Source organism: Nothoprocta perdicaria, unplaced genomic scaffold (genome assembly GCF_003342845.1).
Source record: "Nothoprocta perdicaria isolate Ctin4 unplaced genomic scaffold, notPer1 scaffold_29, whole genome shotgun sequence".
Taxonomy (NCBI): Eukaryota; Metazoa; Chordata; class Aves; order Tinamiformes; family Tinamidae; genus Nothoprocta; species Nothoprocta perdicaria.
Genome location: NW_020455521.1, coordinates 2,682,889 through 2,754,977, shown reverse-complemented (window position 1 = coordinate 2,754,977; position 72,089 = coordinate 2,682,889). Strand labels below are relative to the sequence as shown.

General features: G+C 36.2%; 2 long non-coding RNA genes across 2 annotated transcripts; both read left to right on the top strand.

The window, feature by feature from the left end:
• The first annotated feature begins 19,038 nt into the window (after positions 1 to 19,038).
• Positions 19,039 to 40,573, top strand: LOC112949284. The gene is made up of 2 exons (XR_003249791.1): positions 19,039 to 19,224; positions 38,885 to 40,573. It is a non-coding gene; the product is annotated as an uncharacterized LOC112949284 (long non-coding RNA).
• Positions 40,574 to 40,987: 414 nt separating this feature from the next.
• Positions 40,988 to 45,080, top strand: LOC112949281. Its single transcript, XR_003249785.1, has 3 exons — positions 40,988 to 42,618; positions 43,794 to 43,967; positions 45,017 to 45,080. It is a non-coding gene; the product is annotated as an uncharacterized LOC112949281 (long non-coding RNA).
• Positions 45,081 to 72,089: the final 27,009 nt, after the last annotated feature.

Here is a 72,089-nt window from a genome sequence, read left to right as displayed (position 1 = left end):
AATGTGAAGAGACAGCTGGACATGCTGCCTATGTTGGATATAAAGATAAATTGCCTAYGTTGGATATAAAGATAAATTGTAAGAACTAAGGATTTAGCCTGAGACTTGACAGTTTTCTCCATAGCATTTCTGAAAGGAAAAACACACAAATTAGTGAACTACCCCACATGGAGTAGAAGGGAAGGACAGGGACTACCCCACTATTGAAATGGGCACCCTGGTGTCTTTTTCTGCTTTAAATGTTGTCTCCGGGGTGAACTGGCACTCTCTCCTCATCTGCATCCTGCTTGCCACGTATCCCTGGTCTTTCCAGTTGCCCTGCCTGTGTGTTTGCTCCAGCTGCCCTGGACATGCTGCTCTAAGCTATGCTGCTCTCTTCATCTCATGCTTCCCAGCCACATTAAGTAGGATGCAATAGCAGGAAATTGCAGGGTGAATTAGAGAAACATGAGAAAAATACCACTCAGCTGAGTATGACAACARTATGCATATACCAAAAGTTGTATTTGCCCATGTGTTTTTTCCACTCTGACGTTTTCCGAATCTAAAATGTGCACAATCTGGGAAGTATTTCTGGGAAGAAAAATGACATATAAATGTAAAACAGGATTGGCTTTGCTACTGGCAAAATGATAAGGACTATAGGTAGATCCACTAGTGAAATGAATAGCAAAACCCTTTTGCTAACATTAAAGGATTTCACTTAAAATTTAAATCTCTAACACTAAAAAAGAAAAAATAAAGCAGGGTGGTGGCGGCATGTTGCTGGCATGTTGCTGGCGGCATGTTGCTGGCATGAAATTGCTCCTTTTCACTGCTAAAAGCATTTGCATCCTGGTGCACACTAACTCTCTATTTTCTTTTCCAATACCCTCTGGTGCTAATTGAAGAGTTTGTTACTAACTGTGAATGTGCAGGAAATGTCTACCAGCTTTTGAAATGAATGAATTTTTTTGCTAACTTGTTTTTTAGTGCCAGCATTTGGGCTWCATTAGTAAGCACTAGTCATCCTCAAGTCCATTGAAATTAATACTGCTTACATTTAAGGATGACTCAGAAAGAGTGGGTTTAATTCCACATGTTCAGATTAAAAAGGTACTGATGAAGCAAAATTGTGAGTTTTGGAAAAATGTGCAAAGACATGAAAAGGAATATCAATGCCTCAGTGTTTTGCTAGATTGATGCTCTTAGCATTCTGGTAAATGAAATTTGTGAAATTGATTTATGATACCTAAACTTTGTAAATATTATATCTAATAGAATCAGATATAATAGCAGACTAACATTCCTGCTACACTGGAGGAAGTGTGAAATAAAACATGTAACTTAGGCAACGTTCCTAGATTGGCAGTATAGTTTCTATTACTTGAATGGTTGTTGCTCAAACCAAAAACAACTCTAATAAAATAATTTAAAAAAAATCTATTAGATTTATTCTTCTGCTAGACTGAAAATGCAAAGGTTTCATTATCATCAGGAATAAATTTTCAGATAAAGCTTTTTAAGTTAAATATATAAACTAAGAACCTCACAAGAAATGGAAAGACACTTTGTTTTTTAAGTTAAAAACTTTTCTGTATGGCTGGTAGAAGTTGTGTAGCATGATCAACGTGCACTTAGGCTGTTCATGGAATAGTACTTTGCATTTTTCGTAATATTTGCAGATTTTCAAACTACATAAGGATATTAATGAATATGGCCTTGCAAGCACATTTGGATAAGCACCGTTCTCCAAACTTTACAAAGAAGCGGAGAAAGATATAGAAAAATGAAATGGTTTGAGTTACTGAGGCCTCTATGTCACTGTTACGGGGTAAACAACAGAATCCATGTCTTTCCATGTATTAACAATTACAACTGAAACTGAGTTTACTGTTTAAAACCAACTCTAAAACTCACTGTCTAAAAAGGCTGAGCAGAAAATAGTTTCTTTTAGATATTGTTAGGTTTTCACTAGTTTAATAGCCAAAGACTTCTCTATCTGTGATGATAATAATCGTCTGAMAGTGATATCAGTTACTGTTTTCATTCTGTGCCTATATTGATGCATATGATTTAGAAAGTCATATTTATCCATTTCCAGGTTTCAGAAGATCTCTAGTTAAACYGAAGTCTCTCAGTACCTACCTGGGTTTCTGTCGGTATGACTGTGTGCTGCAAAGTGCTAAATAATGGGTAAATAGGTCTCTAAATGATCAATATGTCTCTGGTTTGTTAAATCATTCTGTTTGGTCATTGCAAATGACATTAACGGAAATCAGACATCCAGAGGAAGTCRGATCATTTGACTAGTCTTTTTACCCTTAATTTTCTTTTCATTACCTAACTTCCAGAGCCCATTCTGTCCATCTTCTGTCAAGAAAACCAATTCTGGCACCACAATTTCATCCCTCATTACTGCAAGCAAAAGGCTGAGCTGAATCAGTGGAGCCACTATCTTGGAATATATGAATATTGGTGTAAAACTGGATTGATCAATGTGAGTATATAGATTTTAAAAGGCCAAATGAAACTTCTATGTCTAGAATTTAAATACATCTTCTTCATATGTGACCCAATAGATTGTATCTGTTGCTTTGAATTTCTCACATTCTGATTATTCTGTGTAATTGCAGTGCAATAGCACAAAACAGTGAATTGAGTCTGTTTTTCTAAAGTAAGACATTTAAATACTGATAGTGGTTTCATCAAACTTTGTATACAGAGGGTTTTCAGACCTTATTTTAATTTAAACTCGTTTCAGAGGCCTCCAGGGCATGTTCAGCAGTCCATTCTCTCAAGTGCTTTTGCTGTGTTTATTTCCTATACAAAATTCCCTGAGGCAGGACTGCACTTTCAGTTCCAGCTGCTGGTGTTCAGCTTATGTTCCTATATATCCTGCTGGTATTACTGTTGTCTGTTGCCATGTATATAAATGGACTGGCCATAGCAAAAYCCCAAGTAAGTCTCTGTTGGCTCTTGGCTTTTGAGGAAGGAAGTGACAAGCTGGGAGTTGCGGGGGTGAGGAAAGGAGTTGGTTCCATCTGGCTTGCTGCTCTCCAGAGAGGTCCCAGGAGCTTTTTATGTGGAATGGCATCTCTCCAGTTTAAACCCATGTCCATTCGAACCAAGTGCTCTTTGTTTAGGACTTGATTTCTTTTATACACACCCGTATCTAAACAATATTTTTAAAGGTGAAAATAAAAAAAAGAGATTCTGATGTCATCTGTCACAGCAGTGTTATGATGAGACATATATATACATTTGTATATTTACACATATGCAATATTGCTTAAAACAATTGGCCAGGTAGTGTTCCAACCCATTTCCTTGTCACAAATCATATGTAGGGAATATTTTTTGTCTTATTTGGCAAATAATGTATGTGCTGGTGGAATGATAGATGACTATTACAAACTTTAATTGAAAATGGAGACATAATGGAAGCATTTCAGCCTTTAAATCCTAACACGGGAAAAAATGACAGGACATTAAATATCAGCTGTTGATTTTCAGACAAGTTGTGAACCAAAGGGATATACCGATCTCTTTAGCATGAATTAATTTCATGGATTAGTAAAAGGAGTTTAGTGCTGTAGCCTACCTTGTTGATCCATCAACACCAATTTCACTATAGAATCATAATATATAGGCTTTCTAAAACTCCTTTGTCACCAAGAGTGCTCATTTGCCCGTTTGATATTGCTGCTATTGTAAAAATAGCCTTTACGTATTATTGGGAGTTCTCATGTATTAATATCAAGTAAAGCCCAGGCTACATCTCCATGACTGGTATGTCTTACTTGCGAGGTCTCTTTTAGCCTCTTCTGAGGATCAATCTGCTTGGTTAACATCCAAAGTCCAGGGCTTAGTGACCTTCAAAATACCAGGTCTTGTAAGACAGCACTGTAGTTTGTGTAAGTTGATAGACAGACAGACAGAGATGAATCCCCATTAATAGACTGATTGCTGTGACTGAAAAAAATTAGTTATGCAAATGAAGCCTGTTCCTCTCTGCTGGATTAATGATTAAAGAAGAAGAGCTGTGGCTGAGACACGAATTCCCGGCAGAGTCGTGACTCAGTGTTTGCTGGCCCTCTATGGGACTCTCCCTGTCCCCCTGCAGCAATTTTCCACAGTGGTCCTTCCCCGTGAACTGCACGGGAGCAGTGCCAGTGCCCACCATGGGAAACCTGTGCAGAGCCACGGGAACATGAAAAACCTCCCATGACGTTGCTTTGCAATCACCAGTTCTACAAAACGCTACTGCATATTTTCATCAGCCAAACTGGGGCAAAAATTTACCGGAAAGTGACAATAAAGACATGTCTCCACTTTGGACAGTGACAATACTGCAAGGTGATGGAGAAAAATAATCTTGTAGCAGTTGGCCCATAGGAGAAAAATGGGCTGAATAAATCTGAGTGTCTGAGTGTCAATATCCTCTTTGACAAAAAGATCACTTCTAAAATAAAGGGCTCTTTATTGTATTGGCTCCACACCTCACGCTGACAAGATTTTGCCCTCAATACTAACTGCAAGACTAAAGCACTTTAAAAACTTCCTCATGAATTAAACTCTTGTTCCTTATAAATAAACAGTGACTCTTGTTTTCTCATACATTATGTATTTCTTAGCTCTTTCTTCTACTGCAGAAGGAAAGAGAAGGAAGATGGGATGTTTCAAAGACAACAGGAATGATGTGGTTGTTTTTGTGGCAGCAGTGGAAATGCCTTTTCATGACGTGGAGGTTACTGGCAGGTGTTACACAGATACATCCAGGATGCACCTGCTAATACTACCTGGTGTTTTTCCTTCGCTTCCTTTTTGGCCTTTCAGGAAAACATGATTTTGTATGGCTCAGGTCAGGTGTCATGCTTCTCTAAGCAACTTGATCTGAGGGCAAAGCGGAATATTTAAAAATAAATCAGTTTTGAATCATTTTAAGTAGTGATGGAGAATACTTTGTTGTTATTCATTCTACTTGGGCAATACCTTCAAGCACARTCTCCTTATTATGAAGAGAGCACTGAAGTTAACTGCTGGTGACCATATTCGTTGCTCTGATAGAGGAGCAGAACTACTGCCCACCAGCACTGCACCCGTTCTTCTGGTAATCGCTGTCATAAATCAGTAGTTGTCCCACATACATACACATGTTGGAGAAACTGCATGAATATATTCCATGCTTTTCAAACATGCTGCTATTGCTCTTTTCAAAATCTGGATTACATTTTGCTACACCACTTTTCTATTTTTTTTTCCTTTAGAGTGGAAAAACCTCTTTAAAGAAGAAATAAGGTTTTTTATCTTTTATTAGAATGGCAGATTGTCTATGTAAGGAACTAGACAGAAGAAATAGGAGACTCAACTAACACACATTCATTTGTATGTAAGTGTATCCTGGTACACTTATCGCATTTTAAAATAGAAAAGCATTCCAAAAATACTTAGGCAAATTTAAAGCCTGACCTCTGCTGTTTGCAATTCCTTGTGGAACAGCAAAAGTGAAATGCACTACCCAAGAGAGCAATAAAGAGCAGAGTGAAAAATCAAACTGACATATTTGTTCCCTTTTCTCATAAAATTACATCCAGTTCTCTCTTGATTATTCTTGCAAAATAGCTGTGCTGCCATTCCATAAGGAGTTCTAAGAAGAGCTGAATGAGCTCATCTAAAAACAGTTCTCAGATTTAGAACGATTTTATGTCAAGAATTATTGGAATATAATTTTGCTATATTATATAATGTGTATAATTCTCATAATATATTACACAAAATGTGTATTTTATACAGTATATTATAGTACATTTTGTATTATATTGTATATTATCATATATTGTATATTATCATTGATATATCATATGTGTATATATATATAATATTTTACCAAGTCATTCAGAAATGCCTATTGGATTGGCACTCTAAAATTAACTTTTTGCATATATCCACAACCATCATTTGGTCATAAGTTCTTCATAATTTCTGAATATTTAGGATTCATTTTATATGCTTACCTGACTAGTAATGCAAAATTACCTTTTACAGAGAAAGAATACATAACAAAAAGGTAGTGGGAGACTGATTACATTAGAGAGAACTTGAGAAGAACTTCAAGGAGAGAGGATTAAACCAAATACATAGATTAATTTATGAAGTAATTAAAGGGAMTCCTTAGAGAGCACGTGAGACCTATTTGTCACAGTGTGTGCTTAGTTTTCTTCCTAGTATTTTTCTCTCTCATCCTTCTGCCACCCTTTGCCACTTTTTGCAATATCATTTTAGTCTTTTGAGTCAAATACATAAACAACAACATGAAGATGAAATCAATATTAAGGCCAATAAATTCTCACAGATGATATGAGGATGAACGCCTCCAATCAAGCCTGAAGAGCCAAACCATATCTACACGTGCTTTAAAACAAGATTTTAATTTTCAAAACAAGAAAAGGTCTTTGGTGAGACCAGCTGAAGGAGAGACAGTCACTGTTACCATTGATGTCTTGCTTACAATTACCTCACTTTAGGAAAGAAAATATAAGATAATTGCTATATAAATTTCATCTAGTCATTCCATAGTGTTAAATATTGTTTCTGCTAAAGGAATAAGTGTTTATTTTATTGTCATTATTAAAATATTGGAGTACTGCGATAAAAATAAAATGATGACTCTAATGTACTCAAGAAATGTTTAGTTCTTTCGTATTGAATCTTAAACAGAAGGTAATTGTAATGCTGTCTTGGAGTAACCTCAGCTTGGTGAAGGAATTATATCATCCGCACTTGGAGTTCTTACAGGGCAGCCGTGTAACAGATAGTAGTATACACTGGGTTCTAACATCCCCRTGTAAGCAAGGGTGATGCTTTATTTATGACTGCTCCTGGCAAAATAGCTGCTTCATTTTCCAAGCCTAGTGTCAGTGAAAATTCTGGCAGAAATAAAGGGCCTTGAAAAATATGGAAGTGAAATAAAAGAGTTTTTCAGTATTTCAGACATTATCAACAAGGAAAGGTGAGTAGATATTCAAACTGCCTTTTATTAATTTCTTTACATTGTCACCTATTCTTTCAGCTTTTGGCACCAAGGCAAAGAARTATATCACCTCCCTAAATTTTATTCTCAAATGCCTTAAGCTAATAATTTTTTTTTTTTTTTTTTAGTGCTACAAGTTCTTATTTCATTTCTGGTGGAGAAGCAGGACATAAGAATAAAATCAACATATTTATAGGTAGCTTTTTGGACTACATTTGATGTTTCCATCAAACCTGATTTATTTCAGAGGTTTTGAAAAACAGCCATTGAAAAGAGCAGTTTAACCTGTAACAGTGTCCATCGTAGAACTGAAAATCATATACTGACTGCCCAGTGCCAAGGTCTGCAGAGGTGAGCAGTGATGGTGCCAACGTCAAACACCAACCACACACCCTGGTCCCAGCTGCTGCTCAGCCCCAGCAGGCCAGGGATGTCTCAAGTTTGGGTGGAAAATATGAGATGTGTAGACTGAGTGTAATCTCTGGCTTACTTTTAAAAGGCATGAATTTCAGTTTGTGTGTCTAAGAATGGAATAAAAACATTGTCCTTGCAGTCTCTGACCCAGACTTTTCTGAACGTGTCTTCATGAGAATCTGACACCAGTTGTACTGGCCAAGTGTGGAGATGCTCTCAAGATGATGAGGGTCACCCCAGACAAAACATCCTGCCTGGATTTGTATTCCTTTCAGCTGGTGCCCAGAATGATTAAGGAAACCTGGTGACATCTCAGAGGCTGCTTGTCTCATGAGGGCCAGGCTGGACACTGAAGCTGAATTCACATCAAATTTGGTAGTCCCAAAGGCAGAGAGGCCCGTCAAGTTCTCTTCCTGACACTGATCTATCTCTTTTCTCCAGGTCATAGCTAATATCCTCCATCTACAAAGGCCCTGCCAGGAAGGACCTTGTCCTGCTCTGAAGCCTTGTGGCTACAACGTAGTAGTACATCATCATCAAGGATGAAGTACTAAATACAGTAAAGAAGAACTAGAAAATTATTCAGTGTTGACCACAATGGGATTTTTGAGCAAGCAGAGTTTCACACAAGTTCAAGGATGAGTCAGCAACTGATTTTATAATCATTTCTGGAGTATTCTGATGGCCTAAGAATAGAATGATTTCAGAGTCTCATATCCAGAATATAGAAGAGATCTTTGAGGCAAAAACTGATATAGAAGCCTTGGGTCCTGTAGAAACCTCAGAAACATATTGGAGCAATTGCTGCTTTGAAAACAAAAACTCTCTTTGAAAAGTTTTGCTTCTGAGAGCATCGGCAATGCTTAAGTGAGCATTAAGTGYAATATCTGGTTTCCAACCAGAGGGTCTAGTAGAGTCAATGACTGTGAAAAGATGAAGAGGTGCATTATGTACTCTCCATAACAAACAAACTGTAAACAAATCTTTAAAATACATAAAACAGGCACAAAGCAATATCCTTTTTTTAGAACTTTTTTTAAAAAAAGTCTGAGAACCTGTCATTTTGGAATTGTGCACTCATCAAAACACAAAGTCTGCATGCAAAAATAACACTTCATATAATGATAATGTTTTCATAATTTCCTTTATATATAGTAAAAAAAGGACAGATTTCAGGATTATGCATTTGCTTTCAGGAGAGAAGTTATTCTCAATTCGTTTTGTGAACATCCATACTTTCCATATCTAAGCAGCTATAATATTTCATAAAATTGGAGTGTTTTAAGTAGTGTCATAATCTATTTTTTTCATTTGTCGTCTATTTTTACTATTATGTGGGAATTTACCTGAGTGTGAGAACTAGTCCAAGTGCTATATGCAGTGTGCATCTCAAATACTTGATGAAGTCAAGTTCTACCAAAATTGGAAAACTGAGATGTCTCTGTAATTTATCAGCCTGTAAGAGTTTTGGGAGAGACTCAAATGATGTAAAGGACACGGCTGGTAGGAATAGTAATTGTTGGCAAAGCAGATGCTAAGGAAGTGCCAGATACCATAGAAAAACTCTCAGTCATAAATAAAGCTAGCAAGCTAAACTTGAAACTGTTTTTCTTCATAGCCTTATCTTTAGGAATTGTATTTTCTCTAGAAGTCTCTTGTTTGTGCTCTTTTTCTCATGTAATGATTTCAAATGTCTTTGAGTCAGGATCTATCTGTCCGTGATATGAAGGATGTAATGTGGGTATGAGAGTGGAACTAGACTGCATATAGTCACTGTAAWTTTTTTTTCTCCTATAGCTATTTAAATGGTAAAGATTTCTCCATATGAAAAGGTTGTGCAGTGCTGGAGGATTGCTCATCATCTCATCTATAGAGCTGAGGTAACAGCTTCTGAACATGAAGCTGCTCCTTACATGTACTTAGAGATTTCAGGGCATTGTAGGTGGAATTTTAGTTTRCACAGCTCCACCCAGAAACACAGACAAACATTTAATATTCTCTGGGGCAGATTTCAAAGACTCTATCATTYTTGCCCTTGCTCACATATAAACAAAATCCACTGCTAGTCTGAGCACATATACCAATAAGTCCTATGTTTTACTTCAGGTTCTGCTGAGTTACATACAGAATATTCAAAAACTTTTTTTATTTCTCAAAGTGAGAAATCTTTGACTGTTTCTTCTTTTGCATGTTCAGTATCACTCCCTTATTATTATTTTTCTTCTGTTTTTTTTTTTTTTATTTTATTTTTCCTTGCTTTTCATGCAGGAAGATGGAAGCTAAGGCTAGGAAGGAGTTAGTATATTTGAATATTTTGCATTAGTCTCAGCATTGTTACTGCAGCAATGAAATCAGCTTGTCTGGTAGAGCTTATCAGGGTCTTTTCAGATACTTGCTAAGGTAGAAAACATGGCAGGGTCTGGGTTAGTGATGCAAGAAAATAACCATCATTTTCTCCTTATGACTGCACATATGACCAAGGGCTACAACAGCTCATGCACCTTCCTAGCAGTCTGTGCACCCTTTCCATATCCTAAAGACAAACCAATCATGTTTTTTGAAAGATCCCTGGAGCGGGGACATATTAAAGTGCCAGAATTGAGTGTAATTTCCAKAAAACACAGGAGAAGCAGAAGAGAGTCTTTAAAAAGAAGAATTAAAAAATGCAGGCCTCAATGAGCTACAGCCTATCCCCATGTGCCCAAGGGAAATGTGTGGAGAATATCTTTCTTTTCAGGAGCTGGCAAACAAATTATTTGCTAGATATTGGGTTTTGAATCAAAGCCTATCTGCTCTGTGCTAAGCTCTCCTCTGGCACAGGGTAAAATTGAGACCTTGACAAACAACTGGAGGCAGATCTATAAAAGTACATGTGGCATCTGACTAAGTGCTTTGATAAGGGAGCCGTGGGAAGTACATTTATGAGCCGGCGTCGCACCRTTGCTAAGAGCCTAAATGAAGACARCCGAGGACTTACAGCTAGGATCAGCAGGAGCTTAAATTCTGCCTGCCACATCAAAGCTGTCATCAGCGTGCAGAGCTCAAATATCAACGAGGTCTCTGCGGTGGCTCTGGGGTTCTCTTCTAGACCAGGACAGGGTCATGCTTAGTCCCTATGTATGCAAAAATTGCATCCTCACTGTCTTCCTTGCTTCCCTCCGGATCCCCAGGGAGTGTATTTTGACAGAATGTTTTGACATCTGAAATGTGATGCTGAAAACATCTTAAAAAGTGATCAGTTATCAAAATTCTTGGGATTTCATAGAATGTAGTATACTTGTTCTTTGCCCTACACAGTGCATAGGTTTGYCAAAATAAAATGAAAGTTTAATTTTTATTCCTTGAGATATAGAAAACTTCYTTTAAAATTAGAAACCTGCAGAAGTGGCTAAGAATTTAATGTGATAAAACCTATTTGTAGATGACACAACATATGGTATTTACGTATATTCTTAATGGCAGGATCTGATGGCATTTGAAGTCCAAATTAAAATAACAATGCCAGACAAAAATCTTCATCATGGACATTAGCACTCCTTCCACCACATTCACTCTTCACTGAAGACTGTATCCAGACTTGACTTTAAGGAAGCCCAAGGGTCCATCCCTCCTGCCCCAAAGCAGAAATAGCTATATCCTATGCTATTCTTGACAGATGTTTTTCTTTTATTCTAAAAAGCCCAAGTGACAGCTACTCTCCAAATCCCCAGGCACTTTGTTCTCATGTTATTCTGTATTTGCCTTTGGAGTTTTTTCTAAATTCCTAATCTAAATCTCCCTTGCCACAGTTTAAACCCATTATTTCTTCTTCTAGCCCCTGTGGAGATAGAGAATAGAGTAATTGCTCCCTTCTCCCTTTAGCTGTCCTTTACAGATCTGAAGTCAGCTATCATGCTCCCCCTCTGCCTTCATGGTCTCCTCTGGAAAGACATTGTTATTTAGAATCATTGGCAAACTAGGGAGAAGGATTTGCTGGTAATATTTATGTAATTGTYGTCAAGGGAATAGTTTTTCCACTTTATCAGTTTTCAATGATATTTGCAATGGGATTATGTTAGGAAATGATAACACTCTTTTTGTAGTTGTGGGGATGAGAAGAATAAAATGGCCTAATGGGAACAACTGTAAGGGAAAGAACTCCTCAGTAATTTTTGGGGCTGCAGCTGGTTAGCAGTTTCACTGCTAAGCTTGGTTGCTGTTTGTGTAACAGCACAGGACAGGGAACTTCACGTTTCATTATTTTGTGAGTGTGTGTGTGTGTGCGAATGTGTGAGGAGGCTATATTCTGAAAATGCTTCCAAAAGAGGGTTTCCTTTCCCRTACTTATAGGAAAGCAAGTCTTTATGTCAGTGGAAAATACATGTAATTGAAAGGAGACTATCTGTTGCCACAGACTGATACTTTGGCACCTGAAGCAGCTTCTCTCTCTCACAACCACTTCTCCATCCATTGACGGAGACAGTATAAGATGTGAYGTGAGCTTGGGCTCAAGTGCACACTAAAAGTATCCCGCAGTCAGATCGAGGGTGCCTGGTGCTAAAAAGCACATCTCCATAAGCAAGGTGTACAGATGGAGTGGATGAAGTCAAAGCATAAAATAAACACACGTATTTTGATGAGGTGTTTTTTCGAAGAGACACGCCTCTGGACATTCTTCCTTTTTTGTTTATTTATTTGTTTATGTAATTAAATTGGAAGACTATTTAAATAAAACACTTAAAATCCCAAACTAGTACCTGAGATCTTAAAAAATATATAATCTTGCAGGATGTTCATTTTAAAATGCTCATTTTAAGGTAGTTTCCAGTTCTCTTAAAATAGCCATTGTATTCTTCTACTTCATCCTTCTCACAGAAGTGCTGTTGGAAAAATATTTTATGAATTTATACAACCTAGCCTGGAAGACTTTCACTCATTCTCCAAACCCCCTGCACTTAGATAATAACTTCTTGAACTTCTGAATTTTTGTAATACATTTTCTGTATGTATCTATCAGATGTATGTACCTGATCCATTCCTTTTTTTTCTGAGTTACTGTTCTTTGTCCTTGTAAGATCTTTTTTCCTGTCAAGTTAAATGTTTGACAAAACATTATCCAAAAGCCATCATTTTGCATCCTATCTCCTCACGTATTGTTCTTTTATATGGATTTCATATATTCTTTACTGTGCTATAAATGTGACAATAGAAATATGTATACAAATACATAAAGCATTTGAATGGCTATCAAGGGCAAATATGAAAATATAAAGGCTCATAATAAATCACGAGGAAGGCACTGATGCCAATATGTTCATTTGGACCAGGAATGTGCTTGTGAAGCGTATTTCTGATTGTCTTGGCACTCCATAAACTGAATTCCTTTTAAATGAAACTGCAGAGGAAGATGTGCTCCATCTAATATGCTCTCAGACTCATGCTCTCCAGGCACAAATGGGCTTTCAGTCTATGAACCAGAGTAAACACAGTCCAGACTAAGGAAACTCGTAATATTCCTATAGGTTGCATGTCTGATCCTCTGCACCAGCTGTTTTCCTGCATGGATGCACTCTTACGCCACCCTACTCATGACACAGACAGAGCCTTAGATCAGTCACATTTCATCCAGGTGCAAAGCAGGGCATTCAGCCTTTGTAGACACATTCCCAGATTTTTAGCTCCCTGTGTAGTTCTCCTGTTACGATGATCAAACTCACACAGCAAGGACAAGATAAAGCTGGAAAACCATGAGGTTGTAATACTTTAAACCAGTTAATTGGTGCTCAGTTTCCACTTTTCTCTTTCTGGGAGGTTTTGGAAGGACCTCTCAAAGTGTCTCCTGGTGTTTGGGTTTCAGAGCTCATTAGTCATCTTTCTTGAAGCATGAAATTTAGAGCCAGCTATATGTTTCCCCACAARCTGGGTCAGTGAATCATGACCACTTTGCATTATCCAATAATTGTTATTACTTAATGATTTTGAAAGTGGTAAAATTAAATTGATAATAAACAGCATACAGAGGTTAAACTGAGATGCTCAATAAAGAGTTTTAGTAATTTCAAATTTCATGTTTTAGTGGTTGATATAATACTTTCCAGCATTTATCATGGCATTTGAGGTTTATAAGAATTTTTTAAAGAAATTCTAATTTACAATCTGGTGTGGAGGGATGCTAGAGCTACTTTCTTTGTTTTAAAATAGGACATGCACTGTTGTGATCTCAGAGACCTGATATGGAACTAGCAGAACGAATTTTAGACATCTTTCTCTCTTTCAAAGAAAGAGCACTTATGTGCTTGAAAATCTGATTAAAAACTTGCTTGTATGTCTATTGACTTGTTGATTCTTCTGAGGAATCTAAAGCAGTCACAATTTAACATTCAAAAGAGCAKCAAGGGATATTCACAAAAATAAGACTCATTTTAAATGGTTAGTTTAAATTACTAATCAATATAGTCATTGGAGTGAAAAAGATCAAAGAAGGGATAGGTTTTCCTAGTGCCTCATTTTCATAAACACTGAAAGAGATAATAGTTACTTGTCACTTGATTTTTGTTTGATTGTCTTTTAAGGATAAAATGTTCAAAGTGCGATTGTCAAAGGCTGTTGCTTTTCCTAACCTCAGCGAACTACAGCTTGTGTAGACCCACAGGTTGCATTATCATTAGCAACCTCTGCCTTTCTCTCCAAGAAAAAGTGACATGTCTTCAGGTGACAGCATAAGGGAAGCAACTACTCCATCAGAACAAAACCCTTCCACATTAAACTCAGTAGTCATTGCTATCAGAATTGTAAAATCTTCATCAGAATTGTAAAATCTTCATAAATTTTGGACAAATGTGTGAAGCTTACAGAAACTTACAGATCAATGTAACAATACTGTTTAATCTCTGCCTTGGAATTAAACTTTGTAATCAAAATCAAATTCTGTCCCATGACATGGTACATAACCTTGCTTGACTTTCTGTTATAATTTTCCTAAATATTGAATTCACAAGGTAAAGAGTAAATAATTTCAGAGCAGTCCTTTCTAGTATGTTCCCTTTGGCAGCAAGGAGCTGCTTAGTCAAGTAAAGCAAATTTGAATTCACTGTAGTGCCCCTACATTTCCCTGGTTGAATCTAGGATTTAGTCTGTGCTCAAGACTTTGCTTCTAAAATGACTGTGAAAGAAGAGTCCATCAATTCTTTATGAGAGCTCTTGTCATTCACAGCACAGCCTGGATATATCCACACCGGTGCAAGCAGCAGCATGCAGCAGTACGAGGCTGGAGCAGGATCTGGACGTCGGCTATCCCTGTCTCCGTGCAAACTAAGCTTTTCCTCTCTGTGGCAAGGCTGCTGCCGAGAGCCCCACTAGCAATGCAGCTGGTGCAGTGCAGCAAGCATCCCTCACTGGTTACAGTCCTCTGTGATTTGAGGGGTTCTTTCTGGGGTTTTCTTGGACATAGATGAACTACAGGACCGCTTAAGGATGATTGCAGTAGACCAAGGAAACGGTGTGTAATCCCTCAGTGCTGTGACACTAACTGGGTGGACAATCCGTAACTCAGGCAAGAGAGGGAGAGGGCCCTGGAACATGCTCCTGTGTTTGCCTTGTCACCTGCCCAGTGTGGCATGAAAAATGAATGGCCACTACCAGCATCCTGAACACGGAGCCCTGTGGTTATCAGGGTTATAAAACCAGTCAGCTGAGGTTGGGAATCAGAGATGTAGAGAAGATTAAAATCAGATCCCTTGTAGAATAGGGCAATGCATTGCAAAGGAATATGGTGCAGCACAGCTACAGAATTTGTTTGGAGGAGCACTCTGAGCAGTAGTACCACTAATAAATTTTGCCTCAGAGAGGTTTTGAGAAAAGTCCCCTTTTCACTCATTGCAGAAGACAGTTGATTTCTGCCCAAAGAAATTTTATTCTTCTGGAATGATGTCCTTAAGCTTATTAAAGAAAGAGAGTAAAGGGGAAGAAACCTAAGGTTAAAATTTTAGCTATTCTCTTAGCCAGTTTTAAMATTGCCCATTCCCTCTTTCCTTGAAATGAAGCATCTTATAAATATGGTTCAAATACCTGAGGACAAACTCAGCACTCTTCCATACTAACATAAATATTTAGTACTGATRCATATTGCCTGTTAACGAGTTCAAAAAAGCTTTTTCTGTGATGAGCCTCACCATTGTTACACAGAGCAGCATATTTGATTCAATACGATTTTGATGCAACATCTGCTGCCACTATTCTCTTTCTCTGTCTCAAAATTCCTGTGGATTCCACCATAATTGCTCATCATCCTCCCCAAAGCTATGTATAATGTACAACAGTTCCATTAAATACCACTCATCTATTGGAAATGGATTTATTATGCGATCCATGTGTAATGCATGGRTGAATCTAGATTAATGATTCTTTCCTTGCACAACAACAATTTTTACTGTAATTAGTTTCACTACATAATACACATAATTTACCATTTTATCATAGCCACTCAACTGTCCAGTTTACTGTGAACTCCGATGCAAACCAGAATTCATACAGATATCTTCTCAGAGTTAAGGGTAGCCTCATGGGAATAAAGAGGGTCTGTCTCTGCACTTTGTAAGGTTTTAGACAACTCATTAATGTCTGTGCTGTAACTTTCCGGTGTGTAAAAGGGAGCTAATGATGCCTGATGACCTCTGTGAAAGTGCTCTGAGCTTTTATTGTACAGAAAATGTTATTAGAGCTGCTCTTCAAGAAAAACATCTATCCTGTGGGAGTGTGGTGAAGCTTCAGACTACACAGAACAGTAAAAGATAAGGTTTTATAAATCTTACCCAGAAAGAAATTTAATCAGCAAAGCTTTGAATCCTGGTGGAGGTTACCACATCAGGTGTGAGACAAGGGGCAGGCCACCAAATACCTACTATTTGCCCACAAAAGGCAAATGGGATACACATTATCACAAAATCTGAAGTAAAGAGGACACTACACCCTTTAGACGGAGAATTTCTTGAAAATATTTTGATTGCTGCTGAGTTTCACTGAACGTAAGGGACCTAAAACATACACAGGTATAACCTTATAGGTACCAGTTACAGGTATCTCCTGTGCAACTAAACATTATGCAGGAAGAATTCTGCACACAGATAAAAAAAAAAAAGAGCAAACTAAGTGAAAAAATTGTTTATCTTCAAATATTAACATACGAAATTTTAAATAAAGTTGGAAAAATCCAGCAACACATCTCAGCAGTGGGCCAGCACTAGGACAGAAACTGGGCAAATGAGATTTCTAAAGCATGTGGGTTTTTAACTTTCATTCATTTCACTATGTATGGCTGCAGAAGGTATAAGGACATAAAGTATTATGCCTGTAAATTATGTTTCTTCTTATTCATCACTAAGTTTCTATGCAATACATTTCTATATGATCCTATATGATCCTAGAGAAAACAATGGAGTGGAATGGAGTGACCTAAGCAATGAGTATCTTTAAAAGTATATATCTGATACAGGCCTTGCTAGGGAAATAACATTTATCACTTATATTTATAAATTTAAATACATTTTAAATATATTTGGATAACATATAAATAACATTTATTAAAAAAAAAGATCCATTTTATTCCTCCTCTGCAATTTTTAAATTGCTCCCCAAAAGCGTGTTTATTCAGGTTAGAAAATGTTTGATGATGACACCTAATGAAGAATAAGGGCAGGCTGTGAAAGGATGTAGGCATTTTAGTTATAAAATATCTGTTTTCACACAGGGATTCAAGACAAAAAAAAAAAGATATCAGTTATGTTAATATGAGAAAATTTGATTTTTCTTTTCCATACAGAAATCATGCAGATTCATGCTGTGTCATTTAGGCATCATAATTAATTCCATATATAACCAATTTAATGACAGCATTTTGTGGGTTTTTTCCTTTTTAATACTTCTAAATCTCCTAAAAAATTTCCTGAGAAAATTGAAATTACACACTGTTTATCTCAGCTAAGTATAACAACCGGTCAGTAAGTAGTGGTGATTCATGAATTCTTTGGCTGTGCACTGTGTTAATTTATTCTTTTATTTTCAGATCACACTTGAACAGATGAAAATGTATGCATCATACAGCAACTCTTACAGCTTCTTTTTTATTTGATATTAACTGTCAAAGGAAAACACACATTCTTCTCATTTTCCCAACTTCTTTTCCAGTCTTTATATTTAACTTCTCTTACCATTTTAAAAAACAACTTCATTACTGGTATTAAAAAGTACTCCTATCCAATGGTCTGCTCATTCTGCTTTCACACTTTTAATATTATCAAAAGCAAGGAAATAGTGGAAAATTCCTTTAGCCTTAAGGCTAGAGCACTGTTAAAGCAGGCTTGAACCAAAGCCACGGAGACTTTTCTCATTTATTTCAGCAGACTGTGTCTGAAGCGCTGCACCCAGCAGGATCTGTGTATCTCTGAGAGTGACAATACATGTCACAGCAAGGTTACGGCAGATAACTGGCTGCAGCTCTCATTCGCACTGAGTCAGAGTCTCCAGATTTGTCATTCTGACTCTTGCTGTTTATCTTGATAGAGGGAAGATACTAATAGAAAGAAGGATTATCATGAATTTATAGAAAATGCATATCTTATTGCAGCCTCACAAATGAATAGCACCATTAAATTYGCTTGCATTTCCACCACAAGCTAATCGGCCTCAGTAAAATTATCTTTGCACGRCTACATTTTCTGAAAGAAGAATCTTTCAATATCTAATTGAAAGTTAATTGTTAATTGTGATGAGAATATTTCGTAAGCCATTTCATGGAAAGCAAGCTGTTTTGTGAGTGGGGAATTAACGATGCTGTGTTCCCAACAGATCAGTGTCAGCTTCATCACACTTAAAAGAAATCCCAGGACACCCTTATGATGCCTTTTTGTCACCTTCTCTAAACTTCAGTCCAAGCCCCTCTGCTTCCTCCCCTGCTCCGTATTTACCTTTGCCTGGGCCGTGCTGAGAGTGCGTTTGAACTATGCAGCTTTTAACCAGCTGCCTGATACCCAAACTAAAACTAAGGGAATAAAACTGTCTGAAGAGACTGCAAAGCTATTGCAAAGCTTGTGCCCTTTAGCAGGGCAACATCTTAGCTGACACACACTACAGTTGCACACGCACGGCTGTGTCTCTAAAGTTAGCCTAGGTAAGTCTGGCCTGCACAGGATAGTCAGAAATATTTTCCTTGAAAATGGACATCATAAAGCGGAGCAGGAAACTGCACCAGCAGCACTGTCATCACCACCAACCACAAGACTGCACCTAGCAGGCCAGCAACTGTGTGAAGTCCCATTACCCCAGAGAGGCTCTTCTACACAACAGACCTCACAGTATGGTCCTCATGCCACTACTGAGCAAGTACAAACCTCTACCAGATATGAAAGACCCACAGTAGCATTTGTTTGCTTTAAGTGAGCAGCTCAAAACTCAGTCTGATAAACAATGTGCAGTGCAAGGGAATGATCAAAAACATATGAAGTTTTAATTAGTCTTAATGGACCTGAGTGGCATCACCTGCTCCCCCGCCCACACACTCTCTGCCCATTGGCTGGAGGCAGTATTTAAACTCAGGCCTGAGCCTTTAGTCCTGGTTTGAGCTATGGTGGAGCTGTGTTTGTCTCAGTTCTGTCTTCTGGCCTGGACCTTGGACCAAAGATGTAACCTTGTCTTCAGCCTACCTCCTACTGCTCCTCGCTGGATCTGCTGTTTGGACCCTGGACCTGGCCCATCCTCTTGCTGTGGATCCTGTTCAAGGGAGCCTGGCTGGGTCTGTGCAGCTCAGATGCTACAAGACTGTCCTGGTCAGTAAGGGGATACTCTGTGCTGGGGTCATCTACACCTTCAAGCTCATCTCCCCAGGTGCTATGGGGAAGCCCTGCCCCTCAATTTGAAGTTCTTGTGAATGCTCTAGATATTTTATGGAAGGCTGGGAATGTTCTTTGATTTTTCCAACAGAAGACTTTGGTCTTGCTATTTTGAGGCAGTTCTTGTACTAAAAGTTCTTACAATCTGACTTTCATAAATAATATTTTTTTCTTATGTTCAAAACAGGGCTCAAATTCTTTAATTTCAAGAAACTAATTTCCAAGTAGGTTGCTTTGACTCTTCTTTTTGTACAGTGACTGAATAAGATGATAAAACAGCAACTGCAAAAAAGCATGAAGAGCACATCACTTTAGAAGTCAAAAAGGAAGAACTTCACAGGTTTTGATAATGCAATATAAAAGACTTTTCCACTTTTTATACTAGGGGAGTGTTACATCAAAATTTTTTAAAATTAGCATAACACTAATTTGATCAGCTGAATCTATCTTTTTCTCAGTGTATTTTGCAGCTGTTATTGATGCTTCTATTAGTATTGTTTTGATCAGTAGTGTATTGAAGTTTTAGGGAAAGTTTTATATAATCATAGCTAGCCAAATCACTCCAGYTTTCTCTAAAGTTCTCAGGCCGTGAAAAAATTTCATTCCAGAGAAAATGATCATGTCTGCATAGGACAAATATTTCTATATATCTTTGAGACTTGTGACAGACTACAAAGGAAAAAGGGTTAGAAAAATATTTTCTGCAGTGCTAACTCTCTAGCAAATGAGTTGCCCTCTGAGGAGCTAACCTTTTGGACTGCCTACATATCAGCAGACTCTGCCTCATGGCATGGACAGCATTGAAGAGTGCCCAGATTAGATAACAGCTACGTGCAATTTCAGTATAAATGGACTCAAACTTGTAATCAAGGTCAGGATGTTGCCTACTACAATCAGGGGCTAAGCTTTGATAAAACTGTGTCTATAAGATACTTCTAGAGGTCATGAAGGACCCTTTCAATTACTTGGTCTACTAATAGGAAGGAATAGGAAGCCCTGTCAAACAGGACCTGTATCATTTCTGGATCCTTGGTAGGCTGGACATCTTGTCAGAGGAGATTCCTACTTTTAATTGGAAGAATAAGAATTGTGGGTATGAAAAACTTATGTCCCTGCTAATCCAGGCTCCAGACTCCTAGCCCTCCTGTGCTTTCTGAAGTACAGGCAATAGTACCAGAAAGCCTGGGAAGCGATATAGCTGTTTGCTCATATAATCCCCATTAGTAGGAAGGTTCTTGTGAACCTTCATCATTTAAGATGATTTAAAGAATCAGTCTGGGTATGAATATACTGCTCTTGACAATCATGACAACCAGGGAGGCAGAAAATGTTGCTGCTATTGCACTGATAAGTTTGAAGAACATCAGACTGATCAGTCTGCAAAACTGTTTTTGATGTTCAATTTCTTTTTTTCAGAGGCTTCAAAGTAGGAAAACTTTAATTTTGGGGCCTTTAAAGGGTTAATTTGAATGAAGCTATAAACAACCAAAAGTATCAGAGTTTTCTTTCAGGCTTCCTGCCAAAAAAGTCACCTGTGGCCTGAGATCAAGCAGAGCATAATTCTGGAGACAACAAAGGGCAAACTGAAATCACAGCTTACAATAGGAAATGGTTTGAGTTAGCACATTTTATTACATACTGTGTATAGTTGCAMGCACTGAAGTGTAGAAGTGTCAGTTTGGAGACATTTGGGAGTTATGCAAAAGGTAAAGTTTCAGTTTTGTGCTAAGATAGCCATTTGCATGTATATTCATCTTCAGAAAGATAATAGGAATGAGTAATGTTCAACTTTCCTTTTAAAGGATGACTATGTGCAACCTAGTTCCTTACACTGGACAAGAGGCTTTCTGTTTCAAATAATCATGGTAATAGAAATAAGCTTTATATGTTCTATCAAAATATACTGAAGAATATTTAAAGAACAATGCTGGGCATGGGGTTAGTTYGGTGTGCGCATATAGTCTTTCAGAGTTATTCACTAGACTTCTATCCAGAGTGGTTATAAAAACAATTYCTTAAAAAGGCTATTTTTCCACTGTTTCTAAGCTAGTGTAACAGAAAACACAGGTGATAAGGTGAGATCTGTAAGAGAACTGGTTCAAATGCCTTGATTCTGACTGAGCTCTGCAACTCAGAACTGGAGTTAAGACAGCTCTATAAATGATGCTGTCTGGTGTGCTTAAATGGGAATCACATTCCAGTCAGTATGAAGTTATGTACCAAGTCCCTAGGGAAAAATAAGATGCTCCCTTCAGTTTCCCTTTAACATTTGCTCTTTGCTTTCTGATGGTTTTTATATCTTGTTGTTAGTTGCTCCATACATTGTATGAGWTACCTGGGCTTTTTATCATGAGGCTTTGGGTTCCAGATGTGGGGTGAGTGTTTCCAGAAGCTCTTAGTTTCAATGATTTGGCATCTTGAGGGCTCTTGACGGACTTCAGTTGTATCAGGACAAAGACTTGAGAGTAGTTCTTACCTTCAAATACTGTGGTAGAGATAACCCCAAAGGGGTGCTATACTTCAAAGGAACCAGTTGAGTACAAAAATGTGTTGYGAGTTATTTCAATGTCAGCAACTGCTAAGAAAGAGCTCATTGGAGTCTAAAAAATTCTTCATAGACTTGGATGTGGATCAAGCTTGTATTGCTTGACATTTTTCCTATATAGTGTTCAGCTCTGATATGTTATATTTCTCATTCACTTGGAACAGAGAAATATATATTTTGGGGCACCAGCTCTCACTAGATTGGAAGAGGAATCATTTGCCTGGAAAGTGGCCAGTCTTTATAAAAACTTTATCTTTCTACATTTTGGAYGATGGATGCTGAAGAAGCATTTTGGCTGTGTTAACAGCTCTCCTATTACTTTTCCTTTCATTTCTGGGAAATGTCTCATGTAGCCTGCATGAGGCAAACCTTATAATCATAGCAGTCACTACAATTGCTCCTTCTCCCTGTATATTTTAGATCATAATCTGCAAAGCTACAGACTTATTTAAAGCTTAAAAATTATATTGAAATACTTAATTTCTACCATATATTGGTGTCATTGAACTATGTCCAGCAACAGGCTTAACTAAAGGCATCTGAAGTCTAGATGAACTTAGTATTAGCTTTCACTTTTGATGCATTTATGGATGAGTTTTTCTGATCTTAAGATTCAAATCTTAAAATTGTAGTCAGAAATACTACTAAAGAATAATCAGTGTGGAAGGGTAAAAAAGTTCTATCATAACAAAATAAAGCAATATATGAATGTAAGTTTTCTGGCAATCAGATATGCTGGCTTTATATTTCTCTGGGTGAACAATATCAAAAATTAGACATCATCTATGTCTAGCTAAAAAAAGATCAGTGTACTTAAACATTTTGTCATATAGAATGAAGTACAGGAAGTTTTCCTTTATATGCTCATCACTATTTTAATTTACCAAAATGTTACAGATTAAAAAAATTGTATTTGTCAGACATTATCTCCCTTGTGGTACTACTGAGATGAGACAAAAATCTGAATATTACCCAAGAGATTGCAGTTCTGAGTGAGAAGAACTCTACATTGCAAGGAGCAATTTACTATGGTACAGGYATTTTTCTTTAGCAGTTATTTATGTTTATAATATTCTTAAATATTAGATATGATTTAAGATACCCACTTTGTTTATCACAAATATCTTCAGTAGCTCAGACTAGTCAGTATGGATGTTGCTTCCTGTGATTTTTAACTTCTGCTTTTGACTAATTCTAACAGAATCAGTTATTTATGTGCACCTATACATTATTCTTTTGCAAACCTGGCAGGACAGTTTTTGAGGGAAATTTCTTGGGGCAATCCCTTCACTGGAGAGTGGAGACAAAAAGATCTATTAAATCTGCTGAAGTGAATGCTTCTGAATGACAAATTTAGGAGTTTGTTTCTATATGTATAGAGCATGTAAAGAGAAAAGACTGGTCTACTAGCAGAACAATGTGAATTACRCTGAGTAGAAGTAAGATTGAAATCAATGAGTAATGTAGACTAATTTCAGGTGAGGCAAGTGTAGGAGTGATGTGTTTTTAATCAGACAGTCTTTCTTGCACACATTCTCTTCCAGATTTGAAAAAGCAGCAGACCTGAAAGTTAAATACAAGGCAATGAGAAGTGCAAGGACTGTTAGCCTGGGAAGAGTGGGTTGAACTATATGAAAAGAAAAGATAATGCACTTATGCACTTAAGATGAGAGGAAATAAGATGATAGCTGAGTGCTCGACAGTGAGTTATCAATATTTTTGTGTGCTTCAKATGGCTGGTGCTCTTCTGTGGTGGGTGTAAGAGTTAAATGTAAAACTTCTCTAGCTGCAGATGCTTTTGCTTGTGACTTTAGACCTTTACCAACAAAAGCCTGYTTGACTAATCTCATACATATTGTATAAGAATGCAGACTAGAATGTTAAGATATGGAAGGATATATGCTTAGAATAAATACCATAATCTTTCAAAAAACAACCTGTGACCATTTACATTAATTATCCAGTGTCTAGAAATAACTTCAGTTTTACAGGATTAAAAGGAGAAAAAGATGTTCGAAATAGTATGCAATAACATGTAATGGCTTAATTTTGTATTCTGAGAAGCTATGACAAAGCTCCCRGTGGCTGTGTAGGATTAGATTCTAGGAGACCATCAGTGAGGGAACAGATACCATAAAATTCAGAAATGATCTCTAGATAGTTTTGTTACTATCTGCYCTTTCATAAGGTAAACATGTAGCAATCCTCAGATGTATGCTTTGCCTTTTTAAAGGATATGGGATTCATTTAAGAATTAAGGTTAAATCTTTAGACACTGCTATAAAATTATCTAAGAAGTTTTTTAATTAGTCCGAGCTTCAGACCTTTCACACTTACTATGATACTTCTTAGTTACTCGACCCATCTAGTGTCTGTTTTTAGAGGAGCATTTTGCACTTTGAATGTCTAAATGCTCTAATAAAAGTAGAAATTATAAACTGGGAAGACTGTTTTAACTTAATGCAGCTTTAGCAGTGTTCAGTCAAAAAGTGCTTCAGGGACTACAGGAAGCTCTAAACTCTTTAATGAACCATCATATTGGATTTACATTTTGTCTGTGCATGCAGATTGACATGAAAAACCTCACCACCATAAGAGAAAGATCAATTGATGAATATACATTTTATTACTAACAGGAAAATATTGATGTAAATGATTTATACTTCAGACAATAAGCAGATCTCATGAAGCAGTCAGTGTAAGTTGTGATTTGGGAACAGTCAATAAATTCAGGGAATGATATACATAAATTTATAAGGTCATAGAAAGTATGTTGTTGTACTAAGTGTAAATAATTAGTACTTTTAATTTTAGAACCAAAAGCAAAAACCATCTCAGATTGGGAAAAATCTTCTGTACCTTGTTTCTACAAGTTGTTGCATGGCAAAATGGTGCCTCTCACTCAGGCTGGGAGTTATCCTGTGCTTAAAGACGGTGGTACTATCATGTATTTTGAAAAGAAAACAGTTTTCCTCTGCCAGTCACAGTTTTTCACTCAGAATATCAGGGCCTTGCAAGGATGTTTCAGCCAAACCACATGATCTTGTCTGAAGAAAAGTGATAGGAATGATTAAAGCTGAAGGACTTTAGGTTTCCAGGTGCTAATCAGATACAGTTGAACAGTGGTTGCGCTGGCCAGATGAACAGCTTCCACTAAGTATGGTATGGAACCAGTAACATTACATATCACTGCATTTCATAAAGGTAGAAAATAACCAAATATTTCAGAAAACAGCTGAAAGATCTTTGGGCCATTATTGTGGAACTGCCTACAGGTGGTAGCCCTCTAGAAAGAGGTAGAAGGAGGTGGTGGAGACATGGGCAGACCCTAGTTACAAGCCAAGAGCTCAACCAAGTAAGGCAGGACTTTACATCAACTTGTTTAACCTTTTTCTTGGAGGGGGTGGAGGGGAGTACTTCAGAAGCACATCTGAAAAATGGGTTTGTTCTCATGAAAATCAKTTTAAAAAGGCAATCAATCGCTCATTTCTTGAAAACAAAGCCTTATTAAAAAAAAATTTGCCTGAATTGCTTGACTATCTTAATTATTYGTTATTGACCTGAAGTGTATGCTTGTGGCCTTTTTGAAAAGGGAGTTTATTTTCCAATGATTTCAACTACAGTACTTTCTTTGTTTTTTAAGGCACCTATCTTCATGAATKGTTCTTCTGATCTAAGGGGATAATTCAGCAGAGATACTGCATATTTCTGGTAAATTGGTAAATACAAGTATATAGTTAAGCCAAAGACTTTGAGGACACTGGTGACAAATGCTTTCATCCTTTAGATTGCTAGGGAGGATTTGGCATAAATTCAACTTCATAGTCATTTGTCAGTGGTTTGCAAAGTGAGTACTGAGCTCTTCCAGTTCCTAGAGAGCAGGTAGCATTAAGCAGCCCTATTTGATGACACTGAAAGCCAGAGGAGTAGTGAAAGAAAAATGAGGTATCTTTCTCTTCTCCCTCAGAGTTTGTCCTGAGCAGATGCACTGTGACAGATGTGCAAGTTGGTGCTTGWAGTGTGACTGCCTGTGCAGCTGGAGTTTGGTGGGGAGCTCTGAAAAGTTGTCAACCTTGTATCTTTCCCAACACCTGAATCCCACTGCAGATATAATCCACTGATGAGGAAAATGTAAGGAAAAAGCTGAGTTCAGGAAAGAAAAAGGATAAGACAAAACCATTGTGAGCAGAAATGGCTGYGAAGCTTTGCTCTGTGCACATCTGTCCTGCTCACTTGATTCAGCTCTTAAGCAGAGCATTCTTCAGAAGACAATGCTGACTAGACTCCTAGTTAGGAAATGTTAGGTAATTGAAGAGATGGGATAATTGAACTCAGTATTCTTTATTTAATGTCCTAATATCAAGAAAGCAAAATATTACTGGCATATGCTAAGCCAATGTTGATGGAAGCTCAAGATTTAATGCAAAGGCCACTGCAGTTCTGAATTTGCTTTAGCCTGCTATCCAAAAGCTATTGGAAAAATAAGGACAGGCAAGAGATAGATAAACCTTTAAATTTACTGGTTGTCTGCAAACTTGTGCTGACATCTCATAAATTTCAACATTTCTTTCTTGTGGAATACAATGTTTGCTGAAATATGCCTCTGAGGATAATTGGTCAGGTTATCAGGACAGTCTAAGACATTGTTGAAACTGAATCCTTTCCCAAGTGAAATGGAGTGGTGTCTTTTGATTACAACCAAGCATGTATCAGGAGTGGATACCTACTTGCCTTAGCAAGAAGATTTACCRCAGCTGAAAAAATATTTGTCTTTTTTCAAAATAATGAATGTCGAGACTGCTGAAGCCATTCCAGATTTTCCAGTGTATCAAGTTGGTATGAGGATGAGTATGAAAAAAGGAGGTACTTGCTCTTAGGAAGTACCTTAGCACTACATGTGTTTCCTTGCCCGTTGTGRAACTGCAGCTCCAGTCATTGATCATGTTATGGGAGGTGTTCTCCCATTCACGGATGTAGACGAACAAGATTCTTGTAGATCTAAYGAATCTTTTTCTGGTGCTGCTTAAATCATTTCTCTCATTGCATTGACATATTTAGTCCTTTTATTATTGGTTATTTTTTAGACTACTTTAGTATACATATATAATGTTACGTGACTCAGGCAATGGTTTATAGAAATATCTTTTGATCTATGTCTATCCTTCCAGCTTGCTGCCTCTGCTTTGGAGCACAAGTGGTGCTCCATAAATATCTCATTTTARTAGTATCTAATCTATTACTTTACTAATACCACTTTAGCATGCGAATGGTAATATCAGTTTACTAATCCTTGGTCCTAAACCTATAAAAATTTTGCATGAGAACTCTATTCAGTTCAAATTCTGTTTCTTAGTCTTCTGCTACAAATCCTTTGCGAACAAAGTTATGCCTAAGTATTGGAAAAATATTTGAATACTGAAGCAACAGTTTCTTCTKCAGCTGTGTTCTTCTATTTATGTTTAATTTCCTATTGTATTCATTTTGAATCTGTCTTCTACCTAAAGATTGTTTCTCAAAACAGCTTATTTTATTTCATGTTCAAATGAATGTCTGTGCTCAAATGATTTACATTCAATCACAAGGGATAGATGGCTTTAAGCTTTCTTGAAAAGGCAAATGAAAGAAAAGTAAGAGAACTCATAGCAATTTTGGAAGAACAGGGAATTACTGTGTGTGTGATTGCTTAATATATTGTTTAGCAGATTTTGCAGTTTTCCTTTGTAGGGTGTTTGAATTTGTTCTAGCAGGAAATAACTTAAAATGCTGAAAAATGCTATGCACTTTTTAATTAAAACATTGGGCATGGATGAATACCTCAAGATGTTTTGAAACTAAACTTCTTAGTATATTTAGAAGGAAAGAATGACATGTCTAAGAATGAATTACTTCTGATGTGAAAACCCAAACTCTAAAAAACACATGTACAATACATATATTTTCTAAGTACGAAGTTCTGCTTTAACTGWACTCTTCAATTGAACTCTCTTTAATTCACCTTGGATCTTAAGTGCTATAGATATTCTTCTGGTGTAATGAGCCACCTTTAATTTGAAAATAAGATCAGGAAATCTTATTACCCTGTGAATTCAATATTCTATGGTAAATCCAAGAACAAAATGTTTTCCAGCAAAATGCCCCTTGGATTTCTCTTTGCCCAGTGTAAAGCAGATATGCATTCTGTTTACATCCTAGTACCTGGGGATGCAGAAAGCCAAGACTGCACTCAGACTGATTTTTTTCAGTGATGCTCCTGCAAGTACTTTGGTGGGAATATGGTCACTGATAAGATCTTTCTGTAGTTTTCTATTGATAATCCCCCTTAAAAAGGCTTTACAGTACACTAGTTTTCTGAGATAAGCTCAATAGTTAGAATACACATACATGCATGAATACCGARGGCAAAAACATTCGGCAACACTAATCCTCACTCAACATCAGATGATTTCATACTTTATTTTGAAAAGAGAAGCATTCATAACAATGTTTAAAATGAGATTTTAAAATTGATATTTTTCATCAGTCTTCTAATTCAGACCTACTAATTAGAAGTTCCATTAGAAATTACCTGTTACACCATATTGAAACACAAGCCATTTGGGTGATTTTAGGCCTATGAATMTATGATGGCTAAATATACAGCTCTCAGTGAAAAACATATTGTTGTTCTAAGGCAGAGATGTCAGTAATAAAAATATTAAAAAAATCACCAAAGTTTAGAAAATAGCCCTTAGTGTTTACATCCATCATCTCTTCTGCTGTAGGTCATAAATACTAATCCATTTTACTGCAATTTGATTTGATATAGTATGTTCTATTAAATATGTTATAATTACTTAAAATGACTGAACTGAGCTCTGTTTATTTAGATTTAGGAACTAATTTCTTTCCTGGGATCACTGTGCTCCATTCCTCTTCTGCATTCCATTTTAGATCTATTAAATTCATTTTTATCCTATCTGTTTCCAAAGCACTGAAAAATGAACAGAGGCACGGTAGATAGTGGATGAATAACTACTTTCTACARAGAAATTTACCTGGGGTATGCATGCAGTGAGAAGTGCAGAACCTAGCCCACTTGAGGCTTGACTCTAGTTTCACTGAAARTGAAGAGTTTTCAATGAGCTTAAAGCAAGTTGAGCGAGAACTAAAAATATCTGTTATAGTCTGTAATTTTCTGCAAGTGTTTTACTTTCTCTTAACAATTCAGTGCTGAGCTGTCCACCCATGCAATGGTGCAAGTATTCTTTGTATAAATGGAAGGGGGAGATAAATGGAAGAAGGTTAGAGAGAAGGACGTGTTATATGCTTTCCCCATTTAATTTCTTGGTTATTTTTCTTCCTCAAATGTTCTTTAGGATCTCATTCAATCCTGAAAAATTAAGACAGCTATAGAACTTCTCCCCCTTGTGACTATCACAGAATGGTTAAGTTTGGAAGGGACCTCTAGAGATCTAGTCCCCTGCTCAAGCAGGGACACAAACACAATGACTGTGATCCCTTTGTTTTTCTTTTTAATTGATATTAACTTTGTATGTCACATTGAGCTTGGTTTCCTCTTTGTCCTGAAGTTAACTTCATTTTGTTTCCTGACAATAGTGTTGTCCATAGTCACAAAACAGTGTCTAATGACGTCCATGGCTAGTGTAGAAGAAAGCTCAGGTAAGAACACAAATGGTCAGACTTTTTATCAGCCTTTTGGTAATATTCCTCTTTCAAGCCTTTACTGGTTTGAATCATCATTCAAAACTAGGTATGCTCAKATCTCTTATCTGTAATCACTAGATGAGCCTGTGACTTCAAAATACTTCTCATTTAATTCCACATTGGGTTTTTAAGTAACTCAAACTGTGTTCTAACTAATTCTTATGTGTTCTCTCTTTAACTGATTCAATAGCTATACAATGCCTTAGGAAGAGTCAATAACGAGTACAGCTTTGAMTATTCAGCTTTTTCAACAGTCTATACACGAGTTTGAACATTTGTAGCTGTGAAAGTAACTGCTGCCTGATAGCGTTATTGCTAAAAAGTCCCCAATTATTATTACTAAAATCCTATATCTCAGATTGTCAGTGTTTCCAATCCTACTGCAAACTTGCTGGCATGTACTGCAAAGCTGCAAGATGGAGGATCAATGGCAGCTTCAATGACATTTTGTGTAGACAGGAGTAAAATTTGTACAAACAATGAAAGGATTAAAATGCAAATGATGCATTTTCAAATGTGATTATCTAGACTTATGTTCTGTGGTTTTGGAACTGCTTAGATAATCCACAGATGAGGAAATGTTGGTAGGTTTCAGTAGCTCCTATTAGTTTTTCTATGTTTTTTCATGAGGGTCATCTGGCAGCCTTCATTTATAGAAAGTTTGCCTGTAAATATCTGCATATTTTGCTATTAGAAATAGTAGGTCTTCCATTCTAAAGAATTTCAATAGTCTTCAAGGTATGCACCAGCAACACTTTTTCATGACATGTTATGCTTTTGTGTCTAACTGCTACATATTTGCAAATTTATAGCACTTGATAAATGCTCACTCTTGAGCTGAAAGAAGAAAGAGTATATATGAAATATAAAAGAAAGATCAAGGGCAAATTCTTATTACTTTACAGAAAGTGCACTGACAGTGCCTTACTGTCCAGGCAGCACTGGGACCCTGGCATGTTAAGCTATTAGAAAGTAATTAGATTGGATGATCTACCATCTCTGTCTAAATTCTCCTGCCAATTTAATCTTGTAGGCGCAGAAAGGGGAGCTTCCCAATGTATTTGGTAAAAGTATAAAAGCACTGGAGAATACCTTTGAGCTAACCTTTTAAAAAATTGATCTTCTGTTTCTTGTTAAACTTGTGGRCATAAGTGTGACACTTGTATACCAGTAAGAGGTAAAGAGTGCACAAATCATTCACCCCTCCCGGGCATTTATCCAGTATATTTGAAAATAAGGCTTGTGTATTACACATAAGGTCAGTTGAAAAGAGGGAAGGATGTTAATACTTGAAAACTGTTATTTCTCTGGGTCAGAGGTCTCTGCTACTGTGTGTGTTTGCAYGGCTCACAGCATTTGGGAATGGATGCAATAGATAGGACCTATCTTCACATTTCACCAGCAAAATCATCCAAATATTAGAAATTTGAAATTAGAAAGTTCCCTCTCCATAACATTTAGGTGAAATATAAACCTCTGCTTATTATTTCAGCAAGAATTCCTTTGCTATGTCTGGAATGAAACAATACAGTTGCAAAGTCTAAAATATGTTTTTTGTCAGAACAAAAAAGTAAAATGTTATTTCTCTTCATAAAAAGAACTAAAAAAATTCACTATACTTACAAACTTTGAAGTTATAATGCAAGATTATATTACTGAATCAATATATAAAATGTGGTATCAAAATATTTTAAGGAAAGGAATAGCTTCTTAAGCCCTTTACTTCCTGCAAAAGGCATTGACAGCTTTGCAGACTGTTTAGTAATTCATTATGATCTCTGAACAGCAACAAATAACAACAAATCTTACCTATGAAAAACAATAGTCTTAAATAGCTGGAGCAATTGAGACAAGCTATGAATGGCAAAGAACCTGTAAGAATCTCAATTGCTATGTAGGATTTTATTCACATTTAGGATTTATAAACCTATCCACCAAGTTAAATCTTAAATTGCCATAGACAATTTATATTAATAGCCATGTGTACTTCCTGTTAAAGATTTCATTTAAATAGATATTGAAAGCAAAACTAAAGTACAGCATATTCAGGCAGCAAAGCTGTGTACTGAGTAGTTATGTGAAATGAATACCAATTTTCTCCTCAAGGTCTTGTTACATATAGATACAGCCATCAAAGTTTGGTGAGCAATATTGGACATTATACAGCTGGATAGCACCATCAGTCTTGTAAAATGGCCTTCATTAACTATTTATCTTTATATACCACTTCAGCWCTAAGATATAATAATTCATAGGCAGAATTTTTAGATACACAGAAATTTATGTAGAGTATTCCCAAGCTGCAGCCTCAATCTTCAGAGAAGTTGAGAAAATGGTATGCAATGGAGAAGAGAAAACACAGGAAGGTTTAAAAAAAAAAACTTAAATATGTTGGCAATGACTAAATTATCACAGARGTCTAAAATTACTTCCTCAAGCTAAAAGAATTACTTACCTTGTGTCAGATTTAAATTCCCAGAAGTAAAGCTTCCCTGGTGAAGGTATTGTGTTAATGGGCTTTTTCTTCTAGATGCTCTAGACAGTAGCCTGTAGTATATTAATGAGAGGAGCTGTTGCTTGGCAGGAGGATCACTTAAAGCTGTTGAGAAAGCAGGAAGCAAAGAGGCATAATATTGAACTTCTGGTCAATAAGTCCTTGGTAAGTAATCACATTCCCTGGAATATCAGTGGACATAGTGCAAGCATTTCTTTCTATTTCTTTGATGCTTCTAGAAAGTGAAGTATAGATGTTAATCTAAATCCATCAGTGATGTATGATGGGTCATATGTGAATCAGGCAGCACTTCACAATAACTGTGTTAACTCTATTAGTGTTGTCTTTTTTTACTTGGCAGCAGAAGCAGCTGCTTGACTTTTGATTTGAAAATGCTGCTGAAAATCTTGAAGTGTATTATGCTTTCCCTAGTCCTCATSTAGGAAAGTCCTTGGAGTTTTTCAGAGGCAAACTACTAAGGTACATGCTTTCAGTGGAAATGCTTTTCAAGTGCAAGGTGCATTTTTTAGCCAGCAAGTAAAATCTGCTGTTAAAACACTCAGCAGCAGCAGGCTTCACCTATGTAAAGGTTCTGGCCTCAGGTCCCTTCAAGCTTGACACATATTGCCATGGCTAAGCTATGGGGTACAGCAGGCTGTAAATGAGAACTGTGCTTACTTCACACAAACTCGAAATATATCTGTTCATATTCAGTAAACTGAAACTGAATAATTGGTGAGTAAACAAATTGGTAAAGATCAATTTAAAAAAAGGTGACTTGCACAGCCAGCACATCTCCAAGTGCATTGCTTCTCGCTACATTCACCAGTGTTTCCATCTTTAATCATTGTTATAGCCAGATATCTCCTTCATGTGCTGTTAATRATTTCTTCTATGATTTGCCAGTGGCAGGCTGGGGAACTACCCTGCTAGTAAGAGAAAGGATGCTCTTCCAGACGTACACTTGCATACGTTGTCTGCTATTCATTGACAAATCACTCTAAGCATTCTTTGCCTTTTTCTTCTGTTTAGAAAATTAGAAATTCAAAAATTTGTTCAGCTAATGAGTCAAGCAGACCATATTAAAGTAAAAGTCTGTATGTCAAAAGACCTGTAAGGATGCAAAGATGGAGATGAGAAATAAGCAGAGAAACATTGAAATTCACTCACATCTGTATTGTCTGCTGGCAGTAGTTTATATAATTATAGTTGGGAGAGAATCACTTTTCTGTTAYCCTGAATCTGCAAACATCTGTGTTGCACAATACTTGTATTTTCCCTTGAATATTTGTTTGTAGGATATATGAAGGCTCTTTGAATTAAATCCTTGTTTTCAGCCTCTTGGCTGTTTGCCTCCTTTCTCATTCCTTGTGTGGCACTCTTCTACTAATTTTAAGTGCGTCTGCTGAAAAAGGTTTCCGTTCCTATGGAGTTTGGGGGATATGATTACTTTTCTGGTCCTCTACGGTCTACACTGTTCCATGCCTGTATCTGGATGATAAACTCTTTGATTTAGCTAATTTGGAATTGGGATTGGCTTTTAGCTTAAACTGCAGGAGTGGCATAGGGATATTAGCTTTAGATACTTCAATATTAACTTCCTAGCTTGTTCTTTTCTCCAAGTATTAGTTTGGTATAAGAAATAGAAAGGTTATATTTTCTATACATTTTTCAGTATCTCTTCTATTTAYGTGCTAGAGTACATTAATATATTTGAGTTGCTAGGCAAAATTATCAGCAGACTTCAACAGTGAGATACTCATAAAAATATTACCTTAAAGCAGTTGTAATTTATGGCAGAAATATGAAGATTAATATATAAGTGATAAAGCAAGCTAGGCCTTTCATATAAGATATATAAAAGCAGTATAACTTAGTCACTATTTAGGTAAAAATAGCAAGGTATATTTAGTTGTGATATAATGGAAAAGATGAAAAAAACACTAACTTTTAAAGCATCTGGTAACTTTGTCCTGCAAACTATTTTTGATATCAGTGACATCTCTGCTGAAGATGTACACAAATGCATTATGAATTTGTACCATTTTGGTGTCTGGGGGAAAAAAAACACTTTGCATTACTTGTCACTCACTACACACTTTAGCAAGTTTGTATTGGTTGTGTTATATCACCCCTGAAGATTCAGACAAAAAGAAGGATTTTAGTGAGGTTTGTAAGATTCTAGTGAAGATAGAGCTCACTATTCTCGCAAAAAAAAAAGCTGCCTTTGACTTCAGGGCTCTATCTGCTTATTTAAAATATAATTCTATATGTATATTTACATATGCATACTTACATATGAGTATATAAATCCACATAGAGAAATTCAAGAAGAGCTACTTGTTTCTGCAACCATCTTTCTAGAGTCTGAGCAACAGCAATGTCAAAGGCAGCCTTCAGGTTGCAAGCCCATACTTCTAAAGTACTCTAAATTGCCTGAAAATTCATTCTGTTGCAGAAGGCTATTAAAATCTCAAGAATTTCAATATCCAAAGACCAGGCAGGCAGGAGGACTGGGGTCTGGTGGAATGAAATTTACTTGGGTATCCTGGTAGAGTGATGCATTTATTGTATTCTGCTGATCCTAATACTGGAACAGTGTTGAGTGTTACTCATTGTGGATCTTAAAATAATGAAAACTGTATTTTTTAAAAAGGAAGAATAATAACCAGAGGACATTTTTTGTCAGTTTGAGTGTATTTTTGATGTTTATCTTGTGTRCTTGGAGTTCCTGTGTCAGACATTTTGTATGCTAAAATAAACTGTGAGGAGGTGGATTATTAGCAAAAGAGCRAATAGAAATGGGATGTACCTGAGAAAGGCAGAAATTGGAGTTCTTTATCATTTCACACAAGATGCAGAATAATAAGGAATTTAAAGGCTTTAGAAAGTGTTCTATCTTGAAATATTCTCCTGCTTCTCGTTATTTTTCTAATAGCAAAAATATTGTTTAAAATCATTCATTCTTACACAATAATACTTTATTTTGTAGAGTGTTAATCTTTCCTTTGACATTCATATGTAATTAATATTGGAATTTCTTAGTGAATGATTGAGAAATCCTTTTAACAACATTCTGATAGTTTCCAATAACTAAAGTATGAAATCAGAAGTTAAAAATCTCAATGTTTTATCCCTTAACAGAGATGATGTTGGACAGCGTTATTTATCTTCTGTGACTTGCTTCAGTCCTTTACATTAGAATGAAATTATTTGTTACTAGCACATTCAGTTTTGTAACCTATTTTTTCCATTCTATAGTAGAAAGGTGCTGCTGTAAGCAAATCAAAGAGCAATACATTCTTATACATATTTCTGTGTTCTATTGAAACCAGAAAATAGATTACTACAAATAATCTATGCTGTTGCACACTTGCATTATGTAACTGTCATGGATCTAGTCTTTTTCTTACTGRCATAAGCATTTGTATCTTAGGCGCTCAAACTTTAATTTCAAAAAGGCTTGCAAAGATTTGCATTTAGGTAAAAAGCAGAGTGATGTTAGTGCTTTTGTCTTAGTACTGTAGTCCTTGAGAGGAATGGTTAGATTGTCATAGTTTGTCAAAATATATATTTAGCTAAAGCAGCAAATGAGGTCAACAATTAGCTATCTAGAAGGGGGTTCAGTGCAGGAGCCTAGCTGTCCTGAAAAGGTTATCGTAAAAAAAAAAAAAAAAATACAAACAGATCTTTGTATTAGCCTAATTTGCTGTAATACAGAACCAGCAGGAAAGGAAAGCCACAACATGATCACAGGAGGACAAGAGCCACCTGATCAGTGTAACAGCTGATCAGTAGTGCAATCATTTGGGTCATTACACATTCATTGCCCATATCCTATGCATGCTCTGCTAGATAAACCTCCTGTCTGGCAGGCAGGGTGGTGAGGRTAAATGGTCTGGTCTCTTGTGGTGTTGAAAGTGTCACTGGAGAATGTTTAAATGGTGTTGACAGAATAGKAGTATGACAAAAAGCACAGATTTGATCACCACAACTGTTTTTAAATYCTCAGTTTGCATAACAGCAAAAGGCTTTTCTGGTTCTTCCATCACCTGTAGGTAAAGCAGTATGGACAGTCCAAGGTGTCACCTACACCTTAATGCTTCACATCATTCATGAGTTTTTTTATCTTCAAGTACTCCCTGAAATAYTTCATGGTGTTGTAGATAATCTAGGTCCTTGACAAAAATCAGAGGGAGGCACATAATATAAAGGGATGAAAGAGAAGATGTCTTTAATGAGCACACATGGCGCTCTGTCATAGCAAATTACCCTGTGATACTCATGATTAATTGTGCTGCCACTTGTTGTATGGCAGTACAGAAATGCAAGCCAAATAAGCACAATGTGAACTTGTCTGCAAAATTAGTAAGCTTTTTATATTTATCACTGTCTGCCAGCTGTGACAATCCTTCATATGTGTGTTCTTGCCTGCGTTGTCCTGAATTAAAATGGATTGTGTAGAGCCCTGGTTCAGCACACGGCCAATGAGCCTATGCAAGCTGACAAGCCAGAAGGTGCTAGTAATTAAAATGAATTTGTGCCAATCTCTCTGGAAGTAGTTGTGATATTACTATGTTTTGGTCTCCCTTTTTTTAAAATATCTTGTCACCATGAGGTTAAGAATTTTCTTATACTTAGTGTATATTCTTCCAATTGAGATGTTTTTCCTTTTTTTTTTTTGTGGATGGTATTTAAGTAATGTACTTGTTTCCAGGTTACCAATGCATGGTATAATGCCAACAAAATTAAGTTACAGTAGCACAACTGAAATCCCAATCTAGATAGAACACAAATTCTTTATTGAAGTTAGAATATCAGTGATGGGTTAGGATTCCTGTTTAGCCCCAGGCATTCTGTTTACTGGATTTGTGGCATAATGTCTCAGATGATAAACTGTTTATATATATTAAGAGCTCACTGTAGGAAAAAGTAAAATAGTGTGTTGTGACATTTATTACTAGTTAACTTTCTGGTGATTTTTATTATGTTATWTTTTAGGCACAAGAAAAAGAAATAKCAACTTTTTCAAAGATTGATATATGTAGGCAAATTCAAAAATTATTCATCATAGCTTGTTATATTTTTGGAGTATTTGAAACTCATATAGCCTTTGAAGACTCAGTCTTTGATATTTACTGAGCTTTGTTTTCCCTGGGGTCCTACCGAGGGAAGGACAATTTAGTCAAAYTAAGTGCTTTTTAGAAATCTTCTTTCTAACATTAGGAAAGGCTGTAACCTCATACTTGGGAGTAGATGTTCATGTTTCTGATCTTCAACCCCAGACTAAATGTGCAGTCAATAGAAGTCAGCCTCACTAAGCAATTTTTCTACTCATGAAGAGCAGGTCAATAAGTGAAGATAATATTTCCAATGCTATATGCACTGCATGTCTATAACTGCAAGTTGTTCCATTTGCTTTTGCACGGTGTGTGCACAGATGTGGTTTGTACTGAGAATTTCTGATATTTTAAATTGACAGAGTCTTTGCTCCAGAACATTACACCTGGTCTCTACTAAAAGCTTCAGTACAAGCCTAAAGTTTCCCATGGGTTGCCTGGTGTAGGGTAAGGTTTTTAACTGTGTGCTTAGGAGAATAATATGATGCTATTGAAAGAATTGCATATTAACCATAAACAGGACAAAGTGGTCTGCACAATTATATTGCAAAGTTGCTTAGCACTGGATTCTGTGGACTAGAGTATCTCTCAGCAAGAAAGAATGCTCTAGAAGAGAAAACTTTCTATACTACTCCCTGTATACAATTTTAAAGAGTGGGTTTTTTTGCTCGGGTAGTTCATCCTAAAAATGTAGAGGAAGAAGTTTAGAAGGATTATGATTTAGAAGTTCCTCTCAGAAAAGATTTGTTTTCAAAACACCCGAATTTGGCATATGGAAGGAAATGCATTATTTAGCTTATTAGTGGAAGACATAGAAGAACCGTGTAAAAGCAGCAAATKAAAATTCAGGGTAAATACCTGGAAATGTAGTAGCTTCAATCTTTAACTTTTAATGAACTTCAGCAACCAGTAAAGGTACACAATGAAAATATTTAGTGTTGCTGGATTATCAGAGCTTTTTAATACCTCAGAAAGCAAATCCCTTTTCTATTACTGTTTTTTCTTTCTTAAAAATCCCTGAATTGTGATAAAATGTCTGCTTTTTACCTATGGATCACAATATTTATAAGCTTTGGAAGTATACCAGTGTTAATTCAAGTCCCTGTTGTTCTTGCTACAACTCTGAGCTGTCAGAGAAAAATGATGAACTCTCAGCATATAATAAATTGTGTTAGAAAAAAAATTCACTGATGCCAGTGGTCCATTACCAAGGGGAAACTGTGAAAAGAATGATTAACAAATCTCGACCTCTTTTGAGGCCAAGCCCTTTGCTGAATATTATCCCCGTATTACTCCCAAGACTTGAAAGTCACAGCCCAATGTTCAAAAAACAGCAGCCTATCTTGTATTTAAAAAATGGAACATGAGCATTTCYTTTCATTGCATGATGGAGAATTAAACTGCCTGTTTATACAATAATCCTGTAGTTAGAGTRCATCTCTAAAACCAGAATCAGGGCATACCTGACCCTAAATGTTGAAAATCAACAGCATCATTTTGGAAAGTACTCTACCTCCTTGACTGAAAGGCATTCAGGCTTGGGGGATAGAGCTGTTTGCTGTTGAAACTGTGATATTGCCAAAAGTTTGCTTTGGGCAGTAAAAATCCTCCAGGCGGATGCGTGAARATTTATTTGAAAGGAGGAGAGACGGGTTCTAGTAATTATGGTTGATCATTCATTTCACCCAATCACAGTTCATTATTAAATGCTAAAATTGTTTTTTTGTTGCAAAGGCTGGGAGGCAGACCTGGAGGAAGCCTCTAGTGCCAGGCTGCTGTCATACTCTGTCACTCCCACCCCATGGACCACACTCTTTTCTGCACTGTGGAGCAGCTGAGGGGAAGACTTCTCAAATGCATCAAGCCTGAAATGCTACTGGCTGTCTGGAGACATCTACAGAGTCTATCATTTCCAGAGGTAGTTGGCACTTGCCTGGGAGAATATTGAGTATATAACCAGATTGTATATAAAATTCTGGTTTGGATCTGTATGTTTCTTATGACTTTACTGCAGCCCAGTTGTGCCTTTAAAATGCTTTTCTTTGTGTTTTTAAATTTCTAAAAAGCACTCACAAAAATTAACCCTTATTTACCCTAAAACACTTAAGTTTATTTAATTCTCTAGCTACAAATGACCTCACACTTTTGGATTATGTTTTATCCTCCTACACAGTTACTATTCACATTTTCCTAAAACTGTATTGAATTGCTCTTGGGTACCTTCAAGGCTGAAATCCTATCACCCTTGCTCAGGTGGGTGACTCCTCAAGCTGCAAACTGTCCCATTAATTTCTGACTGCTTCCTCTGCTCAGACATCTCCTGAGTAAGGGAATCACAGTCTCTCTGCAAAATTCTCACACTGACAGCATTTAAGTCTGAGAAGTCCTGCCAGTAATCTTCCCCTTTTAAAAGGAAGGATTCTATGTCAGAGCCCAGAATAGAAGACCTACATTCTAATCACATTCTGTTGCAGGCCTTCTGGGTAGCTTCACTGGTTCAGTTATTACCAAGTGATTATTTTTTTGCCTTATATGTGAAAACTGTTTCTTCATGTGACTTAATATGATATATGTGACTTAAGATATTGGAATATGATATATGTAACTTAAGATATTGGAGTGATGARCATCAAAGGAACTTATTATAGAAAGAGGAATCCAGCTGCTGTGCTGCTCAGCTCTGTTGTCAAACCAGTGTATATGTCCACTTTTTGCTACTGCTTCAGAGAAACAATGCAGAAAGTCCTGTTACACAGTGCAGAGCCTTAGGCTGGGTCAGGCAGATGTAGTAAAACCTGATAACARAGAGAACTTTGACCCTGTCTTAAAATGTTTATTATACAGCACAGTAAGTTTCCTTGTAGCACCGAAGTTTGAATCAACCCTGTTAGACCTCACTTACCCCAGTGAGACTCCTTTGAATTAGCACACTTATATGTGAGACTGAAAAAAAGCATCTCAAAAATTAGCGTTGGGTGGCTTGRTATAGTAGAATCCATATTTAAATACTCAATAGAAAGGGCTAATTCCAGATGTGCTAAGCAATCTTCACTGTTTAGAAGGAAAGGAATTGGTGGTGGTCAGTAGGTATCAAAAGCGTTCTTTATTCAGGTGTCAARATATTTCTTTAGTATCTATTCATTATGACTAAAATACCTAAATATTGAAGCAATTAGGGATTATTTGGAGATAATAAGCATGAGAAACTAAACTCATGTAATATAAATATACTRTATTTGGAACAATCCCTAAGATGTTGATGTATTTTACCAAGCAGTCCCTGCCTTGTGTCTATTCTGTAGCAGCAGTATGAGSATAACTTCTCACAGAAAAGTTGTCTTTCTAGTTCTTTATAATTATCCTTTGTCAAATTTCTTGTGTTTATATTGATTAAAGTCTTTCAGTTTTGTCTGTAGCTGAAGCACATTGCTCATTTATAGAGTTTGACTTCATTCTGTCATTTCATTCTCATAAGCATATACTTAATGTTTGTTTATAAGGATGAAATGAATTCTATTACAACGCAGTCATCCACATAGCTATCAAAATTGCATTTTTTTCATTATTGCTGAATCTTGTTTTTCTGAACATGAGACAGATTTATTTGTGAATTTTTTTTTGTATTTTTAATGAACTAGAATGTACAGGCACACATAGTATTTGTTTTTAAAATTATGCTTTAAAAAMCAAAAATTGAACAATAGACACTGAAGTTATCGGCAGTCAGCAGCTACCTTCTGATAAGAATTAGGTTAAAAATCCAATTATCTAGTCAGATGTTAAATTAATGTAGAGATCTAGAGGGCAGAGGCAAAACAAAAGGTCTTTCCCCAGATAAAATTTAGACAGCCTTCCTTTTGGAAGCATAAAAAACTGAGCAATGTGCCTCTCCTCCTTCTCCAAAGACCTTGAGAATATCTCCAGCTGTAACATGAATAAATACCTAGTAAATACAAACCAAATGGGAAGACAGAAAATCAGAGGCAGAAAGTGGAAAGAATACTGTCACCTCCCTTTCCTACCCCTTCCAGATCTATTTTCTTCATCTGAGCATACTTTCTATTTTATGGTGACAGACTAAATATGAACATCTAAATGTTCACCTAATATGATATCCAGACACAAAATTGGAGTCCTGCTGTGCTGCAGTAGTGCTTATTTCTTAGCAGTTGCTCCTGGTAGAACCATTGCAGGCTTTACATCTTCTGTCCTCAAAAGAAGCAAAGCTTCACATCAAATGGTCTGATTTTCCAACCAGTCCTGACTATGGCAGCTTTACATCTCATATTTTCTGGCTTAAAATATTAGCTAAAAGAAAACTAATAACTATTGGAGAAATAGGCAACAATGGAGCTCAAGGATTGCTATTTCTGTCTAAGAAGCACCCTGCTGTTGTCGTCTTCTGGCTATGCATCAAGACACCGTAGTTCCTGGTTTGTCATCTCCGTGATGGATTGCACAGCCTCCTCCTTCCCGCTGTGGAGTGGAGCAGAGCACATCACATCAATTCTGTGCACACTGACAGACCCATTTTAAGGTCTCCCTTCTCCGACCGTGTGTTCTTCAACAGACTATGCCAAAAATGTCTCTGCTTCTCTATTAGTAAATATGAGCACTAACAAATGTAACATAAAAGCGAGAAATTAGAAATGTAGGGAAAAAATACACAAACACATTATGGGAAAAGAGAAGTGGGTAGGGGCTTTGGTGTGTTTACCTAAGGAGAAAATATATTGTTTGAATATTTTTGCTTTAAACAATAAGCATTTCTCTTTGAAATAAAATAATTGTAATGCATATGYATGTAATTAATAGCATTGTTTGTGCTGCTGTTCAGATCTTAAATATGTTTCTGTAAGTTCTCATGTTGATATAACTTTCCCATGCCAGTGTGGTACCATATCTTAATCATTTTTCAGCCTTCTAACATTTAAACTTAGAACTTGTGTTATTAGGCACCTATTTACATTTTAATTCTGAGCTCTACAAATGTCATTTTATTTGTAAGTCAACAGTTCTGACATTTGGTTTCCAGTCATGTAGTTTTCTTTCAGATAGAGAAATGTCAGTGAGTGAGCAACGTATGTGCATATTTAATATGTGAAATATCTCCAAATATCTCCATCTCTAATACTCTCSTTATGTGTCATCACTGTAAAGGTTCTATACTTACTGCAAAAATTCAAGTAAGTTTGTCCTTGTTATTCATTACACTTTTTATACATAATTGAGAATTGTATATGCCTTAAACATTTTTCTAACTCATGATGTAATTTAATGTTTGATAAGTATCTTTGCTCCCACAGCTATTTTAATTTCAGTACAGGTTTCCTCAGGAAGCAAGGAGGGAAAATTTTTACCTGGCTTTAATTTCCAAATGCTTCATGTCCAACAGAAGACTTTACTAAAATACTCATGAAAAAAGGAATTCTTTCAAGCCTGTAGGATTTGGAGCAAAGGGAAAAAAGGTCAGTAACCTCTGTGCGCGCAGCTGAGCTTTCCTCCTGATAATTCAGGATTTAACGGCTTCTAAAAGAATGCCAGTGTCTCCATCCCAAGGGTGTCACCATTGCAAGTTGTAATTGGTCAGGAAATTATCTAGTACTCCTATCTTCTTCTGAGTTTCCTAGAAAAAGACAACATAATTCCCTGAATTCAAAGTCCCCCTGTTACTCAGCTCCATGTTTCCTTCCTCATTCTCTGTGACAGAAAAGAAATGAAAGAAAAGGGAGCCTGCTGAAATAATTATAGRCCGTAGGTATTAGACTTTCTTAACAAGTAATGTGACCACCAGGAATTTAGCAGCTAAAATATCATTGGCATTTAGTACTTTAGCTAACTCATCATACTTTGCCATTTAAATGACTATTGTTACCTGCTTGCCCTCTACTTGCCTAGACTTCTGGGACTTATTGCATGACATATTTTAACTTCTCCAATCAAAATAGCTTCACAGCTCTCCAAGTCCTCCTACACTGCTCAGCCCATTTCCATACATTTTTTCTCTCGTGCTGCCTCTTTCCTGATGCAATTCATATAATTAGAAAACACATAGTTATTCAAATTCAAAGATGAAAGACCATACCTTTTTTGAATAGGTATATTTTTAGAGGTTCTAATTATTTCTTATATTTTCAAGACTTAGTTTTTTCTGTTTTCCACATGGTACTATCCTGGCTCTGGGAATGCAGTACATAACCATTTTTGTACACTTTTGATCATATATTTAGAGCTTAAATCATTACAAAAGAAAAATCTGATCAATGAAGTTGAGGATCTTCATACTCAAAAGCAAAGTGGTGAAGATTACTTATTTCAGGAAGGTAATGAATATATTAAATTCAGTATGCTGTAGCACTTTAGATCAACTTATACAAGTATGTGTGTTTCAAGAGTCCAATATAACATAGAACCAGTTGCAGCAGTATGCTTGTCTATAGCTCATGCTGTATAGCAAGAGAAATAATAGCAAAAAGCCTCTTATTCTGTTCATAGTAAGAATTTGCGGTTGTTCATAGTTGTTCTTCTTTCTAAACTCCTACCTACATTTYTACCCAAATAAAAATGAACTATGCCTGTTACAGTTAGGTAATAATATCAAAGATAAAAGGAAGAAAATATTTTACATTCCTCTGTATTTTAGCTTTATTTTTCAGTTCAACCAGACACCCTAAATAGGCAATAGAAATTGCATCCTCACTTTGAACATTAGTTTGGCAACATGACCCATCTTTGAATTATTAACAGAAGAAACTTTGAAATGAAGGCTCTWGTTACACAGTATTTGGAAATTTAAATTTGGTGGGTTTTTTTCCAGGTAAGGTTAGATTTTTTTTTTTATTTTAAGTCTGCCTTAACTTTCCTGGTGCTCTGAGTAAAAAGATGTATTATATAGGATCCAGTTTTGGGCTATGTATATTATCTTTCCTTTAAGAGATTTACTGAGGCTTTTGTTTCTCAGCTGATATTTTAGATGCATCTAACACAGTTTTTTTTCCTAAGCTATTAATGTTTTACAAAGGTTCATGCCCAAAGAGTGTTCTCAATGTTTTTATTGTTAAATTACATTTAGAAGATAACGTAAGTATTGATCTTAACAAGAAGGCAGTATTGGTCGGGTGAGCTGTGATATATGTTACATTTTTGGCAAGGCTTGGTAATTTTTATGTTTATTGATCTCCTCTGATCTAAGTTGCTGTTCAATAGCTGAGTTACTAACAGAGTTATTTCATGATAAAGGGTGGCCAATAATGCTGCTGCCAGACCTACAGTGCCCTGCTGCAGATTCTGAGCCCCCAGCACGGATTCAGTCAATAGTGGTTCAAGAGAAAGGTTATTCCCTGTTCAGAAGGAACACAGGCACTTCGYTAGATGTGGAGACACAGTGTGGGCATATCCGCTGCTCATGTTTGCCAACAAGGGTCAAAAAGCAGGCATTAGCATTCAAGAACCTCACAGTAGTTTTTGGATCCTGCCTGGAGGATATGTCTAGCAGCTTGAGCGTGAAAATCCTGCCTACATCTGTCTCATGCCCCAGAACAGTAAAATATGCTTATGTTCCCATATACTGTTGCTCAGGAATGATAAGAGAATCAGATTCCCTGCTGAAAGGAAGCACAGTGATCTGGTTTTCCTCTGGGAACATRGAGAATATTATGGCATATTATGCCATAAGCTCAATATGTGAATTTCATAACTTAGTCACCTAACAGAATAACTAGAAACTGCTTAGGTGTCAGGTGGAGATGTCCTGACAGTGACCAGCTCAGTCAGGAGTCAGATATATCACTTTTTGGAAGCAGACCTTAGTGCTAATTTAAACCAGAACCATCCTCAATGTACCTAACTTCTGTTTTCTGTTTATAGTGTGGTTTTCTCAGACAACTTATCCTGGACCAGATGCATTTTTGTGTGATGAAAAGTGATAGATTCCAGTAAGTACTTCAGTGATTGTGACTTTCTGCATCTCTTACTGGCAAAGAAACATCACATCAGAAAGAGGATGAAGTAGGAAAGGATCATAATGGGTAAAGGTCAAAGTTACTCATTTTTCTTTTTAAAACACCRAAGAATTTAGCAAATCTGGCTAGTTCTTTAATATGCTCAGTAAAACCTTTTCTTAAACAGTTAAGTAGACTTACAGCTGAAAAGTATCCTGTTTTTTCTGACCAAGTCACCAACTAGTGACAGAAGTCTACTTTTTTTCTCCAGCTCTTTTTCTGCCACTACCTCTAATGCCCTAAATCATGCACTGMTGTTTTTCCTTAACCCAGTCACTTTTGATATATCTATTTTGTGAACGAAGGGAAACAGGTGGATTTTTTTTAGGCTGCAGAGATTTCATGAGACAAACATTCTGCCCAGGACTGCAGTCTTTTCAACATCAGAGTTTACCCTTTGCATCTCTTAAAAAGTAGGTATAGTTGCTACCTATGAAAATCTGAGTAAAAGATTCAGACAAAATCATGTGTTGGCTTTTCTTGCATCAGTTCTAGTTAAGCATGGAAAATGAGGGATCTCATTCTTAATAAGGATTATGTGTATTGTCTACAAACATGATCAATTGACTACCTGTAAAGAGCTGGAGCTCTTAATCATTTAAAAAAAAACTAAAATCAGTATAAGTAAGACTGAATATCTAGTCAGAATATGTGGCTATAYGTTTCCTTCTCCATAGCATTTGCTAATTAGAAAAATTTTCTCTGTGTATGTGTTCATGTGAATTCTGTGCTCTTTTGACTACATACTTTATGATCCTTAAAACCATTCTGCTGTAGATCCCATCTCTTTAACACATCCAGCTGAATTCAATCTTTTTGTCAATGCAGAGGTCTGAAGCTGAYGTTGTGGAAAAATCTTCTGCAGATCATACACAGACAATTGGTTTTCTTAGATCTCCTTAAGCATCCCCAAAATAGCTTCCAATGGTGCATATGATATCTGAATAAATTTTAAATTCCAAGAAATAGATTAAATCATCCCAAATGGAACTTCTTTAGCTATATTTTCCCTGCTATTTGGACCAAAGCTAGCATGAATCTATCAATTCCATGTTGATGTCCACCATGTGGAGATGCTATAAGGTGAGGAAAGTCAATATGACAAGCAAATCAAATTGCTTTCAGATTCACCAACATTGTTAAATTATAACTGATTTTATTAATATCTATACTGTATTAGATCAGCAGTCTTAAAACCATCTATCCTTTGTGCAGCCACCAAAATCTACATATGACTGAGTCATAAATGCYGTAAGCCTGACTATCCTGCAATATAGTTCTCATGGTCACACACAAGGCCTGAGATGTTATTCAGAGGAAATACCTACTTTTAAAAAGACTAATCCACACCAAAATTTACAATGGAAATAGATGATTTCTTTTGACATGGGGATGATCTAATTTCCTGCTTTGAGGCCATCTGCCTGTTAGGTTTGCATGACAGCAAAGAACAGCAGAAAATAGACAACATCTTAGTGGCACATCCCTGTGGGCCTCCTTTCATCTATGAATCATGTCACGTTGTCTATAACATTTGACATAGAAAGCAAAACAGTTGGAAAGAAACACCTTTCTCCTATTTYCACATAGGTAGTTTACTTGGATTACCAGTTTGAAAACAGATACAGCTGATGCTCAATGAACARTAAGCAGCTGAGAATAGAAATTCTGTTCTTTGTACTGACATATTTATAGGAGAAAGAGCTAGGTGGAATTTAAATAAAAAATGCTGTATAAGTTGATTCTATCTTATTAGTAATTTACTGCATATRTTTCATCTAATATTTAGGATTGGTATTAAGGACAGCAACTATTGCCCGAGTCTTCTGAGGTGGCCGATCATTTCAAATTTAATGAATGTAAGAAAYACAGAAATCTCTAGCTGCTTTCACTTCAAAATCCCACGGAACAATGTCCCCTTCTCCATAGGAGTTGTTAATCAGAATTTTCTCAGTGCAYGGTTGAGGCTCTTTGACTAAGTGGATCCAAATCCAATTAATCTGTGACTTGGACAGTCTTAAACACCAGGTAGCTGGTGTTTAAATGGAGTTTAACTCTACTTTGTAACACACATTTAATGTCCTAAAATAAAATCAGTAAGGACTTTTTTCTCTAGAAAAAGAAAAGAAAGAAGGATCATGATTTCATAATTAATGATAGTATTAACCTGAAAGAGATGTGTGTTCTCCGCTTTTGAAAACCATTTAAAAGCATTTTTTTCCAAGTGTAAAGTTACATTTGTGTACCTGCACAGCTTGTAAAGTAAAAGCTGCATATCTGTGAGGGAAGGCTGTCATTTCTTATAGTTTCCAGTATGATCATTCATCAAATTTAAATCTGCACTTGACAGTTCTGGTTTTCTTCTTCCTTGTTCTGTATGTAATGTCTGCTCTTTATATTGTGAGGTTGTTTTCCGAAGAATGATCTAAAGCAATCCAAAGACAATTATTGACCAAAAGTCAATGTGAACTGTCCTGTGAATCCAAGGGTCTGGCAATATGTGCTTGTCTAGCAGTTTCCCCACACCCACCCTGCTGCAGTTTCCCAGTTGATACACAAGTTGATAGGACATATTTGAGTGATACTCTTACCAAAGTAACAAAAAGATTGAGGGAGTAGTCTTTGACATTATATGTTTCTAACCACTCACCTTCTATGGATACTCACTGCTTTTTAAATTTTTTAAAATAATTTTTAAATGACTTAAATTTATAATAGCTTCTTTCTGGGAACCTGTGATACTGCATATTGCGAAATCTAAGCTCAATCTACTTGCAAAGTTGAGAATCAGTTAAGTAATGGAAAGGAAAGTCTATGTGCTAATATTATTAATCTAAATTAATTAAACACAACTACCTGAGGTAGCTGGGTAGATGCCTGAGGTAGCAGAGGTGGGTAACACTTGGTAGTAGAAAAATACCATTTTAACAGGGATTGTAGGAAACAATCTTGCTCCAGGGTGTTTTTTTATTTTGTTTACAGACAATTGCACAATTTTGCAGAATGAAAATTTTCTTTGCAGAATTTAGAAAAATGGTAAAGAATTATTTTAAAGCCTATGAAATTCAAGATGAGTTGAATGTTTTGGCCAATCTGAATATTCAACAAGATAAATATGTGCTTCTCTTATGTATGTTGACTGTTAAGTATATCAAGAAGCAGAAACCATCAATAGGGATTACAGTATCCTCACAATTATGTTTTATTATTCTGTCRTATTTCCAAATGGTAGCAGGATGAAGGTAGTTTTAAACAGATGTACAGCATAGGAGGTTGCTCATTAACTTTCTTCCATGAAAATGATTCCTCTTGCATTAATCCAGCTCTGGCTCATGTTCAGAGATCTATGTTTAATTTAGTGGAAGAAAGTTCACAGCATAACAATTCCTCTCCATTTGCATTTTGTCTTTCACTGTTATGCTAAAATAAAAATTACAATGCTCCAGAGATGCTATTATTTACCCTATAACCAGGACAATATTACCACCTGCGTTGGTTGAGATTGAGTTACCCAATCATTTCTGAGCATATTACTAATGCTTGCAAATGTTTGTGATGGCAACATATTTCATCTACTTACCCATCAGTAATTATCATTTAAGGGTAAATACATATGAACAGGAACTTTGTACCTATGTAATATTTGACTGTATAATCTGTAACCTAATTATTGCTCAGTGAACTTTTAGTATTTTATTCTCTCAAATCTGTTTATAGGTCTATTTTCCTATGAATTTAAATTCTCAATTTAAGAGAATATAAGGGAGAGGGGAGAATATCAGCCTTTTAATTCCATAACAAAAGGATTTACAAGGCTGTCTCAATGTACATTAATTTTAAATAAGAATAGAATGCCAGAAGTTAATTAAAAATATCTCTACTAGACAGAGTTAAATATACATAAAATTGTTCAGGGGCTTTCCAGAAGCGTTATCTTAGGCTTATGTAGCATTCCTGAATTGTTACTTCCTTCACACTGCTACACTGCTACCTCTTTATGGAACAAGAGGCCTTAATATTGTAGTAAGACTCAAAATTGTTTGTCCTGTGATATTCAATGTCAATATATTGATATAAATCAATATCAATATATTATCAATATATTCTAGTATTGGTAGACAGATGTTTTAACTGAGTAAATATAGCTCTATTTTCATGGGGCTTTTTTTCCCCCCCACTAATTATCCTGTTTTTCTATGATTTTTTTGTGTTTTGTGATGGAATGATGGAATAATAAAAGAAGTTAATGCTAAGTGACAATATGTTAAATCTATGGCTAAATTAAAGGTAGAAGTATATTCCTAAAATTTTCAAATGATAACATTCTTGATTTTAATTGCTTGTTACTTTTATAACTGGAATTAATAAGAGCTCAGTAGTAGAGACTTTTGTGATGATGACTAAAAATGCTAAAACCTAGATAACTATTCAGAGAGATTAATGGGGGGAAATGGTGAATCTTTAACAGAGCAGTTGAAATTAAAAGTGTTTGAAGGAGCTGTCATTATGAGACCAAGCAAATACAGTAATAGATGTCTGGCTGATGGAAATAATTTTGGGATGCTGCCTGATTCAGCTGGCAATATGAGTTTAGACATGTTCTTGTTACTCTTGCTATATAAAACGTATTGATTCTTGCAACGTCACTGAAAGTTCAGTGTAAACACCCTGATYTTGTGAAAGGGAAGAGTATCTGATTCTTTGGAGTTTATCAATTCTTATTTATTCTAATGTGCAGATGTTATGGTTGGAGTCATCCACTAACTTTATACTAAATAAGCTTGATGTTGCAGTTGAGTTGCTATCACACTTCTAGACRGGAAAATTAAACTACTTCTGTTTCTAAAGAAGGGAGGAGACCCAAAAAATACAAAGAAAAGAACAAGAGCGTGATCACCTCTAAAAAATCTCAAGACAGTATACTCATTTCCTGCAGTGAAATAATTCAAATTATTTCACTATATATGGTTCTAAGTAGTCTTGACAGCCCTAGAACATCAAAGAAAAAGTATCAGTATCACATCAGGTTGCTTTTTAAGGCTACTACCCAAGGGAAAACATTCATTAACTATATAATATTGTCTTGAGGATCTTAGAATTTAAATCATATATTAGCATCAWCATCCTGTTATAATTAAGAGTGTGTGTAATGATGTATTGAGGAAGTATCCTTACCTGATCACTAAACAACTGTTGCCACCAAAAATAGGTGACTATATTACACCATTTCATTGGTATTCTCAGATCTCTTCTGTTTTGTTGCAAATGAATTGACATAGAATAGCTTCTGAGAGAGTGCCTATGAGAAGAAGACAAAGGATCTTTTAAAAACAAAAAGAGAAAAGTAAGCTGTGGCAGTTAAAGTTTCTGCAGTTGAACCTGCCTAAAGACTGATTCAGATCAGCCCTCCCAAAAGCAGACACCTAAACTGCTCTCAAGCCTTTAATGTCCCATTGATTAACTATCCCTTTACTCTATCAGGAACTAAATCATCTTTCACACACAAATGCTGAAAGAGTATCCAAATCCAATGATTAATGTTAGTGGCAGAGTTTGGGAGAAGAGGATTGTTAGGGGGCATGAGTCTGAGAGGAGGAAAGGGGAATGAAGAGACAGGGCAGGTACAAAGATTAAAAAGAAAAGAGCTGGAGAAAGATCCTCTGGTGCTACAGTGGAGGACTAAGTGGGTACAAAATCTCTATTGGTGCATAGCAAGAACAGCCACAAGCAAACTCCCTTTGTGGAAATCTATATGAATAATTTAGCTCTTAGCTAAATTCTAGGCTCCACCTGCCTTCCAAAATTAAATGGCTGGCAAATAAATTCATATAAGGAGAAATATATTAAAGGGAAGCAATCTGAGATTTAGAGATGCTAGGAAACTTCTCTTCTACATTTAGCTACAATTTTCCTGTCTAATTCACCTCACCTTTGTGTACATCTGATACCTTAATCAATAAGATCATTCATCCTATTTCTCTGAGAATGCATGAGGCCTCCTGAATGGCCTGGTGCTGTTCTAGTAACTGCCCAGGGGAAAGTAATAATTACCGGCAGCAGCYGAATTACATCTCAGGATCATTTATTTTTTAGCCTCAGATATTCCTGAGCCAAAAAAACTGTTGGTAGACACTAAGAGCAAGATCTTTTTATAGCTCTCTTTTAATGATGCCCTTTTGAACAAGACTGCTTTCCTGAATCAACCATAAAGCAGCCTTGCCTGACTTGAAGGAAATCAGAGTGCTTGACATTGCTGCACTAAGTACAGTACACATGCATACAGAATGCACATTTCCCWCCCAAAACACTTAACAGTCTCATGAAAAATTTTGCTGTACTTGCAGGTGTTCCAAGACTCATTGATGTCAAGGGGAACTCAAGTTCTTCGTCAAATCAGAAGCCACTTGTATCCGAATACACTTTGCGCTATTCCTCATCAAGGATTATGTGGAAATCAAGTATTCGTACATGATTTTGAATGTAACCTGCTAGAAAGGTTAGTTTTCTTTTTCATTAGGAAAAAAAGTATCTTTCCTTTCCAAGGGAAAGCAACACGCCATTTTGTGCTATATTGTTATGGGATGGAGGATTACTGYATGATGTGTCAGAAGGGCTGGGAAATGTCATATATGTAATTGAAAGCAAAAACCAATATGTATTCAGAGTTATATTTTAATAAGGAAATATTTTCAAATGTATGCTTTTTCACCTCAAAAAATAGAATATTGTTTGTTACAAAGTATAAAATAGCTATATAAAATGTGAAATTTCAAACTACAATAGAATTGACTGCACAAAACAATAGTTTAGCGGTATTTTCCAGTCATCCAAGTAATAAATAGGGTCAGTGAACATATCTGCTTTCTGCCTCTCTAAAACTGTATAATTTTGTCACTACTGTCAGTAGCTTTCATGTATTTCTGTGGGATTAAATAAAAAAAAATAAATCAAAGAATCCCATGCAAAGCTATAAATATCTGAAAACGGGAGTGATCATGGAAATTCTTTTTCAGCATCACAGAATTTCTCACCAGAGGCTTGACATTGCAAAATATTTAGAAAAGAAGGATGAAAATGACTTGTACTATATGCTACAAACAAAATATGGCATAAGGCATATTTATTCCTAAAAGTGATATCAATTACAGATCCATATCCACAGGAAGAACCTGACACTCTCCATTATTCTCTTCTCATTTCTGCATGCCAAAGAAATCTTTTCCAGGACCTAAATGAGAGTATGAAAATAATAATGATGTTGCAATCCTCTTCAAGTGATTAAAAAAACTTCTAACCATAGAAAATCTAATTYGGTGCTTAGTAGGAGTTAACCATCCTCCCTGCTAAAATTGGCTAGCAAATAATCTAAAAACAAAATGTCAGATCTTCCTAATTTCAAGTCAGAAACCACCAGGTCTCAGGATTTACACCAGCCTCTTTCCTTGATCTATCTGGAAGCTCTGATTACTGTATTCCTTGCTGTCATTCCTCAGAAAACACCCTAGGAAGAGAGAGCACAGCTTCAAGAATAACGCCAAATTGTCAGATACCAGTAATAAAATGTCTTATCTCTAATGGGTTTTGTCTCCCATTTTCCTAGGCTAAGACTGATGAGAGCAGGTAAGAGAACCAGGGTAGATATGCTGCAATATGAATTCTCAATAAATGGCCTATATGGTTGGAAAAATATTAAAAAAAAAAAAAAGTTTTTAATGTAGGACAGAGCAACTATCTACCTAGGAGTTATGTATAAAAGGTGCTTGTCAAATGTCCTTAATCTTGCTATTTCCTACCCAATTCTTATTTTATCTTCTAATTCACCCCTATCATAACTATGAAGTTACATTAGCGCAATGCAGAAAATAAAAGTTTAATGTTGTTCTACCATTAGTCCATCAGATTAGTGCTTTTAAAGACAACTCTGTGCTTTTAAGGCTTATCCTCAGAATTCCTCTTTTTCCAGCTTTAATCTGTGAGAAGTTCAAACATTCCAGTCTCACAGAAACTTAAACATRACAGATTTTTTTTGATACAACTTAAGAGTTGGAACTGCTCCTGACATTTTGAATGTACGAAAAATTAAGAAAGAACATTGTAGGGACTGCTGAAAATGCTGAGGATTTGATTCTATTTTATTCAGTATAGTGCCTATATACATTATCACAGCACCTTGCTGTGGTGTGGCAACTTGTCAACTGTTATTAGTTCTCTTCTCAACAGGTGGAGTAGTATGCAGCAGAAATTTGCTTTTGCTAAAGCCACTAAAAATAGATATCTTCTACTGCAGGCAAAATTTCTTAACAGAAGCCTGGATAAAAAGAATTAGTTCATAGATAAATTGAAGCGTTAAAGGTTTGGTGCATCAAAATTTGCTCGGCGATACGTTAATTCATCAAGAGGAGAATGGAAATACTTATTGCAAAGCTTCTTAACAATTCTGGGAAATAAAACAATACAAAACAAAATCTAGAGATATATTCAAGGATACTTAAAGTTCCAAAAATAAAAGTGACTTGGATTTCAGCAAGTGGAAAGTCCAATAAGCATAAGTATATTTCAAGTACATATAGGCATTTTTTTAAATTCGAGAAGCTATTACAATTTGTAAGTGTCTATCAGAATTTGATACTTATCTGTTGGCACTAAGGATTGGCATACAAGATAAGACACTGCATGATTCCATTTTGATTAAAATGTATACATTTCAGTGTATGACATGCAATGCACCTCAGGACTAAGTTGCATCACAAAAACAAACACATGAAAAAGAGCTACAGAACAAGGATATTCCATTACAGCAAAAGAGTATAGCTAGATGCAAGTTCTTCCACTTAAAGTGCTCATTTTATAGGTGTGTGCATTTTTAAAGTCTTCTTACTTTGTCCTTTGGTGCTCTTCCTATGACTATAGTATAGCCATTGCATTAACTGAATAAGTACACAAAAGTTCTATTATTGTTATTATAAGTGTTAAATAAGGATGTAAAAACAGATATAATCTAGCAAAAAATGAGTTATTTTTTGTGATTGTTATTGATAGAAATATTTTAAGTAGCCCAAATATATAGGGAAGCAGAGACGTAAACATAAATCTGCAATAATTTTTACTCAGTATTTGAATAAACTGCTCCTCATGGGTACCGTAAATGGCAGAATCATTTCAGTGATATAAACTATCTCTATTTAGACATGTGCAGCATCTATTAAATATAGTTAAAGAGCAGCTTTTCAACAATTTRGCTGTGAAATTAAATGGAAGAGTTTCAAATGTGTGGAGAAAAAAATGCCTAAAATTGTTCTAACACAGATTTTCAAAACCATCTAAACTACCCCACACCTGTCACACAAAATCCTTAGCACTTCTGTAACACTGGAATGCTCCAGACCCAGATGCTCATTTATCAAATCTCATGAGACATGTGCACCCGCTCCCAAGGCCCACAGCTGTCCTGAGGGTTCTCCCAGGCCAGGACCAGCCTCGTGTGGGACCTCCTTCCACCCCTGCCATGGCCCAGAACTCCATTTAAGCTCAGTCCCTACCCCATGCTCCTCATTGATGCTGGTCTCCAGCTCACTCTTTCCTAGCTATAGGTTTTGTTGAATCTGACCCCAAACTTTGGGCTGACATTGTGACTTAATCTCATTGTTACAGACATCGCTGGAGATAAATGGCTGTGCCTGAACCAGGTTCTTCTTGCTGAGCCTTGATCTGTAGGTTGACTTCACTGCTTGACCTTAACTGAAGTGGTGGTGGCTCTGCCTTGTCACTATAGGGAATCCCTGCAGCTCCCTGGCACTAAGGAAGAGCCACTGATCCCTGTGGCCTGCAGATACTTCCCTCTTGCCAGTTGTAGTCTTGGTTGACTGACATCTGTGACAGCCATGTCTTGGCCTTGTTGTCGCTGCAAAGCACCTCAGTATCCATCCCAGTAGAGCTGGCTTCTTCTCCACTTGATTGACAGGAAAAGAGATTAGGTGGGCCATGTAGCCAAAGAGAGTCGGGAGYTGACGGCTTTGAAATAGCTCCATGTGACTCTGCAGCAACTTGGACATGTTTGTCAGCAACTTCAAATGAAATCAGAAAGAGCAGAAATTCCTCAAAGCAGTCTTAGAAGAACTTTTAAAGAAATGTTCTATTTTGGAAAGATACTTTGATAAAAATTGCATCTCCTTAAAAAACACATCTGTCTCAATGCATATTCTGAATTTGCTGAAGCTGAGGATAAAAATAAACTCCTTGTTGCTTTGTGTTCCTGTTTGCCCTGCAACAGCATCACAGCTAAGGCTGAACTAGATTTTATTCCTTATGTGTTTTCAAGATTTTTTTTCTTTATTCCATCACATACATTTGCTATCAGAGCATGGCTGCACAGCTGTCTGCAGCCCTCCTGTTTGGCTTGYAGCAATGGTGAGGATGAGAAGGATGGAAAGGAGTCAGCTTGACTTCCAGAGATCACACTGTGCCACTAGGCTGAATACACATAGTCTTTGATCTAATGGAGAGCTTAGTCTCTTAGTTAACATGACACATACATATAACATCACTGCTTTTGAATTCTGCATGTTTGATAGGTAACCTCTATAGGATTTTTCCCCTCTCAAATTGGTACATTTTCTGTATAAAAGCATTTTTAAAACCAGTGCACACCTAGTTAACCAGCTGATGCATCCAGTTAACTTTTAGTTTGAAACTGTCTTAGGAACACATACCAGGTTTGAGAACCTAGCTGCAATTCCACACCTCCCATTTAGCAGAGACATCAAGCAAGCTCAGCCCTCCACATAGGTCTGCTTGGAGCTGGTTGTTTGGATACTACAAAGAAATCAGTACATGGTTAACCTAACCACTAGCTTACATTTCTGGGTTTCAGACCACGAATATGATTTTAGAAGTCTAAAAAAAAGTTCTGTAAATATATTTATATAACAAGTATTTTCCAATTTTATTCTAAACTTTTGCCTTGCAAGCGTTGCTGATCTACTGTCAATCTAAAGCTGGATTGTCTATTGAGCATTTAAAGRTGGATTTTTTTCACAGCCTTCTTTATACAAAATAAATTAAAATATTCCCCAGCACCAGCCAGGAGGGAAAAGTGATCACTGTCAAGCTGCTGACTATGGCTGTGGCACCTTGCTGACAACTGTTTTCCCTACGCGTTCAGCATAAGATACAAAAAGGCCAGGTAAGATTAAAAAGAACATTTTAAATTTAAAGAAGTATTTGAAACATACAGTAGACTTTCAGATAATGCTGATGTTTGTGGAAAGTAGTAGAACAATACCTATGTTGTAAAGTTGGAAAGGAAGATATCTGTGGATGATGCATTCCAAGTAGATATTTTTTCTTTCTTATTTAACTTGAAAAATAGACTGTAGACTAGATCTTTAGCTGAGTGTTCATATTTCCCTTCCAGATATGATTGGTGTGGGACAAGAAGAATGATTGAGATGGAGTAATGCGGCCCAGAAACACTGTCCAGCAACACCTTATATGAAGGCAAGTTGATTAATATTGTGTGTGATGTGTCAATACTATGAAATGATTACTTGTAGGCCATAGAAAGATATTCCTTGTATTATGCTTATGGATCATTGCTGCCTCAGTCTTCAGCCCTGCGGCCTGGTTCAAGGGCTGAGATGTTTGTATTGGAGGTACAGAGCAATCAGAGCTCTAAACTTTGCCTGCCCCGTATTCCAAGCAGCCATTTAATAGCTAGGATAAAACTGCTGTGATTTATGGTGTCTCCTTTAGTAACCTAAAATCTGGGAATTTTTGGATCACTAAAATCATTTTGGTCATCCTTTGGGAAGTCCATTCTGCATCATAGCGTGGCCTGGGTGTGCTCTTTTTAACAGATTTTCTAAATGAAAGTGTAATAATTTTAGATTGTTGTTTATTTAGTTTGCTTACAGATAAATTTCCATACACTCATATTTAGTGAGAAAATAATCTGCAAAAGGAAACCAAACTATAGACTGCTTAAAGAAACACTGTAAGGAAATCCATGTAATTTAAGAAATTTTTAAATTGACGAAATTAACCTTATAGAAAAAAATTATATTGAAAGACATTCTTACTTTCTTGTTCTATGAATTACAGAGGGTTTCTACCATTTGTTGATAGGAAAATTTACCATGATGATAACATAATCATTAGCAGAAGAAGAGGTAAATGCTTTTTTAATACTCAAAAGCAGAATTTGACTACTATAAAGCTTCTGAGCAATTTACGCTTATTGTTAAGGACATTGGTATAATATCCAACATGAAAATAAAACAAAATGACACACTGTATTCCAGGATATGGTCTCTCTCTCTCTCACATAACTATTTCTGGATTCAGTGTGGAATCCTTGGTACAACTCAGCAGAAATGTTACAATAAATGCTCTGAAAAAAATACAGTTTCTCTGACTGAAAGAGAGAAAATAAATTGCCTGGACATAATGCATGCTTTTGTCAGATAAATGTGGCAGGGATAAATTGTGCAAAGTATACTAATAAATTCTTTAAAACTAAAGATAAAAGATAAAATGACAATTTAAATCATAGTTTTCAAGCTAAACTTAAAATGAAGAACCTTTAATCCTACTTTTAATTTAGTTTAAGAAAAGGATATCTAAGAAAAGCCAAATAAGTTGATTTCACTGGGGTGTCTTCTATGTTTAAAAAAATCCTATGTTTATGACCTATAATTTTCCAAGCAACATTCAATCACCTAACTTTTAAAAAAGTTCTTTTACTTCACACATAGAAAGATCAATTTGTTTAATTCTGAGAAAATCCTTTTTGGTTTCTTTTATGTCCAGGTGACAATACAAGTCATATTCCAATGAGGAAAAAAAAAAAAAAAAAGGAACTTTCTATGCCTTTGTTAAAAGGATTAACACAATTGACAGCACTAAAAAAACATGTAATAACAGTCCAATCAGCTTCAGTCACTTTCCTGCCTTCACCCAGGTTTAGTTTAATGGAAGATTGATAGGAGCCAGTTGGAAATCATCACCATTTAATAGAGCAGATGACTAAAACTGCAGTAAGGGAAACATCTCGAAATATTCTGTATGTTTCTAGTTCAAGTACTTTCAACATTATTGTAATTATATTCTCAATTCCTTTGGAAACAGGAGTAGCATTAAGGGTGACACTATAATCAACAGAATACTATTGATACTGGAATTTTACAAGAATGTACCTTATATTACTCAGTCTCCTACGTGTMTTTCCTAGAAAGATACTGCCCTTGATCCAGAATATTTAAAAGTACACATTCAAAGCCAGTTTCTTCACTTTAAAGTCTTCCCCCATCCCTACCTTCTTTGTTTTCCCTTTCATTTGTGCTTTTAGGGCAGCACAGGAAAAATCAAGAAGATTAAAAAAAAAAAAAAAAAAAAAAAAAAACTAAAATGGGGTCAGCTTGTTTGAAGCAGGACCTTTTGTTCTAGGTTGGTTCATGATTTTTCACGCTTAGCGTTTTGACAGACACACTGACCCAAATTCCTTAAGCATAAATGTCACCACAAGTATTACTATATCTTAGTGCAAATTTGGTTTTTGCATTTAAGGAAATGAACACCTTTAGTCATAGAATGTTGCAATCAAAATGTTTATACAGATTCTACTATTTTTATTATGATAACCTTTAAAATTATAAGTAACTTTCTTAGAGCATTATTAAAGGAGTTCAACAGCTGTAGGGTTTGCTATTAATGAAGCCTAAATTCACATTTTAAGATTTTATTAGAACTTTGAGGTGACTTAAGACTTCAAMACTTAAAAACTTAAAACTTAAGTTTTGCCATGTTCCTACGGAAGAGAAAACTGGGAACCAGGAGAAGAGGTTTCTGTTGGAGTAACTACAAGATCCTGCTGCTAAGAGCAGGAGAACTAACTGGTAGCAAAATATTCATGAAACCACAGAGCATAGGAGCCCTGAAAGGAGAGGTGTGGTGTTGACAGGCCTGAGTGAAATTCTGAATTCAGTGAAGAGAGAAATATATATATATATATATGCTGGACTGCCGTCATGTTTAGCAGAACCATTCCTTCTTACCAATAGGATGGATATACTTACTTCTGTGGCAGAATCAAGTTATACACATTTTTCAAATATTTGCTGTCTTTGTTTTTCTTTTTTTTTTCCTCTAGTTAAGGTATAACAATAATGAGATACTGCTGCATAAATTGGAATGGCCTTGGGATGTTCTTTAAATACCTTGTTCTTAATTCACATTTTTCCTTCCCCTTTTATGGAAGATCAAAAAGAAATGCAAGTTGTGCCACATCAAAGGAGACTGGTGAAAAATTTAAATGAACTTGAATTTTTCTCCCTGATTGTAAAGTATACAAGCTGCAACCTTATAAAATAATTTATGCAAAAGGCAGTCATAGTCACAACATGAAGTGACCTAATATTTGTTAGTCATAGTCCACATCATATCTTGTGAGCATGCTGATTGAAAATTACTTATATATTTGCTGAATATAATCTTAAACGTAATCAGTATTTGCTTTCTGAAAAATTTTATTTTTCTTATCTCTTTCAGCTCTCAGGCTGTCTAGATCTCAGTCTATGCATTTCTGAGTCATGTATAAGGTCAGTATCCTTGAGTAAAAAACAGTAACAGAAATAAAAATATATGAAAAAATAAAACCAGTAACAGAAAACCAGTAACAGAAATAATGGTCATCTTAAGAAAGATTGGACTGGGTGGCTTCTTTCCTTTCATTTGTACCCCTTCACTGTAGCACTTGGACAGGGCAAATTCTGTCAGTGTGGTCTTGAAGATGGGATGGCCAGGACTTCTCTGGTGAAAATGGTCCTTGTTCAAACTCAAGAACTTTCTCATCTTTACAAATGCTTTGTAGAATTGAAAAAAAAAAAAAAAAAGACGATACAAATTGGAGCTTTCATCAGAAAGCTGCCTGCATGATGTATTTGTTGCAGAGCTAAATGCATCAGCTGGAGACTGCTTTTTCTGTTAAACGAACCTTCTAGAAATTGTACATATAGCTTCTAATTATCATTCAGCATTTGTAAGAGCTCTAAAACATCTCTAAACTCTTAGAGCAAGTCACAGGGTGTAAAACATGATTCCAAAATAATAAAATTATAGTAATATGTAAACGTAATTTTAATTAAAACAAGCTGTCTTATCCTAAAATTTATAGGGGTAGAGGAAAAGGTAGGTCTGCAGTTCAAAATAAATTTTGGAAGGTAAATGTCGTAGGTGCATGGATACTTGCACCTGAATATACTGTATAGAGACAMAAACAGCAGTTTACCTGTCTGTATGTGTATTATATAAACAGCACATTCTGGAAAGAATCATCTTTGAACTTTTCATTGTGTGCTGTTAACAGAAACACGCCAGTTTGATAACTAAGCCTTTCCCATCCTTGTTATGGGCATRTTTTTAAACACGCTGCAGTGGCAGGAGGTGGACTGCAGCCCCCTGCTTCCTCCCTGAGCTCGCGCTAGGCTCCCATCCACATCCCTTGCATGTCAATGACGCAACTGCGGGTCTCGCTTCCTCCTGACTGAACACTCAAACTAATTTCCTTTGCTTTTTCAGCAGTCACTGCACCRGGAGCATAAAAGAAAATCAGAATTTTGAAAGACTATTTTGTCTCTTCATCCAGATCATTCCTGTTTATTCAGCAGAGTCCCTGTTCTGCCGTTCATGTGGATGGATAAACAGAAATGGCCCACAGCAACACATAGGAGCTACAAATAGGATCAAGATATATTTTTATGATTGCTAGGCTCATATCATTGTCACAGTACAGATTTGATAGGTTGTTTTATCTGCTCAGTACTGTGAGTTCTGATCTTCGATTTTTACACTGAAGCATTTGGAAATGCAGTTTAACCAGCCTTTGGGCATTTGTCATTGACAACCATTCATGTGAGAGATGAATTATTGATTTGTTAATTGAGCAATCATTGCTCCATCTTTATCACTTGTGTCCTACTATTACTGCACTTATTCTGTGATCTGAAATCCCMTTTTGGAGATCTCAAATGGGAAAGAGCAGCAACAACAACAAGAAAAGCAAAACAGCAATGAAAAGGGCTGCATAAACACACAAATACTCCTCGACAGAAGCTTTATTCATTACATAAGCTGACCTAGAAAGACAGCATAAGGCTTTTTTTTTTTTTTAAGTATCAAATCTCTGCTGTGTAAAGGGTTAGCAAAAGGACAATAATGATGARACCTGCCTCGCTAACCTTCTCTGTAGCCATGAATCTCACTTTGGGGCTGATACGAACATCATTATGTACATTTGCACTGCATCTCCCTGTACTTGAGATTCTCAATCTTYCCTGAAGCCAAGTGCTTTGACATCAAAGGAGCCTCCACTGTAAAAATACTCAAAACTTGACTGAACCTGATTCTGGGCAGSCTGCTCTAGCTGACTGTGTTTTGAAGGGGTGGATTGGACTAGGAAATCTCCAGAGATCTCTTTCAACATTAACCATACTATATTTGAGAGTTAAAAATGACAACCGGGTCAAGCTTTATGCTGATAATCTTAACATATATGCCTGGTTATTTTCTTTATAATTCTAAAGGTTTTGTATATGACTATTGTGTTTGGTTTGTGGACAAGGGAATACTTGACCTCTTCATTTGGCTCTTCTTTCCTCTTGCTCTTCCTCCCTCGCTAGTCAGTCAAGGAAGCCCAGTTTCTCTCCCAAAAAGGGAGGGCAAGGCTGCGTTTATGACCACTTACCAGCTAACTGGAGAGAGCAATATCAGCCTCCACAGCCTCACAGCTTCATCCCTGCCCAAGTCACCAACAGCTATTTTTGACAGCTACTTGAAGCCGCCAGAAATTTTTCTTATCCCTGAAGCATTTCTAATTGATAAGAAGTGCCATTTGACTAACCATGTTCTGTATCTAACATTGTGCTCTTTTTCATATTCATTTATAAATTTCCAATCCAGCGTTGATTGCACTAGAGGTTTAAAATACTTTCTTATGCTATTCTTCACCACCCACTATTTTGTTCTTCTGCTGCTTTTATTTTAAAAGATTCAAATGTGAAGAAAGAATCCTTCTGAATTCAAAGCAGAAAAATCAAAGAGAAATATCTTGATTGAGAACTTGAAGACCAAGTTCTCTGCTGGAATGAAAATCAACTTAGCTTCATCAGGTTATATCAGGAGACACAAAGCATGTTATATAAACTGAAGGCTTGTCTCTCAGTCGCTAGTCTCCTTTGGCAGAGGCACATTAATGTTTTACACTAAGTAAAAAATGTCAAAGCAGACATGGGATGGTTAACAGGATCCTCTAAAAATCTGTTAATCTGCTATTGTAGGAGTCACCAGATGGTATTGGAGAATATGATCTTGTAAAAATCTTACTGACAATTTGATAAAACTGGCAGACACAGTCTGCTATTATTTTTTGAGGGGGAAGGCCTATTAAAGAAGTAGCTAGTAGAGATGAGGCAATATGAACAACATGACTTTCTATTTGATCTCTATTTGGAGCTAATTCAAGAAAGAAAGTAGTTCTGTATGAATTCATCATTGATACTGAACCAAAAATCACACGGAAAGAATTGCTTGTATGTCATTCTACATTCATCCATTCAAGGGCAGTGAGATGTAGAGAAGATGCTTCACCCCTTTCTGTTCTATTGAGGGCCTTAAATACCTGTCCTACCTTGTATCAGAAAAGAGTTGAGTTATCAGTAAAAGCAATAACAAAAATAATTTTAGAAAACCCCTCTTGAACCTCCCTTAGGGTGTGGTAGGTAGGAAGCTATTTCCCAAACAATAGCACTGACTCTGGGAGAAATATATCATTCATCTCTGAATCTGTCTTTGGAGACGCAGATGAAGGCAGGGATCCATATATAGTCACTCTTTAAGTGGTTTAAGTTAGCAATGTAAATGTACATTCTCCTGCATACAACTAGATTAACAATTAGGAATAACTGAGGATTTAAAGGAACCATATATTAGACCAATCTGAGAGTCCCATTGATTCTAATGAGACTAGATTAGACCTGAAAAAAGTACATTTTGGGAAAAAAATGTAAATGAGGAAAAATCCTTATCTGTACTGTTTGATAAACAATAATAGAAAAATAACCAAATACAGAAAAATTGTATGTGAAGATTGAGCAAAGGGAACCCAGAAAAAGAGAAATGGACTAACATATTGTTCAAAGAAAATAGTTAAAGTGACACTACATTAGACTTATCATATAGTTAAACTGCCAGATAGGTGCCAAATACTCACAGAGAAGTCAAGGGAAAGCAGGACCACCAACTTATTTCATGCTATCTCTTAAAAGGCACTCAGAGGTATTGATAAGTTTTGAGGAGGCTTCATTACTCCCAGAGTCATTTGATAACCCTCTTTTAATAAAAAAATTATCATTTTGACAAAATCAACCATCCCTTTTCTGGTAGATTTTGTCCTTTTGCTTGTGCTTTTGAACTGCATGTTAAGCAGGCATTTCATTACATGCAGGTAAACGTGATTCAATGGTGATTTCAAATAAAGGATAAAGCAGTAAATTCATTCACACTTCATTCCTTGTAAAACTGAGAATAAAAGGTAGTTTATTTGTATGATGAGTAAGATCCTCCATTATGGTTACTTCTGACACTTACTGTGAAAGACTATTTTATACTCGTAATTTTTGCTAGAATTTAAATGGAGCCATCTTATATTCAGGCCTGTTAGTCTCCAGCATCCTTGTTCATCTTCAAAAAGACAACTGTGAAGCATGCAGGTGCAACTATGGTTGATTTACTTTTGAGATAACAAAATGCCTCCATATCAATTCAGAAAGAATTAAAGCTATAGATTTTTTCTAGCCATGAAACTTTGGAAATGAGAACAATGAGTTGTTCCTCCAGGAAACTGAGATTTACCARCTAGATTACCCAGATAAAATCCAAACCATAACTAGCATCTATAAAAAAGAGAAATCATTAAAAAATTCCAGTACTCCTCCTTTTAGAGAGAGAAGGGAAATTTCAAGCTCCACAGAAGACTTGCTAGCAAAAATCAGACTGCAAAAATGAGTCACTCCAGCTGGAGTATATTACATCTCTAATTAAAGAGCACATACAGTACTTTATGGTTTTAGTGCTCTTGAACCATCTTACTGGCCATAAACATCATGCTAATGTGTCTGTGCTGGGAAGAGATACTCCTTGCAGATACAGTGCATGTGTTGGGTGGCAAGCAACAGCACCACCCTATGAAGCTCTCTTTTCCTTGCTTCCAGAGAAACATAAAGCATCTGCTGCAACAGATATAAACTGTGATGTAAAACAGCAAATGCATTCAAAAGTGAACCTCAACTGCAATATATTGACAGCATTTGCTCTTGAACAGGAYAAAGATCATACAAGTACAGAAACCTGATTTCTGAAAGTGTCTTTCTTTCCTAAAATGTATTTTTAATTCTGACCTAGAAAATTGAAGAAATGTACTCTCTGAACCTAAATGTCAATTAAAAAAGCTAATAACAACTATCTATTGCACTGACAGAAGTTGCTGGCTAAATCAAATAGAGGTCGGGTTCAAACAGGACCCATAGCTAAAGATATTGTGGTAAATTCTTTGTTGAGCTCTGTGGATGTCACTCAAATAAATGAATTTATTTCAGTGTAGTCAGGTAGGAAATTTTGCCAGACACCGATGCTAGCGAGGAGCACATATTATATTTGCTAAATATGTTTCATAATCCCAGGGCAATCCTGTATCTTAATTTGCTGACTGCTTGATAAAATATGAAAAAAAAAAAAAAAAAAAAGCAAGCTGCTTAAGCAGGCATTGGGGAGCAGGTCTTTCCTCAGCTGGATGAATGCCAGCTGGTAAATGCCTTCTTGAACTCTCTCCTGAATAATTAATCTGCAAAAGTCCTACATATTCTCTCAGGTTCAGCTTCAGCCAACTGGTTAAGATATTTTCTTACTATGTCAGGCATCAGACAAAGGAATTAATCAAAAGYTACTTTTCCATCTTATGGGCAGGGATCTTCACCATGAGACTGTTATAGAAGAGGAGTTGCCATTGTCATCTTAGGTTTAAGCCAAACACTTTGTCTTAATGTGGGAGAGAGGAAYTGAATCTTTTCCTGCCTCATTTGAAATAAGAATGTTAAAATTCAGGGTCCAGACATCTAAGGTTACTAAGTTACTCTCCATTTCTCCTGTTGAAAATATTTCAATTTATATAGATACACCTATATTACAGCAGGAACTTGAACTTCATTCATCTGCMTGGGTATCCAGATAACTAAATTAAAAATTACCAAGTCAATCTCYTTTCTTCCTCTCTTTCCCAATTCATATTTAATTTATGCAAACTGGAATAACTGCAATAAGAGAGAATGAGACACATCTGCCCTACCACAATCCAGTGATTAGGGTGTTATCCTAGTGAGAAGCGTTAAGGAAGAAAAAAAGTATCTCTTTGGAACATATATCCACAGCATTATGTACTACTGTGAAATTTATTTTCTTAATAGAAGCAACATCTCAGCTGAAATTAGACATCCATGTGGTTTCTTTTAGGTGCATAACTGTTTAGTGCATCAGCACGAACTCTAGGATTGATTGGTTTGTTCAGGTGAGTTCAGTACATTGAGAGTGATGACATTGCCTAATTTCAATTATAGCTTTTAGTTTTTATGAAAGTGAAATATACCTGATATCAACCAAAATTTTGCAAGTAGCTTAAATTTAACCTTACTTATACTGATGAATTCTCCAGCTGAAAACTCTTGTGTATTTCTTCTTCTAGGTAAAAATAACTCCTCATAACTCCTACAGCCCTTGCCGTAGAAGATAACTTACAGACATCAATTAATTTGAGAAATTACTACCAGTTAAAACATAATCTGCATAACTCAGAATTAAAACATGTTGCAAACGACTATGTTGTTATTTAGATTTTTTAAATTAAATTAATTAACTTCCCTTTGTCTTAAGTGGACAAAATGCAGGAAGTTTCCACTGCTTTTGGAAACCTTTTTGTGCTAGTGAGTACTAAGTATAACCACCACTCTATTTTTTAGTAAAATTGTTATTCTGTTACTCCTAAAACATAATTTTCTAAAGGTTTTGGGGGTATGGGCATACAGAAATCTGTAACAGGACAGCAGGAAAATGCTGAGGGAGAGAAATGCACCTTGAAGTAATAACAGAAAGATAAAACACATATCATACGTACAAATGATAGCTGGTGATCCTGTTTATTTAGAACAGCTATTTCAGTATAATTGCTTCTATATTAAGTTGATTGCAGTTATAACTTCAGAAGGCATTGGAAAACTGTTGTCAGAATACTTCAAAAAGAAGTTGAAGTAAAAAGTAATTATCTAGGTATAAAATAATAAGATATTTCTGTCACAGACATTTACTGCAGGTTCCTACATTCACTTCTAAATTATATAAAATTAGAAATTTGGACTTCTGTGGTAAATTTGAGTTTTGAACTCAGTTTTTCTTAGACGCTTGCCTTTTGGCTATTTTAGCAAAAGTAGTGGAAAGGTTCATGTAATAAAAAGTAAGAAAAAATCAGGAAAACTTTTTTTTCAGTATCAGGACTTCAGACAATATTCTATTTGACATGATTTTCACATTTTTGTGAAAGGCGAAATTTGCTCCAAGGATGTTCCATGACAAGAATAGAAAAGGGTTGGAGGATGATTGGGCCTACGTACTGTATGTGAAAACTAAATATAAGAAGACTGGCGAAGCAAAGAGCTGGAGCATCAGGGAAGAGCCTAAAACAGATCTACAGAGAAGTGAAGTTGAAGTATTTAAAGTTAAAAGCTCAGTTGTGACAGAGAGTCAGGGAATTGTGGGCCTTTTAAGAGAGTGAACAAAGAGAACAGCTTATAAGGAAAAGGATGGAAGAGTTGGCAGCTGCTACTGTACTGTTTTCCCTTCAGAGTTTAGGACTAGATGTAAGACTCCTGAGTCTCACCAGTCTTTTGGCATCACCAAACACTTGTCACATCCACAGAAACAATGCTTGTTCTGCAAGGAATTAATTGTCAGTCCATTGAATCAAGGGCAAGAAGTTCACACGACGCATCTTGATGATTATCTAAGTGAGTGTCAATTCATTATGGCACATTTGGATTTGCTGGGTAGGAGGAATTTAATGATGTGAGGGAGGGGGTCCCCCAAAGGAGTCCCTCCAAAATCTTGAAAGCTGTATTAAAAGAACCTTGTTAGGTTTGAAAAGCTAAGGACTCAGAAGGGATGCGTCAGGCAACCGTGATTTAGTCACATAAGCAAACTTAAAGTCGTTAACTGCAGGCACACAGGCTATTTTTGTCCATGCGACACCTTTAATCAGGGCAGAAAGTGGACTTGCTCGAAGGAGAAATCAAAGTTGTGCACTAAAGGAGCCCGCCTATAAGGTTTCTTTACATCTTGCAGAATTTGGGAAGCGTGAAATAACGAAGCAGAAAAAAAAAAAATGTAAGGCAACAAATTTGTTCTGAGGAGCTGGACTCCACTTTRGCCACAAGATTCCTACACAATATTAGTTGCAGCAAGCTGCTTTTGGAAAATTAAACATTATGTTATGTAGTGTTATAAGGCTAAAAGAGATTGGAAGTTAAGTCAAATATTAAGTTCAATTTCAYCATTAATTACATTTATGTCTGCTTCACTGAGATCTAGCTCCATGAAGCTACCTTTTTCTCATAAGCCCACTCCATACCCTTTGGAGCAAGCAACACATCTGCTAATACATTCACGTAGCATCACCTTTGGGATAAAGGAAGCACGTCCAGCCAAGCAGGATATACATAAAATCTCATTCTTGCTCCAAACCTCTGGTGCATAATTTAGAGCATTTGACCTTTTAAACATGAGATGCATCTGAAGTGTTTTTTCTGAGTATCCCCAACCCTGATTAGTTCCTAGTAGGTTAACAAATCCARAGTTAGCAAATTCATCTTTGAGGCAGGCTGCAGGAAGACTCTGCACTGCACATACACATGCAATCTCTCTGCCTTCAGGGCCACATCTGCATAAGGGAATTAATATAATCCGTAGAAAAGATGCCACAGTGAATTAACAGCTTGCTTATGTGAAGCATTAAAGAACATCCAAATCAACTCCCAGCTCTTTCAGAGGGGGTTTGGACATTGTGTAGTCACCTAGACATGGCGCCACACACAGTATGACATGCAGAAAAATGAAATAAAGTTTATGAGGGCAACCTTTATTATGCCATTCCCTGTGTTGTGAATGTTGCATTCCACAACCTTAATCTTCTCTCAGTATCATTTAGTAGAATAAAGTTTTTGCAAGAAATGTTATTGAAGTACCTACCTATATCATAACTTTATTATTTTGTCAAAGTCAAAAGAAATACTGAGATTTATAGTGTAGGAGCTAATGTTTTTTTAAGTGGACTATGCATAGCTCCTTTGAGTATCTTAAACTGAAGAAGGAATTCCATTCTCCTATAAGATTTCATAAAGCCGTAACGGATTCATCAAAGAATACAGACTGGAAAAAAAATAGATGTCACTAATATTACCCTCATGTTTTAGAAATATGTCTTCTATTTTACAGAAAAGTTAAAATTTAATTCATTTGCCCAACCACAGCTGAGAGCTAGTCCTCATGGATATTTATTTGGGAGCAGGTTATAAAACATTTTATATCTATACTGCATTCAGTAATAATAATATGAAATGTGACTGAAAGGTTCTAGAAAAATATTTTAGAGTGTTTTTGATATAACGGCTTCTTTTAGAAGGAAAATGCAATTTGTGACTATACAGACGTTTATACTAGGCTCAGACATGAAAACATACCTATTCTGCAAGTCTAATATTGTGTTAATTGATTTCAGTAAGAAAGAGAGTTCATTTTTTAAAAAAGAAGTTATTCTTTACAATATGAACAAGATGTTTACATGCAACTCTAATAGAAAACTTTGCTTTAATAGTATATCTATACCAACAACAACTGCAATTATTATATTTATGATAAGAAAGGAAAGGATGAAGCAGCACCTTTATTGCAATGGACTCAACTCAGTGAAGTATCAGGGAAATATGACTGGACTCAAAAGAGTCCAGCTATCACCAACCATAAAACCAGAAGGATCTGTATGTATTCAGGGTAATGCAACTCTTACACTCCTGTGGTAATTTGCTGCAGGTTGCTTTGATTCTTACCGGAGTAATATAAACATGAATCCACAGCACTCTCAGTTCATGGAATTCAAGCATTTAAATCTGAGAGACATATTCAGAAAGACATGCTCTTTTCTGAATACAGTTTTTGGCATACTGCTTTTGTAATGGAAATCTGAGAAAAAGAAGACTGAAGGTCAGATTCTGAATATAATTAAGCTCACTATAAATAAGTCATGAAGAACATTAATTTGAAGCAAAAGATGCTCATTTCTGATTTAATTTTAAAATTCCCTATAGGCCATATTCTATAAAGTGTCTTTCATTTGCCAGAGATAATCCACAAAAACACTTTGTAGAAATAGCAATTTTAAAACTATTTTCCTTTCTCCTTCTCTGTTGCTTACAYGTGTGTTTTCTCACAATCTAAAAACAATTGCAATTTAGAGAACATAATCCAAACCAGAAGAAGAGACAGTAATTGTTTACTCAAGACAAATCACAGCTAGCAAAATATTTCATATAACAACTGTTCCTTTTGAACTTTCAGGGAATAAACAGGTAAAGTTTTCTATAACTATAGCAAACTCTTAAGAAACTGCAATCTGTGAAGCAAATGTAATTGCACAAGAGGAAACTGAATACACAGAAAATTCACAATATCTTTTACTGGATTTTGAATCTGCTATACCATATTCTGCATAACCTGCATCAAAAGGATACAAATATTTACATAGTAAAGGAATCATTGAAAATACATTGGGTGACTAAAACAAAGAATAACCAGTACATGTGATTTCAGTTCCTTGTTCTCCCTTTCCTACATTATATTCTCACCCGCAAAAGGTACATCCAGACCTAGATGATTTATAGCTTTTACTACTATTTTCAGTTGTCAGATTGGTATCTACCAATCAGGTAGGGGTACCTACCACTCCTAAGTCTAGTCTGCTGTCATAAAAAAATATTCTGTCCTTTTGATACTATCCTTACTCGATATTACATATACAGAATAASGAATATGAGTACAAAAACCCAAAACACAAATACAACCATTTTTTTTCCTAGTTTCCATGGAAACAGGAATTGAGTGCAGGTACAAACAGGAGTAATCTTGGCTGTGATCAGTGCACTGGAGTTCCCACGTTCAGAGATCCGAAGGGCAATGGCCAAGCCTTTATTTAGKTCCCCAAATCATTCTGCCGAGCACATTGGATATTTTATATTTTTTCTCTTTTTCAGAGCAAGAGACACCCAAATCATTCATGTTTCTTACCTAAATATACTTGGACTTTGCCTTGTCAGGCCTTTACAGTTCACCAGCAGGAGAATTTTTTCCATGGGGTTTTAGTTTACGCCCTGTTCTGAAGCTCTCAATCAGTCCCTGAGCCATATTACAACACAGAACCTTATGTAATAAGTAGCAGAACTGGATGACAGCACTTTCTCACTGTGGAAAGAAATAACGATGCACAAATACAGCAAAAAGTAATGTGGAAAGAGTAGGCTGAACAGATTGCCACAAATCCTGGAGTCTCCCATTTTAGTATCATTCCACAGCACAGAAAGCTCTCTGATACATCCTGTCCCRAATCCAGCACAGGGCCAATTCTCTAGAAAGTGAGCTGGAATTCAAAGTGTGGGGTGAATTTATAATCTGAAAAATACAACGTAAACCAAAAATACTCATCTTAGAATAGCCCGAAAGGAGGGCTTAGCAGGCTTGTACCATTTCAGGAACCTCTAATACTTCTTGAACTAAGCAGCATTAAAAAAAAAAAAAAATCCTGCTCTTCTGATTAAATTCCTTGGGGCATTCCAAAATAGAACACAGGGGAGATTTTATGCCAGCTTTCTGACAGTCAATTGGCAAAGAAAGAAATCTCATTGGTTTCTGAATAAAACATGTGCCCGTCCTGTAGTTCTCAAACACTCCCCATTACGCTGAGTGCTTCAAATTTAATGGAGAATGTTAACTGCACTTGGACCTGCTTGGCAGGGCTTAAGTTAGTTCAGGTTTTTTAATCGATTTATTATTATTTATTTATTTGTTTGAGTGGAAGGGATGCTTCAGAAATCCCCTTCCCTGGAAGAAAGCTTTGTTGTGAGCCTTGATGTGCTTTGAGAAGGATGAGGGCCTTGTAAGGTCACCAGAGAGCAAGGGGCAGAAACWGGGCTGGATAGAAAGAAGAACCAACAAGAGCGGGTAAATAAGGGAGGGCAGGAACAAAAACAGAATCTTGCCTGTGGATACCATGTACAGTAGTAGAACATACAAGTTTCAGAAATACCATCTTAAATATAAAACAACAAGAAGATTTGTTTACTGAGATTTATTCTAGCTGCAAAATATAGTGTTCCCCAAGGTCTTTTGACTTTTTGGCAACACCTTAAAAAAAACCATTTCTTTCATAACAGAACTTAAGGAAAGGCCTAACAAAGGACATTACTGTATGAATATAACAAAAGTTTAGTAAATTGAAACCACCATAATCTTCATTTGACTTCCGATGGCCAGAGGAGAGGCTGGATTTGTAAAGCAAAGGTTCTGCTATAGACCCAGAGGAAGCAAGCTAACAAAGCCTGAGGCTCTTCTGGAGATGCCTCTTTCATTTTTCTGATGGAAATTCAGCCCATCTTACTCCAGTGATTAGAACAGCAAYTGCAGTAATGTCTCACAAAAGAGATACAATTCCTACAGCTCTACAGATATCTAAGCAGCTTACTCAAGGTCATACACAAGAGTATTCTGATGGCCAAAAGCAAAATTTAGCATTCCCAGTATCT